This window comes from Aquarana catesbeiana, linkage group LG01 (assembly GCF_042186555.1).
Source record: "Aquarana catesbeiana isolate 2022-GZ linkage group LG01, ASM4218655v1, whole genome shotgun sequence".
Taxonomy (NCBI): Eukaryota; Metazoa; Chordata; class Amphibia; order Anura; family Ranidae; genus Aquarana; species Aquarana catesbeiana.
Window position 1 is genome coordinate 147,007,826 of NC_133324.1, and position 72,089 is coordinate 147,079,914.

A 72,089-nucleotide genomic window follows, 5' to 3' on the forward strand; every position below is an offset into this window, starting at 1 on the left:
CATATGGAAGTACCGTCAGGTATTACCACTGATCTTCCCATAACTACATACGTGTCCAGACCTAATCTTGGGGACACACCCAGCCATTCCACCACAGACTTGCTCTCCCCCACACTTCCCCTTTCCCACATCCCTCCCCTTTCCTCCCCCATCCCATCTACACACATGCCCCATGCCCCAGGTCCCCTCTCACCCACTGACCCTTCTTTTTTAGCTCATTGTCCTCCTCCAACCAACCGGAGAAAAAGAAAATTCACCGGAGAGGTTGTAGAGGAGGACGAACCAAGTCCAAAAAGCAACCTACTCAAATTCCGCAAACTATGAAGATTTTTAATCTGTCTTCATTAGAACTCTCCACTGCAGACACCAGTCTGCTATGCAGAGGACTCAATTTCGCTCCCATAAACAAGCCCAACCCCTTCCTCTTGTTTAAAGATCTCAACCGTTATATCCGTAATCTAACCCTCAAAAGGTTCTTTAATGCAAAACAAAATAAACCCGTAAAAGAAGATCCAGACCCACCTACATGTACTTCACCCCCCAATGTTTTCGAATATGACGGTGATGTCATAGATGTCCTAGATTCCATCAGGGAAGAAGAGGACCTGCTTGATCTTTTTACACAACACATGGCCCCCTCCCCGCCCATCATTCACTCCTCTTTTAAACCGAAGTCGGTTTTTTTCCCTGCCCAATCGAAAGGCCCTTTCCTAGAAAGCTTCTACAGAGTGGTATACGCTGACTTTGTGAAGCTTTGTCAATCATCCTCCACCATTCCTATTCATAAACACAATCTTACAGTCGCCGAAACTCGAGCATTAGATTCTCTCATTCAAAACACTAATGTAGTCATCAAAACAGCAGATAAAGGAGGAAGTATAGTGGTACTGGACAGAGCAGACTACATCAAAGAGGCCCATAGACTCCTCTCAGACCAAACCACATACATTAAACTTAAAAAAGACCCCACTAGCGAATTTGCTCTGGAGGCGAGCAATTTGGTCCAATCAGCTCTTAATAATGGAGTGATTAATAAAACGGAAGCTTCCTTTTTTCTGAAAAGCTTCTACCAGGTTCCCTATTTCTATTATTTGCCCAAAATCCACAAGAACACAACCACTCCCCCGGGAAGACCCATCGTGGCGGCGATGGACAGTGTTACCACGGGATTCAGCCAATATATTGATCAATTTTTACAGCCACTAGTTAAGGAATTACCGTCATATATCAGAGATGGTTCACATCTCCTAGAACTCCTAGCACCGTACAAGTGGGAATCCACCTACTTGTGGCTTTCATTGGATGTTACTTCACTCTACACCTCCATCCCCCACTCATTTGGATTATTAGCTCTGGAATTCTTTCTTGCCCAGGACCCTCTTTTAAACCCCAGACAAGCTGCTTTCATCATGGAGGCTACCAATTTTTGTTTAACCCATAACTACTTTGATTTTAATGGTGAGTTCTTCCTGCAAGCACAGGGGACCGCCATGGGAGCTAATTTCGCCCCCTCCTATGCCAACCTGGCTATGGGTTACTGGGAGAAAAACTTTATATGGCACAATAACCCACACTCAGCAAACATCATTTTCTTTGGGCGCTATATAGATGATCTGATCGTGATCTGGGACGGCTCCCCAGATCAGATTACATCATTTGTGGACCACTGTAACCATAATCCCTATGGACTTGCCTTCACCCACACCTCTGACCCCACCCATTTAGCATATCTCGATTTGGAATTGGGTCACATGGACGATAGAATCATTGCTAAAAATTACACCAAGCCAACTGCTGGGAATTCCTTCTTACATTTTCACAGCTGCCACTATCCGAAGTGGACGAAAAATATACCAAAGGGACAGTTCTGCCGTCTCAGACAGAACTGTACCCTTGATAGCGATTATGCAGCCTCTAGCATTCCATTAAAAAACAAATTCGCTGAAAAACAATACCCTAAAGAATTGGTTGATGTAGCTTGTGCATCCTATTCCAAGGGTAAACCAGCCAAAACAAATACTTGCCCAACTGATCACTCCACCAGATTTATCACGACCTTTCACTTTGAATATAAAAAAATGGAAAACATCATGAAAAAACATTGGGGGATTCTATTACAGGACCCCCTTCTCAAAACTCTTCTCCCTACAGTACCACGAATCACTTACCGTAAAGCACCTAACTTGAAAAGTAAAATTGCCCCAAGCAAATTCAAAACTACTGTGACCAACGACCATGCCACCACACTTATACCTCTGGTTGGCATGTATCGATGCAAAAAAACCCTATGCAAAACTTGTGCCTTTGTTAAACATGGACAAAAGTCATTCCTTTCCAAAGGTAAAACGTACCAAATAGACCAATTCTACAATTGTTCTTCCGATTTTGTAGTCTACGGCCTTATGTGCCCCTGTGGACTGATCTATGTCGGTAGAACAATCTGCCCCCTCAGACAGCGTTTCGGTCAACACCGGAGACTGATAGAGGGTGGCAAAGATATGCACAGTGTCCCACGACATTTTGCTAGTTTTCACCAAAAATCCACCACGGGCCTCACTGTATGGGTAATTGAACAAATCCCCAAGTCATATACTCCCGCCGAACGTTTCAAAAAGCTCTGTGCAAGGGAAACGTTCTGGATTTACAATCTCGACGTCCTCTCGCCTGGGGGCTTGAATGAGGGCATCGAGATTGCCACCATATTATAGATATATATTGCTTTTATTTGCTTATATATGGTATGTGTATATTCATTGCTTGTATCTTTATCATCCTTACCACAGGTTGTATACACACTAACATATCTATTATTGTGGGGGTGGCGGGTCCACGAGTAAGTATATTCCATCCCCCGCCCCCTCCCCTGCCCTCATTCTTTCCCATTACCCCTCTAACCCCCCCCCCCCCTTTTTTTTTTTTTTTTTTTTTTTTCTCCATTCCTTTCTTCCCCCCCCCCCCCCCCCTTTCCCCTCTTGTTTTTCCTCCCCGCCCCCCCCCTTTCCCCCCCCCCCCCTTTTTTTCCCCTCCCTTTGCTCCTTTCTCCTGGTTCTTCCCTTGCGGACTGTGTTACATTGCTAATTATATTTACAGTATGTACTGATATTTATGTTTATATAATCACCATCTCTTGTGTATTTTACATATATAAATTTCTTATTTTTTATATATATTTATATCTTTTATCTTGCACTGGTCCATGATCATTAATATTATTATTAATTTTTAGTACCATCCCAATTCTCAATTGATACACTTACATGTTCTTATATATGGTCCATATTAGTTGCATATGCACCAGGTTTTATTCTGCAGGTGGATGTGTACTGGTTTTTAATCAAACAATTTTAATTTTTTAATTTCCATTTTCCAATTCTATGTATAACTATGCTCATATGTCTTCTATATATGTATGTACAGATACTCCATGCTTAAATTTTATCTACTTGTGCCCCACTTCCATGTGCATTATATCTAGTATTGCCAAACAGCTGCATTGTATCCGGATACTGTTTATTATTCTCAGCCCCGCCCCTTCCCCCTCCCTCCCAAAGACTACAAAAGGACTGCCATCACATCTGCCCCCTATGCTTGAAAAAGGAGTGCCGCTATTCCTGTCATCTATAGCGCGCAGACTCGGAAACGCGTCGCAGAGCTGTGACGTCACGGCCTGGCGCCGCGCTGCGCTTGCTTTCCAGGCCTCGTTCTGGCTCCCTGTACGGCCGTCACCATCTCTCTCCACGGAGCCGTACGAGCCTCAGACGGCAGCGCGCCCGGCGATCGGCCTTGACGTCCCCCCACCCCCTCCCTGGAACCCACAGACCGTTGGTCTTTGTTATTTAACTTACTACCCATTCTGAAGTGCCATCTGGAGACCCGAGGGAACTTCCACCGTGTTCTGCCATCACCATCCATCCCTGCCAGGACTTGATGTGTGACCAGTACTGCACGGACTCGCTGAGACTTGTGGTCCTCCAACCTCTCCTCTACTCAGAGATGCACCGGAACGCAATACTACAGTCTTCCATGTGAGTGGATATTGTTTGTTGTAATAAATGATTATTGATTTATACTCAGAGGCGCCCCTCTTCCTTGTTTTTACCAATCTGTAATTAGATCACACAAGGCATTGCAGGCAAGTCATTTCAAAAGGTCTGAAATATTGGTAACAATAACAAACAGATATGGGCACCTTTGCATGACATAACCAAATTAAAAGACCTTGTATTGAAAGACCCTGTGGCGCAGCCCATCAATGATCAATTGTATTCAATTTTGAGAGAGAGTTAGCGGACTAGCCAACCATTTACCCCAAATTTTATGAAAGATTTTATTCCGTTTTCAAATTTCAAAGGTTAATTTGTATAATGGAATGGAGTCATTGATAAGTTTTAGCCAGAGGGACTTCAAGGAGGTCTGGGTACCCTTCCAGGACAGTAGAATAGATTTTTTAACATAAAAATAAAGTATACGGAGCAATCTCTTGGTATGTGATGATAGGTGTAAATCTCCAAATTCTCCTAAACAGGCAGTTCTTAGGGTGAATTATGTTAGGAAGACCCAGCACAGTCGAAATAAAGGCACCCACTTCCTCCCAGAAGTCACTAATTATCGGGCAGGACCAAAAGCAATGTAAGAAGTCTGCCTCTTGGCCACAGCCTCGGAAACGAACAGCTGATGGTAGGAGACCCATTTTATGCAGTCTGGCCGGGGTGATGTGGGTCTGGTGAAAGATTTTAACTTGTATGATACGGTCTCGAGAGGAAATGACAGAGGTTTTATATGTGTCACTAAATTCTGACCAATCCTCATTTACCATGGAGATGTCCAATGAATCCCATTTCTCTTGAGCTTTGTGGAACTTAGGGTTAGAGTCAGTCATTAAGGCTGCATAGTAAGTGGATACTAATTTAGAGGGTTCTGGTTGCCTAAGTAGTCTTTCCAGTGGAGGCAGATCAGTGATATCATCTAAGGTACCAAATTGAGCACGTATGGCATGTCTGAGCTGATAATAATAAAATAAGTGTGATCTTGGTAAGTCAAAATCTCTGCTCAACTGAGAGAAAGTTTTAAAGCCCTGTGTAGTATATAAATGACACAGATATTTAACCCCCTTTGAATACCAGCGGTTGGCATCTGGAAAAGAGTATAATTCTTGCAGATTGGGATTAAACCACAAAGGGTTATTAGGGGATTTCAGCCAGGCATGTTTCGATATTTTCGTGGTAATATATTTAAACAGTGAAAGGGAGACTGAGAGTAGAGAGGTTCCAGGGCGGTCAAGGACCTGGCTTCTATATATTACGTTATGTAAAGTTTCAAGGGAAGATGCGATAGCCCCCTCTGTGGCTGTACAGGCATTGGCTGGATTTGGGTTCATCCAATCATGTATGTGCACCAGTTGGGATGCCATATAGTAAAGGAAAAAATTAGGGAATGCTAGACCTGCCAAATGAGCTGGCAGTCTCAGTGTCTCAAGTGCCACTTTGGGGGATCCACCCTTCCACAGGAAAGTAGTACATATCACGTCTATGCGTTTGAAAGTAGCTTTTGATATTTTACATGGGGAATTAGTAAGAATATAAAGCAATCTAGGTAAATAAATCATTTTAAGAATATTGGCCCTCCCCATGAGGGCTAAAGGCAAATCCATCCATTGTTTAGTTTGTTCCTGGAGGTGGGTCAGCAAAGGATCAAGATTATTAGTGGCATATAGAGATAAGGGAGTCTGAACCAACACTCCAAGATATCTGAAAGAAGACACCACTTGAAGCTTGGAATCCGGGTGTATCTGAGGAGGGTTATTCACATCCAAGGGAAAGAGGCTGGACTTATCCCAATTAACTCGGAAACCAGAGTAGTCCCCAAAGGTATTGACCTCCTCCAGCAAAGCCTGCAGGGACTCATTTGCATCTGCCAGGTACACCAGAGTGTCATCTGCGTAGAGGGAAATGCGCTCCTCTATATTTGCAATTGGGAGTCCTTTAATAGAAGGGGAGGAGCGAATGCGAACTGCAAGCGGCTCCATTGCCAGGGCAAACAACAGGGGCGACAATGGGCACCCCTGTCGACTGCCCCTGGTGATTGGGAAGGGATCAGTGATAGATGAATTAACCCTTATCCTAGCTGTTGGGGAAGTGTACAGAAGTTTTATCCATGCTATCACACAGGGACCGAAACCATATTTCTGTAACACCTGAAAAAGGTACGGCCATTCCACACTGTCAAATGCTTTACAGGTGTCTAAGGACACAATGACACGTGTAGGAGGGCAGTCATGTGGATACTGTAAATTGTGGAACAATCTGCAGATGTTCATTCTAGTAGACCTACCAGGGATAAATCCACCCTGGTCGCTATTAACCAAGGATGTAACCACAGTATTCAGACGGTTTGCTAATATTTTGGCCAGAATCTTAACGTCCACATTTATAAGAGAAATTGGACAATAAGATTCACAGTGAGGTGGATCCTTTCGGGGCTTTAATAGGAGTACTATCAAAGCCTCCCTCATTGTTGGGGGGAGGATCCCAGTCTCTAGGGCTTTGTTATAGGTCCGTAGAAGGAAGGGGGATAGAAGGTCCTTGAACTTAGCATACCATTCAGTCGGGAAACCATCAGGTCCAGGAGTCTTATGTGCAGGCATTTGGGAGACCGCTACAGCAATCTCCTCAACCGTGATAGGCTCCTCCAACATGTCCCTTCCCTCGTCTGACAAGGAGGGAAGAGATATGTCAGCCAGATAGTCAGACAACTGAGAGTCATCATAGTCAACCCTGGAAGTATACAGCTTTCTGTAAAAGCACATAAAAGAGTCCAGGATATCTCCTGGGTTGTCACTAACAGTACCTTGAGTAGTAAAAATACATGGTATAGAAATGGGGGAATGGTCAGGTCTGGTTAGGTATGCCAAGAGACGTCCTGCTTTATTACCGTATTCAAATGACTTTTGAGAAACATGCAACATGCGTTTTTGTGTGAGATCTAACAGATGGAGTTCATATTCTCTACGGCTCTGTAACCATGTCTCCCTAGTGTCAGAGGCAGGGTTAGAGGCATAATCATATTCCGCACATACCATAGCATTTTCTAATTCCTCCGTGCGCATCTAGTTATTTTTTCTTAAAATCCCCGTAATAGACATAAAGGTACCTCTCAATGTAGACTTGAATGCGTCCCACTCCGTGGAGGGGTCCACTTTATCTAAATTGTGTTTCCAGTAATTAGAAATACTCATCCTACACTCACCCTGTACCAGCTCGTCCTCCAGCCAGTATGAGTTCAAGCGCCATAAGGCGGGTCCTGATCCTGGGAGGAGGAGGAGGAGGAGGGACACAGACAAGGGGGCATGATCTGAAACTCCCCTGGGCAAATATGAAACGGCGGAGACAACAGGAAGGGTCTCCGTCGGCGCAAATGCTATGTCCAGCCTAGACATAATATGGAAGGAATCCGAATGACAGGAAAATTGGCGTTCATCCGGATGTTTCCATCTCCATACCTCAGTCAAACCATGGACCTGGGCCCAGTCTACAAAAGAGGGAAAAGACCTGCCCCCCCCCCCCCACCCAGGCGGTCCATAGTTGGATCTAAGACTGCGTTAAAATCTCCTATATAAAGCAAAGGGCCGGGGGGCCTATTCAGTAATTGGAGGGATAATTTAGAGAGTATTTCTACTGAGAAGGGGGGGATATAAATATTCACCAACGTGAAGGTTATAGTAGAAATTCGTAACCTAAGAACAATAAACCTCCCTTCTGGGTCTGTTTTAACGCTGATCATCTCAGCTGGAAGAGATTTAGCCAGAAGTATAGATACACCCCTTGAATAGTTAGTGTGAGTAGCATAGTATAGCTTTAGGGCCCTTGTTTTTGAACCCGTCAGATGAGTCTCCTGGAGGCAAATAATGTGAGGGTGACATTTTTCAACACAGAGAAAACCAAGGATCTTTTCTGAGGTGCATTCAAGCCTCTAGTGTTCCAGGAGACAATCCTAAGGGACTGTGCCATAATGAAACATGTAATAATAAAGAAGCATAAGTAAACCTTTGTATTAGTATCAATAGAAGTGAATAGGCCGCACCACCTGAAGCACACACAAGCACATGACAAAAAAGTGCGTGGCTCTGCTTGTAGGATAGTATGGACCAGAAAAATTTTGTTGGTTTAGAAAAACAATAAAAAAATATAAATGACAGCAGAGGCATTAATAAACCACTATAAGCGGTGACCTGGTATGGTCTTGATGACACTCCATTGGCAAATGGTATAGGTGTGTTGAAAAAGAAATAAAAAGTAAGAAAAGAAGGAAAAAACAAAAGAGAAAAAACATGAAAAAAAAAACCATCAACAGCTCCTTTTGAACTTTTTTGCCCCCCACCCCGCTCAGCCATCCCAAACATAGCAAGCTTTGGATCCCTGAACTAAAAGTCCTTCCTAACTGGAAAACTGCGTGTTATATCCTCTGAGTTGTGAGAGACACAAGACTCTGGTCTGGAACAATGGATGTTTATTTCAGTACACTCTGTACACTGCAACATGCATCTCAGGACAGGTACATCTTATATGCTTCCTTACATGTGCTCTAAGATGGCTACTATACCCCTTGACCCTTGTCATCACTCCTGGGTGGAGCCAGCCTTAAAGTGACAGTACATGTGGAACCTTTCAGGTATAACACCTTCCATCCATCCCTAAAAAAAAAAATTACAACAAAACGAGAAAAGGCACAAAACATTAACTAATAACTGTCCAATAACAGTCCTCCAAACACAGGAGATGCGCCGGATATTTCCTGCATCCAGATGTGAGACCAAGCTTCCAGGGACAGTTGCGGGGCTACAATGTCATCGGATCACTTTTGGCGGCCCCGTCGAAAGTCTCGGTCTGGAAGCTGAAACCTATCAGGAGGGCGACAGTGTCGTTGAGGTCGGGCACCCAGCGACTCGGGACTGGAGGAAACAGGGCTGGCCGGAATGGGCACCGGCGGGGCCAAGAAGGGATCCACCAACTCAGCGGGTGAACAGACCTCCGGACCAGGGCTGGAGGGCTCTGTTGGAGCTGAGTTCAAAAGTTCAGAGTCCCCCCAATCATCAGTCCCCATACATTCTGATCCGCTGGGAGCAGATCCTTGCGACACTGGTGGTTCAGCTGGCGTCAGGGATTTGGGCAATTGAAAACGAGGACGCAGTTGGTCTGCATGCCGTCTGCAAATGGAACCATCTTCCAGGCAGACCCTATACATCTTGGGTCCCAAAGTCTCTGCAATGACAGCAGGAAGCCACCGGGCGTTGGAAGCCCCATAAGATCGGGCCCATACCTTTTGTTGGGCTGTGAATCGAGGGAGCTCACCATGTTTGACCATCTTGTCTTGCGACTGCAGTACATGTTCCTGGACTGTTTGAGGATGGAGCATGTCCAAAACAGTCCATGGCTGCCGACCCAGAAGGAGTTCTGCTGGAGTTTTCCCGGTGGTTGCATGTGGTGTGTTTCTGTAAGCAGAAAGGAAGGAGTCCAGCTGCTGGGGTGACAGGGACTGTTGTTTACTTGCAGCCACTGTAGCTTTGAAATAGTGTTTAAAAGTCTGCACAAACCGCTCTGCTTGACCATTAGTAGCCGGGTGGTAAGGTGCAGTCAACTTGTGCTTGATGTTGTGGGCAGTCAGGAAACGCTGAAACTCCTGACTGGTGAATTGTGCACCATTGTCAGTGATGATCTCTCTGGGGTATCCAAACGTAGCAGCGAGATGTAACAGTATGGAAACAGTTGCCTTAGTCGTTGGCTGAGTAACAGGAATTACCTCAGGCCACTTTGAATGGGCGTCCACTATGATCAAGAAGGTGTGTCCTCTGATCGGGCCTGCAAAGTCCAAGTGTAGGCGAAACCAAGGAACCGTGGGCCAAGTCCAGGGCTGGACACACCCTCGAGGAGGGTCTCTTGCAGTTTGTGCACATCCAGCACAAGCATTCACATATGTTGTGATATCTGAGTCTAGGTTTGGCCACCACACATAGCCTCTGGCTTTTTGTTTCATACGTGTGCCCCCGGGATGACCAGTATGTGTCTCCGGAGGGTCTGTGGAATGATCACTTGGTCTCCCCATAAAACACAGTTGCCAGCCACAGTTAATTCCATACGCCTACGAAAATAAGGTTCATAATCCTGTGTGACGGTTGCAGGCCAACCGGACCGTACCCAGGAGATTATTGTTTTCAGAAAGGTATCCTTGGCTGTATGGGCTGCTATCTCCCCAGAAGACAAGAAGGACAGGCTGGTGTAACGACAACTCTTGACCGGTGGAGAAGAGTCCATCGACTTCCCTGTCAGTCGGGACATTGCGTCCGCATTCGCATTGGCATCATGACCGCGATACTGGATTTTGTAGCTGTATGCTCCCAAGAATAGGGCATAGCGTTGGAGGCGGGCCGCAGTAGTCTGAGAGATGCCTTTGTCAGGGCTAAAGATCTGAAGGAGTGGTTTATGGTCTGTCAGTATGGTGAATTCCCTACCATACAGGTAAAGATGAAACTTCTTAATTGCCCATATCAGCGCTAGAGCCTCTTTGTCAATGTGTGAGTAATTGCTTTCTGCTTTTGTCAAAGACCTGGAGGCAAATGCCACTGGTTTTTCTGACCCATCTGGTAAGATGTGAGATAGTACAGCACCCAGACCATAGGGTGAGGCATCACAAGCCAAGGTGAGAGGCTTCTGGAGGTCATAGTGCACGAGCATGCGTGACGCCAACAGCTTCCGCTTAGAGACTTCAAAAGCCCGTTGGCATGCAGCCGACCAGTCCCATCTTGAATGTTTTTCCAAAAGCTTGTTCAGCGGAAACAAGGTGTGTGCCAGATCTGGCAGGAATTTGTGGTAATAGTTCAGCAAGCCAAGGTATGATCGCAACTGCTGGACGTTGGTTGGGGCTGGAGCTTTGACTAAAGCATCAACCTTGGCTTCCGTGGTGTGTATACCCTCTGCATCCACAAGGTGGCCACAAAACTCCAATTTAGGCACCATGAATTGGAATTTTGCTAAGTTCACTTTTAGACCCTGTTCTTGGAGTCTCGCCAACACAAGCTCCACGTTCCGCTTGTGTTCCTGCTCTGTCCGTCCTGTGATGAGCATGTCATCTAGCAGGCACTGCGTGAAAGGAATGTCCGCCAAAATCTCGTCCATTTTTCGTTGCCAAATGGCTGGGGCGGAGGCTACACCAAACACCATCCGATTGTATTCATACAGTCCCTTGTGGGTGTTGATGGTTAGAAACTTGCGGGAAGAAGGATGGACCTCAAACTGTAAATATGCTTGTCTGAGATCAAGCTTGGTGAACTTTTGGCCCCCTGCAAGAGAGGCAAAAATGTCATCTACTCTGGGTAGAGGATACTGGTCTATCTCCAGTTGGGAGTTCAGTGCCATGCGGAAATCGCCACAAATGCGTAAGTCCCCATTCACTTTCTTTACTGGTACAACTGGTGATGCCCACTCGCTGTGCTCTACCTTGGAGATGACACCTTGTTCCTCCAGCCGACTTAGTTCTGCTTCCACTCCTGCTCGCAGTGCGAAAGGTACTGTCCGAGCTTTGAAGAACTTAGGCTGAGCGTTGGGTTTCAGCTTGAGTCTTACACAGACGTGCTTTATTTTCCCCAACTGGTCATCAAAGATCTTTGGGAAACGTTGCTTTAGGGACACCACCCATCCCTCATTATCTCCTAATGGAATTGTAACAGTGTTACAGGGATTTATGGTGATGTCTGGCATACCAAAGTGAGCAATCCAGTCCCTCCCAAAAAGAGGGGGTCCCCCATTTTCTAGGATATATAATGGCAGTCTCTTTGTCTGACCCTTGAACAATACTTGTACTTTCGCATAACCCAGTGGGTGGAGTATCTGCTTTGAATATGTCTGCAGTTTCATTGGTGTTGGGCGGACAGTTGTTTGGGTCTGAAGTTGTCTCCATTGTTTCTGGGTGATAACTGAAACTGCTGCTCCTGTGTCTATATCCATCTTGAGTTTCTTTCCCTCCACAGTTACCTCTACAGTCATTGCGGAGGGTGCTGAATGCATATGATGTATGTCTAATCTGTGGAGCACTTCCTCATCCTATGACTCAGATGAGGATGTATATCTTCCCACCATATATGTCTTTGTCTTGGGGTTCAGAGGTTGTTTATCTCGCACCTTCTTGCTATGGCAAACTCGTTTAAGATGGCCTGTCTTACCGCAATTATGGGTATGATCCTTAAACCGGCAGACTTTGTGGTCATGGTCTGTATTTCCACAACGGTAGCAGGCTGACTCCCGACTTGGTGGGGGTCTGTATTTCCAGTTTGCGGCAGTTGGCTTGACTGCTGTTCTGAAAACTTCCTGTTTCACCTCTTCCCTTCTGCCCAGGGGGTTCAATTCCTCTGTATCTTTCACAGCCATTTCCATCACTGAAGCTATTTCAATTGCCTTTGTAAGGGTAAGATCTTTCTCTGTTAACAGTCTCTTTTGGCTAGACTCACAATTCAGTCCCATTACAAACTTATCTCTCAGTGCAATAGGTAGATACTCCCCAAAAGAACAGGTAGAGGCTAGTCTGCGAAGGGCGAGCACATAAGCTTTAATTTCTTCACCTGGCTGCTGCTGCCGCTGATAAAACCGAAATCTTTCTGCAATCTCTAATGGTTTAGGCTGGAAGTGATCCTCTAACAGTGTCAGGAGCTCTGCCAATGTCTTAGTTGCTGGCTTTACAGGGAAAAGGAGATCTCTAAGAGTGTCATATGTCTTAGCACCAACCACTGTCAGGAATACTGCTACTTGCCTGTTGTCTGGGATAGCATTTGCACTGCAATACTGTTCCAGTCTCTCAACCCAGGAACTCCAGGATGTCTGTTCCCCATCAAATTCACCTAATGTCCCGATCAATGACATTTTCCTGCTGGGCTCTGTGATTGCTTTTATCCAGATGACAATCTACACTGCCTTTGTCTCTCTCTCAGACTGATAGACACTTTGTAAATCCCATCCTCGTCGCCACTGTTATATCCTCTGAGTTGTGAGAGACACAAGACTCTGGTCTGGAACAATGGATGTTTATTTCAGTACACTCTGTACACTGCAACATGCATCTCAGGACAGGTACATCTTATATGCTTCCTTACATGTGCTCTAAGATGGCTACTATACCCCTTGACCCTTGTCATCACTCCTGGGTGGAGCCAGCCTTAAAGTGACAGTACATGTGGAACCTTTCAGGTATAACACTGCGGAAGTCAAAAACTGTACCATGGCCTCGCCACAAACTGGTAAGGGGGTAGCGTGGAGTATGGTGAGGCTCCCAACTAATGACCGAGGAAAGAAAAAACAAAAAATTTCCCCAATAGACTTGTCCTGTTGGAGGATACATGAGTTGATTGTTCACGTGGAAAAAGTTACCCGGATGATTATTCCAGAGTGCAGGTTACCATGGGCTGCAACCAATACCAATGCAGGGTGGAACGTAGATATGAAGGTCAGGGGAAAATGAAAGGACATGTAGAATGTTAACACTGTAGCTTGCATAGCAGGGTATAAATCTCTCCACACATATTAATGGTGACTTCAGTCTCCTTTGCTTCTGTGTGCTGCACCATAGTGATCATTCATCCACTTCATGGCCTCTTTGGGGTTGGTATAGAAATTAGCCTTACCATCATGAATAATGCGCAATTTAGCAGGGAAGAGCATGGCATAGGAGAGGCCTTCCGTGCGCAATCTAGACTTCACTGCTGAGAAGGAGATCCGCTGGCGTTGAACTTCAGCAGAAAAGTCCGGATAAACAGAAATATTATTGCCATTAAATGTAAGCGGACCTTTTTCTCTTGCCAGGCGTAGGATGGCCACTTTATCTTGAATATTGAGGATGCGTGCAATGATGGAGCGTGGTGGGGCACCCACTGGAGGAGGACGAGGAGGAGTGCGGTGCGCACGCTCTATAACATGTGAGAATGAGGGTGCGTCTTTACCAAAAATGTCCCGAAGCCATGAATAAAGAAACATTTCAGGATGGGAACCTTCTGCGCGTTCCGGAAATCCCACAAATCTGAGATTGTTCCTGCGAGAGCGATTTTCCAAATCGACGATTTTGGCGTGCAGTGCCGCCATCTCGCTTGTAGTATCACGTATGGTAACAGACATGGGATGTACCGTATCTTCTAATGTACTGATCAGTTCCTCAGCATCCCCTGTGCGGTCCCTGAGGTTCTGGACATCTTGTTTCAATAAAGAAAAGTCCATACGGATAGAAGCTATTTGAGTGGAGAGGGAGGCCTTGCAGTCCTGAATAGCCAGCATAATAGTAGATAATGTAGGCTCAACAGGGGGAGAATCCACAGCCTGACTAAACTCAGCAGATTGCTGTGAGTCTTGTGTCTGCAGGGGTTCTGTATGTGTGAGGAATATAGCAGGAATTGATGCACTCACCCCTGTTACAGAGTCCTGGATGGCTGAGGAGGAGGCCGGCAGCGTGCGTGTGATGAGTGATCTGCATGTGTCTCGGCGCCATTTTGCCTCCGGAACCGTGCCAGTTGTTCCGCCCTGTGTGAGGGCCACAGCAGCCTGTATTTCACAATGTCTGCCAGCCTGGTGGGTGCCCACAGCCGTGGGGAACAGAATGATACCTTCCATGAGGCGTTAGGACCAAGGATGGATGCAGGATGGTCGTTGAGAGCCGGAGCTGTGTGTCTATGCGACTGCTCTCTTCACCATCCGGCCACGCCCCCAGTTTGTTTCCCTTTTAAAGCAGCATGGACCATCCAAGAGATGCTCACATGGCTATGCCCCCTCAGGACATTATCTCAGGAATAGAAAGAGCAGGTGTGCTGCACACAACAGGAACAAAAAGGCATGCCAGGAGTGTAGGAAGAACTAGAGTGGATTGTAGGAGGACATGCAAGAGGAGTAGCAGTCACCTGAAAGCAGGGGCGGATCCAGAGTCTAATCTCGGGAGGGGCACTGCCAACATTTTTGCGGGCAATTTGTAGGGGAAATGGCTGGTGTTGGCGCTTCAATCATCACGGCACCATGGTTAATATGGTGTCAGGATGAAGCGCATTATTTCTCTTATTACATTGTAATATAAAACTAAATAGTTCAACTCACCATAATGCAGAATCAGTGGGAGCCCTGAGTGTGTCACTTGCCATCGTCACCTGCCTTCAGAAGGGGCAGGCAGGGGGAGGGGAGGACAGGGTGGATGCAGCCAGGTAGAGGGGAGAAAAGGGTGAATGCAGCCAGGTGGAGGGGAGGACAGGGTGGGAGCAGACAGGTGGAGGGGAGGACAGGGTGGGAGCAGCCAGGTGGAGGGGAGGACAGGTGGATGCAGCCAGGTGGAGGGAAGGACAGGGTGGATGCAGCCAGGTAGCGGGGAGGGGAGGGTGGGAGCAGCCAGGTGAAGGGGAGGAAAGGGTGGATGTAGCCAGGTGGAGGGGAGGACAGGGTTGGAACAGCCAGGTGGAGGAAAGGTTGGATTCAGCCAGGTGTAGAGGAGGACAGGGCAGGAGCAGCCAGGTGGTGGGGAGGAAAGGGTGGATGTAGCCAGGTGGAGGGGAGGACAGGGTGGATGCAGCAAGGAGGAGGGGAGGACAGGGTGGGAGCAGCCAGCTGGAGTGGAGGAAAGGTTGGGTGTAGCCAGGTGGAGGGGAGGACAGGGTGGATGCAGCAAGGTGGAGGGGAGGACAGGGTGGGAGCAGCCAGTTGGAGTGGAGGAAAGGTTGGATTCAGCCAGGTGTAGGGGAGGACAGGGTGGGAGCAGCCAGGTGGTGGGGAGGAAAGGGTGGATTCAGCAAGGTAGAGAGGAGGACAGGGTGGTAGCAGCAAGGTGGAGGGGAGGACAGGGTGGGAGCAGCCAGGTGGAGGGGAGAAAAGCCAGTGATAAGGTCCTGTACCTCTATGGAAGCCTGCATGCTGCCCCCTCTCATTCCCCTCGCTCCCCCCACCTCGAGGTAAGTTCTTAGCTTGGAGGATAATAATAGAATCACTGGCTCCCTCCACCTGACAGCCTGATGGTCCCTCTTCTCCTCTCTTCCTCTTCCCCCTCCCACTCAGCATGTTGGGGGCTGGAGTCCTCTCAGGGAATCATCCTGGGGCCTGCTGGTATCCGGGACTACATGTCTCATAATCCTCTAGCTGCTAGTTTCCCAGCCATTGGCCCTGAATGTAGCCAATAGGAGGGCATTGCCAGGTGAATGCTCAGCTCAAGGAGGAGAAGGAGGGATGGAAATCCCCCGCAGCTGCGGCTCTGCCTGTGTCACTTCCTTCACAGAGCCTGACAGTTTCAGCGCCGCTGCCCTGTGTCAGCAACGGCTGGTGGAGGGTGGACATCAACTCAGACTGCTCACTATTTTCTCGGGGGTGGGGGGTGGAGGCAATTGACCCCTTGCCCCCCCTGGATCCATCCCTGCCTGAAAGGCATATGACCCGGGGCACGGGAGAAATAGCAAAACTTAAAACAGTGGGAGACACTGAGGAGGACCAGCCTTTTGCTCCAGAAGAACTACCAGGGTGACTATTGGATACCTGGCTGGATGATTCCATTGTGTGTTGTGTAAGCTCCTGCTCATTTCCTCAATAAAGAGTGTTTGTGCTGTATAAACTCATCTTAATTACCCCGATCAAGCTTTTGGCCATTCAGTAACAGAAATAGATATTCTAGAACTGGATTTTGTGCAGAGAAGAAGAAAGACAAATTCAACTGGAATCATTCACAGTTAAGAATAGCTGCATAACAAGGCAAAGAAAAGATATCTATATAAATGGCCAATGGCAAGCTGCTTAGTTTAACCACTTAAAGACCACTTACCGCAGATATACTGCGGCAGGGCGGTTCTATTGTGCGAAACGACATACCTGTACGTCATTTCGTGCAATATACACTGGAGGGCACCCGCACTTGCCATCTGGACAGAGGAGAAGCCAATCAGCAGGTCCGGTGGACCCGATGTCCGCCGGCCATCCACAATCGCTCCCCAGAGAGGCAGAATGCCGATCTGCCTATGTAAACAAGGCAGATTGCCATTCTGACAGGGATAAAGATAGAGCTCTTGTGTTCCTGCTAAGCAGGAACACTGAGCTCTGTCTTTATCCAGTCAGACCACCCCCCCACACAATTAGCAAACACCTCCTAGGGAACACATTTAATCCTTTGATCGCCCCTGATGTTAACCCCTTCCTTGCCAGTGTCATTAGTACAGTAACCATGCATATTTTTAGCACCGATCACTGTAATAATGTCGCTGGTTCTCAAAAAGTGTCAAAAGTGTCAGTTAGGTGTCCGATTTGTCAGCCACAATGTCGCAGTCCTGCTAAAAATAGTTGATCGCCGCTATTACTAGTAAAATAAATAAATAAATAAAAATGCCATAAATCTTTCCCATAGTTTATAGACTCTATAACTTTTGCGCAAACCACTCAATTTACAATTGGTGGGATTGGTAGTGTGGTGGAATTTCTAAAACAGGGGCACCATTTTATTATTACAGTGGGGAGGTGTATAATCTGTGTCAGTTTTTAACTGTAATACGTGTCCCTATTGAGGAGATTTCCCTTTATTTCCTGTCCCTGGGACCACTAAGAAGCAATCTCTCCATTGCAACCAAAGACACCAATAAGAATGTGTTTTTAATGGATAAGGGTTGGGATGTCTTTCAAGTTTTTTTGATTTCTGTTTCCCTACTGAGAGATCCCCTTCCATCCTGGAAACAGTGGTAAAACAAACTGTTTTAGTTAGAGCTCCTTGTTAGTATTGTAACAAAAGGAACAACCAACCATAAATAATATACAGTAGTTTCATAATGTGAAAATAATGCTTTGTTTGAATTGCTCAATTCTAACATGGTGAAGTCAGCTAGTACATGTTTTTATGGACGTCCTTAAATTGGAATTGTTTTGCTAATCATTTTTTCAATCTGGTTATTTCTTAAATAGTGCAGAATTTTTGATTCTTAAATCTTACAGAGTAAAAGAAGACTAAAGTGCCTGTGTATGATTTAGTGATGGCAGAGTTTTTAATAGCTTCTTCCTTTGGATTTAACCAGTTTTACATCTCTGCTATATGAACTGTTAATTTGGAGATACATTTTGAAATTGTTGCATGTTTTTCTGATTTTCATTTTTGTTTAAAGTATGCAATTTTGGGCATGCTCTCATTTAAGACTAGTTGCATATTCACCCCTCACCCTGGTAAAAACAGAGCAGTCTTAACCTAATGCTTTGTCTGGGAAAGAGAAGGAAAAAAAGGGAAAAGAGAGATGAGATGGAAGAAAGTTTAAAGCGGAACTTCAGTAATTTTTTCATCTTCCCATCTATTAAATCTTCTGCCCTTGTTGTTTTAACTTTGGATAGTAAAATATTTTTTTTTCTGCCAGTAAATACCTTATATAGCCCACTTCCTGTTTGTTGTCTGGAAAAAAGCCTAGGCTTATGACATCATGCACAGCTCTCTCTCTCTCACTCTCGTGAGAGTTTGCCAGATAGGGAGGGGGGATTAGTTATAAGAGGGCCAATGAGAGCTGCAGAGCCGGAGGTGTGCCTCTGTGTGTCTGTGTAATCCAGGAAGTGAACAGGCAGCAGCTTCAGCTGCCCACAGTTAAAATGATTGCAGCCAGACTCAGTGGAGGGAGATTTCTGCAGCATATTTGACAAGTACAGAATCACAGCATATATAAAATAATATGCAAAGTGGTTGGAGGGAAGCTTCAGAATGGCAAAGATGTTTTTATTACAAATTATGTGAGCAGACTGCAGTTCCTCTTTAAGTTCTAGGCAAAACTGTATTTGTATTTAAGATATTTAAAGTGTTGAAGTTCAAACATTTAGTTGAAGCCATGATGATACAATTCTCCAACAATATAAGCCATTGTGGGAGAGGGCAATTACCTCCTGTTTGTTGAGTTTAATTATAACTGCTTTGCAAGCACTCCCTCCCACCCACCCCCTATAGCTCATTGGGGCGCAACAATGTGTCATGTCTCAGTGTTTTCATGTCTGATCTGGCGGAAAGGAAAGAGTGTAATTTCTTAGGATGCCCCGCATGTGTGAAATTTTATAAATGGAACATTAATTTATACCTAGTTCCCCTTTTGCTTACCTTTTGACTTTGTTGTATAGGTTCACCTATGTGTCATGATGGTTGGTGGAGAATGATGATTCCTCATTTTTGCAGTAGAACTTAAAGAATGTATAATTTTGGCATTGTAGAGGATCTACTGAATCTGCAAAATTTGTGTGAAATTCTCAGAATCAACTTTTGGTCTAAATAAAATTTAGTGATGTGGGTGGGGGTTGTAAAGAACTGCAAGTAAAAGTTAATGGTAATCTGTATAGTCAAAATGGAAGTTAGTGCCCTTTGGGTCTAGGTTGGTTATTAGTGCTTGGGTCAAAGCTGGTGCTGATGTGTTGCTGTCTGCTTAATTTACAGCCTGAGAGGAAGTTTTTGTTACTATGGAAAAGAACTTAAAGTGATACTAAAAGATATTTTGTTCTGCTGAAAAATACCTAATATATCATTATATCATTGCACACAGCGGTCTTCTACTTCTTCAGGAGAAATATAAGCATCTCCTTACTCCAGGTGCCCCCCCAGCATGCTGTGTGCTAAAAGGGCATCTGTGTGGGCATGCTCCTGAGTCGGGCTGTGTGAATTTATAGACATAGACAGTGCAGGTAAACCACGCCTCTGCTCCCTCCTCACAGAAGTTTGACTGACAACAGCAGGAGCCAATGGCTCTTGCTGCTGCCTGTGTCTCCTATGAGACTAGGAAGTGGAGGAGGGATGCTGCAGCTAGGACAAAGCATAGTGGTTAGTGAAGACAAGTAAGTGTTTAGAGGTAGGCGAGCTAGGACATGTAGTGGAACATTTTTTTACTATAGAATGCATTAAGGTAAGAAATGTTTTTTCATAATTCTCATCTTTCTCTTTTACTAAGCTTGTAATGAATTAGCATCATACACTAACTAACCTGCATTCCTAGGTGTTTTCTTCATTGCCAGATCCAGACGGACCACTTAACACTGCCTCAGTAACGAAGACTGGGTAGAGTCAAGTGGCTCCTTACCAAGCCACTACAGCATCAGTGGGAGGGACCTTTCCAGGTTCTGTTGACTACTACTACATCAGTAAAGCTTGAGGGTAGGCCCACCCGGTCCACACCTCGTATTGCAAAAAAAGTTTCATGTCTCCCCTTTGAGACGTCAGCATTCCAGGTGGTTCAATGACTGGGTTACCAGCCAAGGAGGACTGGAGAAGGTCACTCCTTATGCCGCTAGAAAAAATGGGAGACTCGTGTGACTAGGTGTGTAATTGCCATCATCCTTATAGAAATAGAAATAATTCAAAACCTCAAATTTGGATTTTTAAGGCAATTTGAAATAATGATTGAAAACATTATATATAAAAAAAGATTTATTTTAACATAAAAATAGATAAAGATTTATATAGAAAGATTCAATGATTCAAAGAAAAACAACTTACTGCAAGAAGCCATTCACTTTGTGTGATCAAGGTATCCCAGTACAGCAACCAAAAGGTTGGACCTCCTGCCACCTATGTTCCACCAATTTTTCTCCTCCTAGTATCTTGTGGAGTGGAGGAATAGCTCCAGCTGCAGTCCCCGGGATCTCCATATACTGCGCAGGCATGCTGCCGGCGCGTCATGCGTTGCTGCGTCATATCCGGTCTCTCAGATGACAACATCCGAAGCCCGGACTGGGAGCCATATTCTTGTACCCAACACACAAAGGCTGTTTGTTTTCCCCTGGTTGTATCTGTTTTCCCCTAGGTTGGTCTGTTTTCCCTGGACTAAAACCATCCAGAAAGGGTCTGAAACTCTTCGCCTCGTTGAGGCCCGAAGGAGTTGTAGCTTTGAGATATCTGATCCAGTGCATTTCGCGTTGGAGCAGAATCTTGTTCCAGTCACCTCCCATAGCTGGAATATGAACTATGTCTAGAACTGTAAAGTTAACATTGGGCATTCTATATCTATGTCCCCTTGCAACATGTCTGCCCAGGGGTAAGTATAGATTGCCTATTCGCATGCTATGCATGTGTTTCTCAATGCGTTTACCCAAATCCTGTTGTGTCTTGCCTACATAGAAGGCACCACATTGACACTGCATGAGGTATACCACACCCTGCGTCCTGCAATTTGCAAAATACCTTATGCAGAAACGTTCCCAATTAGGCGGTGTAAAACAAGTCTTCTTACCAATAACTGCACACTGCGAACAGGATCCACAGGGATAGGTACCCCAGACCTTGCAGGGATCCATCCTTGAGTCACCTTTATATTCACTTTGTGTCAGCATTCCACCAATAGATTCAGCCTTTTTATATGCTATTTGTGGATTTCTAGTCACTAAGTTCCCTAGAATTGGATCCTCAGTCAAAAAATAGACCAATAGAGAATTTTCCTCTCTTGATTATATTCATTATAATATCCTAATATGATGATTCAAGTGGACTTAGTGTATCCTCTTTCTAATAATCTTGTGGTGAGCTCATCAGATTCCCTCTGAAAATCTTCGACTGTAGTACAATTTCGTTTTATATGTAAAAACTGACTGAATAGGGGTTCTGGATGGAAACTATCCACATGCAATAATGTGTTACCAGCGGTTTCCTTTCTAAAGAGTTTACTGGTGAGCCCACCGCTTTTGTTTTTGAGGATACTAATATCCAAAAAGTCAACTCTATATCGGTCATAAATCATTGTAAAGAACAGATTGAAATTGTTCTGGTACAAAAAAATTGAGACAGTCTCTCAGCTTATCCTCTGGACTTGCAGTAATGTGTTACCAGCGGTTTCCTTTCTAAAGAGTTTACTGGTGAGCCCACCACTTTTGTTTTTGAGGATACTAATATCCAAAAAGTCAACTCTATATCAGTCATAAATCATTGTAAAGACAGATTGAAATTGTTCTGATTTAAAAAAATTGAGACAGTCTCTCAGCTTATCCTCTGGACCATCCCAAATAAGCAGTATATCGTCTATGTATCTCTGCCACATAAGAATGTGGTGAGTATTCATAGACGATTGTTCTCCCAATAAGTCTTTCTCCCACTCCCCCAGGTACAGGTTGGCATATGAGGGAGCACAACAGGCCCCCATAGCCACACCCTGCACCTGAAAGTAGTGGGATCCCTTAAAAAGGAAGACATTATGTCTCAGGATGAAGTCCAACATTTGTAAAACAAATTGATTGAACTTCCATTCCTGTGTTGCCCTCTGTCGAAGTATTCATCCCACAGCTGCAACACCAAGAACATGTGGGATACTGTTGTATAATGACTCAACATCAATTGTTACTAGTATGGTGGAATTAAGGATCTCCAAGTTTTCTATAATCTGCAATAAATGGATAGTATCTTTAATGCATGGTGGTAATTCCATCACATGTGGTCTGAGATGTTGTTCAATGACCTGGCTAATTCCCTCTGAGATACATTCATTGCTGGAAATAATTGGTCTTCCGGGTGGATTTTGTATGTCTTTATGCACTTTGGGTAGTGTATAAAGTGTGGGCAGACGGGGGTATTTGGTTTGAATGAACTCCCACATATCTCTTGTGATTATTCTCTCATTTAGGGCTTCATACACGAGTAAATTAAAATCCCGATTAAATCTGTCAACTACAAAGGAAGAGATTTTACGATAGCATTTAGTATTATTCAGGATTTTAAAACACATTTTCATATTTCTCATTGTCCATGAGGACAATGTTGCTCCCTTTATCTGATGACTTAATAGTTATCTTGGTGTTGTCCTTTAAAGCTCTGAGTGCCTGTTGGTGTTCAGGGCTCAGATATTGAATGGTGATATCATTTTTATTTGCCTCTATCTTCTTGGTTGTTTGCCTTACAAAGAGCGCTATTGCTGGATTTTGATTTAAAGGAGGGAATCTGTGTGATTTCCTCTTAAATTTCTTTGATGGATTATTATTTATCTCCTCTTCACTATCCTCATTGTCCAGATCATCCTCCCACATGTCATCAAGTGACTCACTTTCCTGTAGCAGCAGATTCAGATCTAAAAGAGCTCTGAAATCTGCTGCTTTGAGCTTGGGAGCCACCTCTGCCTCTTTGTTGACTTGTTTAGTATACATACTTTTAAATAGTAATTTTCTAGCAAATAAGTTAATATCTTTAATTGTTTCAAAATTGTCCATACTACTGTTTGGACAAAAAGATAGACCCAACGATAATACGTATTGCTCTGTCTGTGTTAGTGTATGAGAGGACAGGTTGATAACATTTGGAGAAAAAGAGGGGGAGTGTGGGATTTTATATGAGGCACAAATGTGTGCCTCCATCCCTATATTGGATGCATGGAGAAGGAAGTGGGACTTTAAAATGAGGCGGTTGAAATGCGGAGGTGATGGTATAAATATAAAGTTTTATTTGTATCAAAATATTTAATTTCGTATATTACATATATGCTCAAAATATGGACATGGTGATACAAAGGTATAAAACACATAAATAAATAAAAATAAATTCAAGGGAATCAAGTAGATGGTATGTGACAGCAAAACGGCCTAAACAAGCCAAACACAGCATGCCCGACACCTATGTAGATAATCACATAATAGGAATCTAAGATAGCTGGGTTCATATTGGTAACATCATAGGCCATAGTATGTGTGTCTGTAGCATCATGTAGCTCTATGCGTTTCGTGGATACATTTCCACTCGTCAGGAGCAGATGCGATAGATTCCTGTAAATATGATAAATAGGGTAAATCACACTCTGTTTGAAGGTGAAAAATATTAAATTTAAAATGAAAAGATTTAACCCAGTAGACTCACCAACCCCGGTAGTAAGTGCAGTAAGGGGCGAGCGAGACACGGCGAATCGGGAGCATAAACCACATCACAGGAGCTGAGGCGGCGTAGGAATACACAACCAGCTTGGGGAGATGTTGGGGTGCCTGTGAGGGTCTCCATGTGCAAAGGTGCTGGCATGTGATTCTGCAATTGAGGATATCTGGGAACAAATTTAAAATTGTAATGTGAAAATAAATGTGTATGAAATTAAGTAATGAAAGTGTGGGGAAACAGATAGAGTGTGTGTGGGGTGAAGTGATGAATTGGGTGATGTGTATATGTACACCCAATATGTCTGCATGTGTAGGTGGTGGGCGAAAAAGAACGTGATGAGTGAATGAAAAAGAGTTGTGTATGTATGAGGTGGGCTGACCTGAATGTAAGAGTGACTGTGAAAAACTTACTTGTTAATGCAAACAGAAAAATGAAACCTAGGAATAGTGAAAATGTATGTGAGCACAAACGTGCAATGGCATTCAGGACAAACAAAAGTGGACCTGGATCAAAGGACACTTACCCAAGCTGCATGCCATGCAACACCAAGCAATGTGCATATATGTAATATACGAAATTAAATATTTTGATACAAATAAAACTTTATATTTATACCATCACCTCCGCATTTCAACCGCCTCATTTTAAAGTCCCACTTCCTTCTCTATGCAGGTTGATAACATTTAATCTTCCTTTTGTGCAGTTTTGACTACAAAGGGCTCCTTCCCCTTTTGTGTTATTGGTGATTGAGGTGCATTGGCTTTGTCTAAAAAATCATCCAATTGAGTTTTTTGTATCCTTAGAGTGGTTCCAGGATCTTTTTTAGTGATTTTACCTTGAGTTGAGTTTTTTGTACTTCCATTTGGTGCACCATTATTTCTCGTAGTGTTATACCCACCACCTTTACCACCACAAAATGATTTCATCTGCTGAGTTTCCGTTGTGCGCTTTTTATTGATCTGTTGGATTTCCCCCTCCATTTGGTGTTGTTTAGTGAAAGGACCCTTTCTTTTCCCAAAAAGATGATCTGTATGGGAGGAAGCTGAAGAGGAAGGATTAGATGGTGTATCAGATAAGTAATCATTGTTTCTATTTCTCTCCTGACCCTTGTTTCTACGACTCTTTTTCTGGAATTTTTTGTCTTGGTTCCATCTGTGTGCTCGACATTCACCAAAGGCAGTCTTGTCTCGCCAATATTTCTTTTCTTTTTTCAGAATTATGGTTTTACCAAAATCCTCTAAATGCTCTTTTCATTTTTTCTCCAATTTATGATATTCCTCATGACTCTTCAGTGGACTGAGTCTAGCATACAGTGAGCCTATTTCCTTGTCCATATTCTCCAATTGTTGCCAATATTCATTCTGCAACAACATCATTAAATTCCTTGAACAGTCATTTAATTTACTTTCCCAATTCTTTTTAGGATCATTAGTAATATGATCTAAGATGGGATATATTTGAATCCTCAGAGCAATAGGATTGATATCCTGTTTAATGTACCTCTCCAAAGACTGTATGTGCCAATGTAAGGCTGACTTCTTTTCTAAGATCTTTGTAAGACTAAAGAAAAGAGAAAACAAATCCGATGTAACCTGTTCCTTCATGTGATAGTTTTTCTGAATGTTGGACATTAGCTCCTCCCACCCACCCCCGCAGATCCCCTATCCTCAACCTCGGGCAAAAGAAAAGAAGATGACCAAATATATGTAGTATATTCAGTCGGGTGATTTCACCCTAGACCGGAAAACCTCCAGAAATAGAGGAAAATATCTCTATTAAAATATGAAAAAACACCTAAATGGGTTCACACCTAACCTCATGAGTCAAAGTGAGGTTTGGGTGTATTCTTCAACCTAATAAGATAGAAAAAATGGGCGACTCATGTGACTAGGTGTGTAATTGCCATCATCCCTATAGTAATAGAAATAATTAAAAACCTCTAATTGGAATTTTTAAGGCAATTTGAAATAATGATTGAAAAATTCTATATATAAAAAAGATTTATTTTAACACATAAATAGATAACAATTTATATAGAAAGATTCAACATGTTGCATAATGTACAAACATGTAAAAGCATTGCATGATGTATTGAATTTGAAGTGGTATTTCCCAACTACTTGCTGAACTACCACCGATATAATAGATGCATAAGCAGAATTTTCATCAGGGAATTATACCACTTCTGAACTACAAAATATTCTTATTTTAGAATTCATATGAGTTCCACATACAGTACATATTTTCAACAACTACAATCTTGTTGCATGACCACTTATGTTCTAGATACATATTTGTATAACATTTAGCAAAGGCATTCCTTATATCACGGAGGAGAAAGCCAAATATCTGCATAAGTTGCCCTTCACACTGTACAGGACTACTGGATATAATCCAAAGAGTATGACACCCAAAAAAGGTGGGAACACCGGAGGATATTTAAACTAGAGGACCAAAAAGAGAAAAGAGAAAAGTAATGAATCCAATGGGCGATATATATACATCAGCCCAAACGATTTCTTAACCAATTGGGGCAAAAAGCATCCCTCTGGAGAGCAAACAATACAAAACTTTAGCATGGAAAGAAAAACTACCTTCTGTAAGAAGCCATTCACTTGTGGGATCAAGGTATCCCAGTACAGCAGCCAAAAAGTTGGACCTCCTGCCGCCTATATTGGCGCGGCTCCGCGGATTTTACTCCTCCTAGTATCTTGTGGAGGAGAGGAATGGTGCCAGCTGCAGACCCCGTCATCTCCATATACTGCACAGGCGCGCCGTACTGATGTCACTCGGACATGCTGCCTAATGCGTTGCTGCATCATATCCGGTCTCTCAGATGACAACATCCGGAGACCGGACTGGGAGCCATATTGGAGACAAACACCGCAGACACAAACCTCCTCTGGTGATTGGACTGCCAATACAACCAGGGGAAAACAAACAGCCTTTGTGTGTTGGGTACAAGAATGAGAGCCTGCAAAAAAAGGAGCATAATTCCTCCAGGTAGGAAATGCCTTTGCCATTACATAACAAAACATAATTAATTACAATATATAACAATATTTCAATGTTCTGCCGCATATATTCCCATCCCGAAGGAGTGAAAAATGCAGGCAGAAGAAAAAGAATAAAGGGGATAAAAGAATAAGGAAAAAAGAAAGAAAAAAGGAAAACCCAAAAGGTGTGGCAAAAACTTTTCTGTCCCAAAAATATGGGGATGACAAGCTTCCACTGAAGGAATGAAAAGGGGGGAACCCTATCCAAGCAATGATTACAGAAATTCTACATATGTATGGACAAGGAAAGATCATTGAATGCCTTGTCCATGACCAAATGAGTCGTTACCTCGTGGACAACAATCTTCTCAACCCCCTACAGTCCGGCTTCCGTCCATAACATTCCACTGAAACTGCCCTACTAAAACTCACCAATGACCTACTAACTGCTAAAACTAATGGCCATTACTCCATACTCATACTATTAGACTTCTCTGCTGCCTTCGACACAGTTGACCACCTGCTCCTTCTCAGCAAACTACACTCCCTTGGTCTCTGTGATTTTGCTTTATCCTGGTTCTCCTTCTACCTATCTTAGCGCACTTTCAGTGTCACTTACAACTCCATCTCCTCTCTCTGTTGGGTTACCCCAAGGTTCCGTCCTTGGGCCCCTCCTATGCTCGCTCTATACCTCTTGCCTGGGCCAGTTGATAACCTCCCATGGCTTCCAATACCACCTCTACGCCGATGACACCCAGATCTATCTCTCCACTCCTCAGCTCACCCCCTCGATCTCCTCACGGATCACAAACTTACTGAATGACATATTGGTATGGATGTCAATGACTTTTTCAAGCTCAATCTTTCTAAAACTGAGCTTGTTATATTTCCTCCTTCCCTCCTTCCCAGTCCCCCCCATGACTTTGCAAACGTCCCTGTAACTGCAAGAGAGCGTTTCTGTTGAAATTCAACAGACTTATTGGCTGGATAACCAGATTAAAATAGAAGAAAGAAAACCTGAATAAGGAAAATAATACAGCAACCACATTTAAGAATTGGTAAGCTGCAATATAAAAAAGTTTGCTTTTGGGTTTATTTCAGCTTTAATAAATCCTTAAAACAGGAACCTCTTTATAATAAAATTCTATCAGGTAATAAAAACTCCAAAACTTTATATTTTTTAAGGATCCATCAATGTTTCTTAAAAATTTATTTAATTGCATATTAATGTGTTGAACAGAATGTAATCAAAGACAACTCAGACCTATTCCCCCCACCTGTATGTATTTAGTTTATCTTTATCAAATAATTCCTGTTAATTATTTGCACATTTTTTATCTCGTTATCCAAATCTTCTTTACTTTTGAAGTGTATTCTGGTATTTATTGTTCTGACACTGTAAAAATGAAAAAAAAAATGATTGCCAATCATTGCTGTAGTAGCAAGAATTACAAATTCAGGTTGAGACAGGTAACGATGCCAGGGGTTCACCATGTATCTAAAATTTCATTATTGACACTGCCAAGGGAAGTTTTACTTCCTTTGCTAACAATGAATGTACCCTTGAAATGAAGGCTAAAAAAATTATGGTTTCTTAACCAAACTTTCAGAATGTTTAGTTCCCATTGGACCAACAGACCCCTGGTCCCTATAGAAAACATTATTTTCTCAGGTGGAAGAAATGTACTAAAATAGCCATTTTAATTCCATGAGTAACTGTGTATATGCTTGCCATATTTGTAAGGGAAAGTCTTAATATCTCCCCTGGTCTTCACGTTAAGAGAGACAATTTTACCTTCACGTCCAGGTTAGGGAATGTATTTAATGGAACAAATAATAATTTTCTCCAAGCAGGTAGAGTTTGCAAACTGGTGTCAGATAGTGATTGCTGTATATCTATTTCAGACCATGAGAATTTCACAAGGGAATATTTAAACAAGATTAAAGAGTTCCAACAGGCAGTTAGGACCGGGGTGAGAGTAACTGGGATCCATTTCTTGAAAGCAGTTGAATGGAACTTGGTTAAATGGGTTACATTATTACACCAATAGTTGCTATTATAGTTTTAACAATCATTTTCTGCATTTCTTCTTCTGAGTTGTCTACCCCTTAACGCTGGTGCCTTCCGGCCCTGTAAAAGGTGGGGGCGGGGTTTCTGATCATGTGACCGCCATGATTGGCTGTCACAGCAGTCACATGATCGGGAAGCTCCCGATCTCAAGCAGAGATCAGAAACTTTCTGTTAGTGGCCAGTAACTGCCAGAAGCGCCTGGGGCAAGCACTCTCGAGACAGCTCTATTTACATTCAGGTATGCATATATGTGGCCCACATGCTGAGAGGCCGCATATATAAGTTTGGTCGGCGTGAAGAGGTTAAACAAATGTACATCTGTCAAATTAATATCTGAGTACCCCATAAAAGTAATATTGGTAAGAGAGCTAATGGCTGGCTGCACCAAAGTAGTAGTTACACTTTAAGAACACAAAATGATGTATTTCTTTATTGTAAGTTCATATTAATAGTAATATCAGAATTATGAATGTTCGTTCTGTAATATTTCATCTGTAGCCCACACAATGCTATACAGACAGTCTCTGTGGTTGAGGGCACAGTGTTCCTGAAGTAAAGACGTCATTCAGCTGCATTACCTCATGAAGGCTATATTTGGGTTACCACAGAGAAAATACATAGATGTTCGCTCAAACCGAACAATTATATAATTCAAATGCAGGAGTAAGAACCGCTAAATTAATAAGCTTTGTTATAGAACATTTCTATGTTTCACTTTTGTTTATTTTTGTCAGAAACAGAAATAATAATATTATTCACCTTCTGCTACAAAAACCTATGATCGCTTGGATTTAGAATTCTTAATTGGTGGCTTTATTTTTCCTTCGTTATGACATTAATAATTGCATATTCATAAAACAGCAGACAGATACCAGTATACATTTTTACTAATATATAACATGCACTTGTATCGGAATAAGGATTTACGTTGTATATATCTATATCTACTGTATATATAGGTAGATATATATATACAGTATATATATATATATATATATATATATATATATATATACACACACACACAGTATCTCACAAAAGTGAGTATACAATTTTGTAAATATTTTATTATATCTTTATATAATCTGACAACACTGAAGAAGTGACACTTTGCTACAATGTAAAGTAGTGAGTGTACAGCTTGTATAACAGTGTAAATTTGCTGTCCCCTCAAAATAACTCAACAAACAGCCATTAATGTCTAAACCGCTGGCAACAAAAGTGAGTACACCTCTAAGTGAAAATGTCCAAACTGGGCCCAATTAGCCATTTTCCCTCTCCCGTGTCATGTGACTCGTTAGTGTTACGAGGTCTCAAGTGTGATCGGGGAGCAGGTGTGTTAAATTTGGTGCTATCACTCTCACTCTCTCATACTGGTCACTGGAAGTTCAACATGGCACCTCATGGCAAAGAACTCTCTGAGGATCTGAAAAAAAGAATTGTTGCTCTACATAAAGATGGCCTGGGCTATAAGAAGATTGCCAAGACCCTGAAACTGAGCTGCAGCATGGTGGCCAAGACCATACAGCGGTTTCACAGGACAGGTTCCACTCAGAACAGGCCTCGCCATGGTCGACCAAAGAAGTTGAGTGTACGTGCTCATCGTCATATCCAGAGGTTGCCTTTGAGAAATAGATGTATGAGTGCTGCCAGCATTGCTGCAGAGGTTGAAGGGGTGGGGGATCAGCCTTTCAGTGCTCAGACCATACGCCGCACACTGCATCCAATTTATCTGCATGGCTGTCATCCCAGAAGGAAGCCTCTTCTAAAAATGATGCCCGCAAACAGTTTGCGGAAGACAAGCAGACTAGGGACATGGATTACTGGAACCATTTCCTGTGGTTTGATGAGACCAAGATAAACTTATTTAGTTCAGATGGTGTCAAGCGTGTGTGGCGACAACCAGGTGAGATGTACAAAGACAAGTGTGTCTTGCCTACAGTCAAGCATTATGATGGGAGTGTCATGGTCTGGGGCTGCATGAGTACTGCCATCACTGGGGAGCTACAGTTCATTGAGGGAACTGGACTGCAGGGCAGTATTCCAACATGATAATGACCCCAAACACACCTCCAAGACAACCACTGCCTTGCTAAAGAAGCTGAGGGTAAAGGTGATGGACTGGCCAAGCATGTCTGCAGACCTAAACCCTTTTGAGCATCTGTGGTACATCCTCAAATGGAAGGTGGAGGAGCGCAAGGTCTCTATCATCCACCAGCTCCGTGATGTCGTCATGGAGGAGTGGAAGAGGACTCCAGTGGCAACCTGTGAAGCTCTGGTAAACTCCATGCCCAAAAGGGCTTAGGCAGTGCTGGAATATAATGGTGGCCACACAAAATATTGACACTTTGGACCCAATTTGGACATTTTCACTTAGGGTGTACTCACTTTTGTTGCCAGCAGTTTAGACATTAATGGCTGTGTGTTGAGTTATTTTGAGGGGACAGCAAATTTACACTGTTATACAAGCTGTACACTCACTACTGTACATCATAGAAAAGTGTCATTTCTTCAGTGTTATCACATGAAAAGATATAATAAAATATTTACAAAAATGTGAGGGGTATACTCACTTTTGTGAGATACTGTATATATACAGTATATACTGTATATGGTGTATACTACATAAATACTATATATATATATATATATATATATATATTTATTTGTTTATATAGTCTGTCCGGGAAAGTATCCAGCCATGTAGTATGAAAAATGGACATTTACTGAAAAAGATACACAATGATGCCTCAGTCCCCTTCAAAGATACTACTTCCATTGGGACAACTGAGCCTTCGTTTCTGGAGCATGATCACGATTCATCTCTGGTTATGAAATCTGGTTCCTTGGTAGCGGTTTGAAGCAAGTCATTAGCGATTGCAGCACGATGCTCTGGTATGATGCTCTGGGAGCAGAATCCACAGACTGAATTTTGCCATGACACGTTTCATGCCAAGATCCTGAGGCAAAATCTCAGATACAGTGGGTTGCTTTACTAAAACTGGAGAGTGCAAAATCTGGTGCAGCTCAGCATAAAAACCAATCGTCTTCAAGGTTTTTTTTTTTTCTCACAGCTTAATTGAACAAGCTGAAGTTAGAGGCTGATTGGCTACCATACACAACTGCACTAGATTTTGCACGCACCAGTTTTAGTAAATCAACCAGTGTTTTTGGAATCCCTAGAGCAGCTTCTAGTTCTCGCTCTGTCAGTCGCTGATCTTAGGTGATTGCAGCCTGTACACGTTCACATTCTCAAGTGTTCTGCTTACCAGATAGCAATCAATTGTGCTGCAAGTTTTAAAATGACTTGCTAAGCTATTGCTAGACTTGACAGGCTTCATAAGTTTGTTGCACAATTGCAGAGCAAGTCCCCATTACATGACACCAGATCAACTTTCTCTGCAAACATTCTGCATGTCAGCTGCAAGTTCTGGTTCAGTTATGTTGTGCAATAATCATCCCACAACAGGTGTCACTGTTGCTGAATTTTCATGCTGTAGACTTGCAGAGCTCTTGCTGTAGACTCACCACTGCAACTTTGCTCTTGCTAGAGACTTGTCACGCAAATTTGATACAAATTGGAAAAGTGTCAACTAGAACTTGTGCTTCAAGTGCTCTGCAAGTGTACAACTTGGCAGTGAAAATGTGCATAAAGTTAACAGACTTGCAATTCAACATTGTCACAAATTTGTGGCAAGTTATCCTTGCTACCTGGGTTGTTGAAGGCCTTCCAGAACGTGGATCACTTTCAACAGATTCTCGACCATCTTTGAAGCATTTGTGCCACACTTTTAGTTGCGCTGCACTCATTTCATTGTCCCCGAAAGCCTTCTAAATCATATGAATAGTTTTGGCGGAGTAATGTTCAAGCTTAACGCAAAATTTTAAGCAGATCTGTTGCTCTGCTCCCACACAGTACACATACTCACACAATGGCATCTAGCACCCACACTGACTAATACAATGAAGTTGTCATTATTCACACATGTGCATTCAAGTCCACTCTCCTTGGCTGCCAGGTTAAATCAATGTCGCACAAACCGTTCTCAATATGTATTAACAATGGCTTGACTTTTACATACCTCGTGTATATTTATATACAGTATATCCCACGCTTACCCTTCATTTACCCTTTAAATATGTAGAACTCCAAACTATAGCTTGCAGTACACTTCAAACATCTTGTTCAAGTATTTATTGCTACATTGTATGCTGAATACTTTTGAACAATACGCTTGAAGTGTGTTCCAACCTATCTGTAGCCAGGAGCTGGATACTTACATTTTCCTGCAATCAGAAGGGTGGTATTATTCAGAGGGATTTGTTTCCCCCTAGTGTTCCAGTCTGGCTGTCATGTGACTCTCTTAACCAAAAGTAGAGCAAGGCACCTTGGGATATGTAGTCCATATGGAAAGGATTGACCCTCTGGTTGTATTATGTAAAACTACAATTACCAGCGGGCTGATGGAGAAGAGCAGACCACTGGGAGAGACTATAAGAGACAAGGCTGGGGCCTAGCATGCTCTCTTGGGACCGGTGTGGATCTGTGTGCAGGGAGTCTGTGATAAGAGTGAGCTGCAGCTGTCTTGCGGCCTGCTTTGGCAGATTTACCCAGCAGATATCTGAAAGAACACACATCTCCTGTTCCAGTGTGGCGAGCGGGTGGTTGCCCAGTCTGATAGACACCGTGTATAGACAATGACATCATTGTTCCCTGCACTTCTTACCATCTTCAGTTCAAAGATCTGTTCCAACATATCTTATATACACAATATACACAGACATCCATGCTATCCATTGTTCTGCTGTTGCTTGTAGTTCCACAGAGTTAAACCTATTTAAGTCAGTGATCACTGCAAATTTCATTACAACCCTGACTTGCACAGGAATATTGTCTACTGGTTATACACCATCTATTGGATCAGCTATTCTGCCTTACCAATCAATATTCTTTGCATGCAATTAAATACCTGAGAGCTAGCTGAAGATTAACCGGATTGCCACACAGCAAAACTGGACTACTTTTATTTCCCTCCTCACTTCAGAAAATAGTTTTTACTGAAAATATCAAAGCTGCATTTCACCAAGAACTCTCTGTAAGAGAAGGTTGAATTGTGCTATAGTTACCATTTCCTGAAGTTGTATTTGTTTATTGTCATTTTCCTACTCTTCTGTAGGGATGAGCTTTGAGTTCGAGTCGAACCCATGTTCGACTCGAACATCGCATGTTTGACCGTTCATCGAATTGCGAACGTTATGGGCCGTTCACGCCAAATTCGAGTGGCGTGTCATGGCCCATAATTCACTGCAGCATCGCAGTGCATTGCTGGCTGATGATTGGCCAAGCATGCACTATAACCCGCATGCTTGGCCAATCACAGCGCCGTCTGTACAGAGAGTCATAATTGGCCAAAGCCAGGGTGGCTTTGGCCAATTATGGCTCAGGGGGTTTAGTACACGCCCCACACTATATAAGGCCGCCTGCGTGGCGGCCTTGTGTAGTGTGTTGCGGCGGTGGAGAGATAGACAGAGGGACAGTGTCATTTGATTTAAGTTAGAGTAGGCAGGGGAGTCAGTTAGCTGCACTTACATTGTACTGTGTATATATATGCATCCTAGGTGTTATATATATATATATATATATATATATATATATATATATATATATATATATATAGTGGGGCAAAAAAGTATTTAGTCAGCCACCAATTGTGCAAGTTCTCCCACTTAAAAAGATAGGAGAGGCCAGTAATTGCCATCATAGGTATACCTCAACTATGAGAGACAAAATGTGGAAACAAATCCAGACAATCACATTGTCTAATTTTTTAAAGAATTTATTTGCAAATTATGGTGGAAAATAAGTATTTGGTCACCTACAAACAAGCAAGATTTCTGGCTCTCACAGACCTAAAAAATAGAGGAATAGTACCGCACCAATCATAAATAAAAGGAAAAGCAGCTAACACTACAATCAGACAAATTATGTACGGGTGATATAAAACTAAAGTGTAGCGCTAATGCAGTGTCAAAATAACCAGGGCAGTAGCCCCCAAAAGAGAAAAAAGGGGGTTACCGTGTGTAGAACTATCAGTAATCAAAAAATAAAACAGCAAGGGTGACCTAAAATCTCACCCAAAAAATTATATTGGGTTAGTGTTACAATATGGCAATATGGCAAAGTGAGTAAGTGTGTGTAGGTCACATTTACAAAATAAGCATAAAACAACCCCCTTATGCAGGTGAACATGAGTCAGTATTCAAATCAGGCTGTGGTAAAAAGGGTTGGTGAAGTGAACATACAATATGCAAAATGTGCCAAGTGAAACTGTACTAGCATCAAAAACATATATGGAAATCAGATATGGTAATTTGATTCTCCAAAAGGGTTCAACAATTACAAAGTGACAGTCCCATAATGCTTCATATGCTGCTCAAACCAAGCAATGATGGACCAAAGGTGAGATACTGTTCTTCCCAGTGGCGGTCCCCAACATAGAGAAAAGATGAGGTACTCTTACCAGCATTGGTGGACTCACAAGCCGAGGGCGGTGAGTCATCAAAGCTTAGGCTGTCATACACCAAATGACAGTGCGGATGCGGTGTGTGGGGACAAAATCCTCCTCCTCCATTAGGGATCAGGTATCGACCCAGGTGGTTGGTGAAATCTTCTAGCTTAGCCGTGTAATCGCCATATGTAGAAAAACAAAAAGAGGGAGCCTCTACATCGTGTAAATCCGGAAAATCAATTTATTGAATACATCAGAGTCATCTGATCATCAATACAAGCATGTCCAATTAGAATCGATTCCAAAAATATTAAAAGTTTTTTCCAGTCATATAAAACCGTGGTAAACAGGCAGCTGGGTACAGCAAAAACGACCCTACGCATTTCGTCTGATAAGACTTCTGCTGTGGTATGTACCATCTTTCCCCTACCACGCTTATATACAAATATTTTAATTTGTGGCACCAGAACAGCTGAATTCACAGCGTGCAGACTGACTTCCTGGATACACGGCGTGCGTCCCAATACAGGATCATGTGTTCGTGTATCTAGCCAATAGGCGCAGAGCACCTAACCCACACAACCATGCCTCGATGTGACCCTCCAATCCGATGGTGCTCTCACACTTGGGCAACGTAAATGCCTCCGCAACCAACCAGATACAAGCCTGCTGGGCTAACGGCGAAACGCCAGTTCCTCCGTAGCCAACCAGATACAAGCCAGCTGGGCTGACGGCGTCACGTGACCCACGTCACGTGTCGACGCCCAACGTGCCTGGGGTGTGTGTCATCATCGAGAACCAGGAACCGGAACACAACAATAACATCATTGGAGCGCATATGCGTTCCAAATGAGTCATCAGGGCAGGAAGTGAAAAAACAAGTTTAATTTCAGTATTTTCCACTTCCGCCGCCACCAGTTGTCTCAATTATAAATATAGAAAATTGATCTGTAGACCGTAACTGTTGATCAGGGAAGTCAGTATGCCAAAAAAATGGGAACATTAAAAAATACACCTCATACCTCCCTATTGCAGTTATATATCAGAACCTGTATGGCTCGATATTAGAAAATATGAGGGACTAATGATTCAAGTAACTTATGTGATTAAAAGTGTGTACCAACCAATTCGGGTCCACGAATTGGAATGGGACAAAAAAATCAAAAGCAATTTATTGATTTCTAATAAAAAATATGTTGAAAAAAAAATAATAATAATAATAATAATAATAAAGAGTAAAAAATGTGAATCAGAAATTCACGCAATAAAATAGTATATCATACAAGAAAAAAGAGACCGTCTCCTAAAATATCCAAATCAAGACTGGTTAATAAAAAAATTGATGTCCCACTCCACGTTAAGTCCGTGTGGCGTGTAACATCTCAGCTGGTGTATTCAAAAGGTCTCAAGCCTAGATACACCCCTTATATTCGACTCCCCCCTCCAATGAGATACAAATTTGTCTATAATTTGAAACTTAGTACCTATTGGGCTCTGGTTATGGTAAAGCAGGTAGTGATTGGGCACGCTATGGTTAGTGCGTCCTTTCTTGATGGCCTTAATATGTTCATTAACCCTGATGGCAAATGTGCGTATGGTCCTCCCCACATACTGTTTCCCGCAAGGACAAGTGATGAGGTATACAATATACCTCGTCGTGCATGTGACAAAATGTTTAATGCTGTATTCTTTGCCAGTAGTGGTTGATCCGAAGGTCTCGATTTTTCCAGGTCGGTGTGCATTGTGTTTGCACACCTTACACCTCCGGCATGGAAAGAAACCCTGCAAATTATGAAAGAACGAGGGAGGACTGGAGGGATCTATTATATTAGGCACAATCTGCCCTTTTAGGGGCATAGCACCCCTATAAATTACCCCTGCCTGCGTGGCGGCCTTGTGTAGTGTGTTGCGGTAATTGCCATCGTAGGTATACCTCAACTATGAGAGACAAAATGTGGAAACAAATCCAGACAATCAAATTGTCTGATTTTTGAAAGAATTTATTTGCAAATTATGGTGGAAAGTAAGTATTTGGTCACCTACAAACAAGCAAGATTTCTGGCTCTCACAGACCTGTATCTTCTTCTTTAAGAGGCTCCTCTGTCCTCCACTCATTACCTGTATTAATGGCACCTGTTTGAACTTGTTATCAGTATAAAAGACACCTGTCCACAACCTCAAACAGTCACACTCCAAACTTCACTATGGTGAAGACCAAAGAGCTGTTGAAGGACACCAGAAACAAAATTGTAGACCTGCACCAGGCTGGGAAGACTGAATCTGCAATAGGCAAGCAGCTTGGTGTGAAGAAATCAACTGTGGGAGAAATAATTAGAAAATGGAAGACATACAAAACCACTGATAATCTCCCTCGATCTGGGGCTCCACGCAAGATCTCACCCCGTGGGGTCAAGATGATCAAAAGAACGGTGAGCAAAAATCCCATAACCACATGGGGGGACCTAGTGAATGGCCTGCAGAGAGCTGGGACCAACATAACAAAGGCTACCATCAGTAACACACTACGCCGCCAGGAACTCAGATCCTGCAGTGACAGACGTGTCCCCCTGATTAAACAAGTACATGTCCGGGCCCGTCTGAGGTTTGCTAGAGAGCATTTGGTTGATCTAGAAGAGGATTGGGAGAATGTTATATGGTCAGATGAAACCAAAGTAGAACTGTTTGAAACACAACTCGTTGTGTTTGGAGGAGAGAGAATGCTGAGTTGCAACCAAAGAACACCATACCTACTGTGAAGCATGGGGGTGGAAACATCATGCTTTGGGCCTGTTTCTCCGCAACGGGAACAGGACAACTGATCCGTGTACATGAAAGAATGAATGGGGCCATGTATCCTGAGATTTTGAGTGCAAACCTCCTCCCATTAGCAAGGTCATTGAAGATGAACCGTGGCTGGGTCTTTCAGCATGACAATGATCCCAAACACACTGCCCGGGCAACAAAGGAGTGGCTCCGTAAGAAGCATTTCAAGGTCCTGGAGTGGCCTAGCCAGTCTCCAGTTCTCAACCCCATAGAAAGCCTTTGGAGGGAGTTGAAAGTCCGTGTTGCCCAGCGACAGCCCCAAAACATCACTGCTCTAGAGGAGATCTGCATGGAGGAATGGGCCAACATACCAGCAACAGTGTGTGACAACCTTGTGAAGACTTCCAGAAAACGTTTGACCTCTGTCATTGCCAACAAAGGATATATAACAAAGTATTGGGATGAACTTTTGATATTGACCAAATACTTATTTTCCACCATAATTTTCAAATAAATTCTTTCAAAAATCAGACAATGTGATTGTCTGGATTTGTTTCCATATTTTGTCTCTCATAGTTGAGGTATACCTATGATGACAATTACAGGCCTCTCCCATCTTTTTATGTGAGCGAACTTGCACAATTGGTGGCTGACTAAATACTTTTTTGCCCCACTGTATACACTGTATTCAGTTTAGCTAGATCTGTTCCTGTTATTCTCTTCCTACTGTCAGGCAGGCAGGTGTTTTTACAGTATATACAGCTACCTGAAGAAAATTGGTTGGTGTTCTTCTGATCCTATTAGTACCACAGGCAGGCAGCTGCAGTATTTACAGTTAGTGTAGTGCGTCCTCTGCACAGTGTGCACCTAAAGCTACCTGAAGACAATTGCTGTTGTTCTGATCCTATTAATACCACATGCAGGCAGCTGCAGTATTTACAGTTAGTGTAGTGCATCCTCTGCACAGTGTGCACCTAAAGCTACCTGAAGACAAATGCTGTTGTTCTGATCATATTAGTACCACAGGCAAGCAGCTGCAGTATTTAAAGTTAGTGTAGTGCGTTCTCTGCACAGTGTGCACCTAAAGTTACCTGAAGACAAATGCTGTTGTTCTGATCCTATTAATACCACAGACAGGCAGCTGCAGTATTTACAGTTAGTGTACTGTGTCCTCTGCACAGTGTGCACCTAACGCTACTTGAAGAAAATTGGTGGTATTCTTCTGATCCTATTAGTACCACATGCAGGCAGCTGCAGTATTTACAGTTAGTGTACTGTGTCCTCTGCACAGTGTGCACCTAAAGCTACCTGAAGAAAATTGGTGGTGTTCTTCTGATCCTATTAGTACCACAGGCAGGCAGCTGCAGTATTTACAGTTAGTGTACTGTGTCCTCTGCACAGTGTGCACCTAAAGCTACCTGAAGACAATTGCTGTTGTTCTGATCCTATTAGTACCACAGGCAAGCAGCTGCAGTATTTACAATTAGTGTAGTGCGTCCTCCTCACAGTGTGCACCAAAAGCTACCTGAAGACAATTGCTGTTGTTCTGATCCTATTAATACCACAGGCAGGCAGCTGCAGTATTTACAGTTAGTGTACTGTGCCTTCTGCACAGTGAGCACCTAAAGCTACCTGAAGAAAATTGGTGGTGTTCTTCTGTTCCTATTAGTACCACAGGCAGGCTGCTGCAGTATTTACAGTTAGTGTACTGTGTCCTCTGCACAGTGTGCACCTAAAGCTACCTGAAGACAATTTCTGTTGTTCTGATCCTATTAATACCACAGGCAGGCAGCTGTAGTATTTACAGTTAATGTACTGTGTCCTCTGCACAGTGTGCACCTAAAGCTACCTGAAGAAAATTGGTGGTGTTCTTCTGATCCTATTAGTACCACATGCAGGCAGCTGCAGTATTTACAGTTAGTGTAGTGCGTCCTCTGCACAGTGTGCACCTAAAGCTACCTGAAGAAAATTGCTGTTGTTCTGATCCTATTAATACCACAGGCAGGCAGCTGCAGTATTTACAGTTAGTGTAGTGCGTCCTCTGCACAGTGTGCACCTAAAGCTACCTTATGAAAATTGGTGGTTTTCTTCTGATACTATTAGTACCACAGGCAGGCAGCTGCAGTATTTACAGTTAGTGTAGTGCATCCTCTGCACAGTGTGCACCTAAAGCTACCTGAAGACAATTGCTGTTGTTCTGATCATATTAGTACCACAGGCAAGCAGCTGCAGTATTTAAAGTTAGTGTAGTGCGTCCTCTGCACAGTGTGCACCTAAAACTACCTGAAGACAATTGCTGTTGTTCTGATCATATTAATGCCACAGGCAGGCAGCTGCAGTATTTACAGTTAGTGTACTGTGTCCTCTGCACAGTGTGCACTTAAAGCTACCTGAAGAAAATTGGTGGTGTTCTTCTGATCCTATTAGTACCACAGGCAGGCAGCTGCAGTATTTACAGTTAGTGTACTGTGTCCTCTGCACAGTGTGTGCCTAAAGCTACCTGAAGACAATTGCTGTTGTTCTGATCCTATTAATACCACAGGCAGGCAGATACAGTATTTACAGTTAGTGTACTGTGTCCTCCGCACAGTGTGCACCTAAAGCTACCTGAAGAAAATTGGTGGTGTTCTTCTGATCCTATTAGTACCACATGCAGGCAGCTGCGGTATTTACAGTTAGTGTACTGTGTCCTCTGCACAGTGTGCACCTAAAGCTACCTGAAGAAAATTGGTGGTGTTCTTCTGATCCTATTAGTACCACAGGCAGGCAGCTGCAGTATTTACAGTTAGTGTACTGTGTCCTCTGCACAGTGTGCGTCTAAAGCTACCTGAAGACAATTGCTGTTGTTCTGATCCTATAAATACCACAGGCAGGCAGCTGCAGTATTTACAGTTAGTGCACTGTGTCCTCTGCACAGTGTGCACCAAAAGCTACCTGAAGACAATTGCTGTTGTTCTGATCCTATTAATACCACAGGCAGGCAGCTGCAGTATTTACAGTTAGTGTACTGTGCCTTCTGCACAGTGAGCACCTAAAGCTACCTGAAGAAAATTGGTGGTGTTCTTCTGTTCCTATTAGTACCACAGGCAGGCTGCTGCAGTATTTACAGTTAGTGTACTGTGTCCTCTGCACAGTGTGCACCTAAAGCTACCTGAAGACAATTTCTGTTGTTCTGATCCTATTAATACCACAGGCAGGCAGCTGTAGTATTTACAGTTAATGTACTGTGTCCTCTGCACAGTGTGCACCTAAAGCTACCTGAAGAAAATTGGTGGTGTTCTTCTGATCCTATTAGTACCACATGCAGGCAGCTGCAGTATTTACAGTTAGTGTAGTGCGTCCTCTGCACAGTGTGCACCTAAAGCTACCTGAAGAAAATTGCTGTTGTTCTGATCCTATTAATACCACAGGCAGGCAGCTGCAGTATTTACAGTTAGTGTAGTGCGTCCTCTGCACAGTGTGCACCTAAAGCTACCTTATGAAAATTGGTGGTTTTCTTCTGATACTATTAGTACCACAGGCAGGCAGCTGCAGTATTTACAGTTAGTGTAGTGCATCCTCTGCACAGTGTGCACCTAAAGCTACCTGAAGACAATTGCTGTTGTTCTGATCATATTAGTACCACAGGCAAGCAGCTGCAGTATTTAAAGTTAGTGTAGTGCGTCCTCTGCACAGTGTGCACCTAAAACTACCTGAAGACAATTGCTGTTGTTCTGATCATATTAATGCCACAGGCAGACAGCTGCAGTATTTACAGTTAGTGTACTGTGTCCTCTGCACAGTGTGCACTTAAAGCTACCTGAAGAAAATTGGTGGTGTTCTTCTGATCCTATTAGTACCACAGGCAGGCAGCTGCAGTATTTACAGTTAGTGTACTGTGTCCTCTGCACAGTGTGTGCCTAAAGCTACCTGAAGACAATTGCTGTTGTTCTGATCCTATTAATACCACAGGCAGGCAGATACAGTATTTACAGTTAGTGTACTGTGTCCTCCGCACAGTGTGCACCTAAAGCTACCTGAAGAAAATTGGTGGTGTTCTTCTGATCCTATTAGTACCACATGCAGGCAGCTGCGGTATTTACAGTTAGTGTACTGTGTCCTCTGCACAGTGTGCACCTAAAGCTACCTGAAGAAAATTGGTGGTGTTCTTCTGATCCTATTAGTACCACAGGCAGGCAGCTGCAGTATTTACAGTTAGTGTACTGTGTCCTCTGCACAGTGTGCGTCTAAAGCTACCTGAAGACAATTGCTGTTGTTCTGATCCTATAAATACCACAGGCAGGCAGCTGCAGTATTTACAGTTAGTGCACTGTGTCCTCTGCACAGTGTGCACCTAAGGCTACCTGAAGACAATTGCTGTTGTTCTGATCCTATTAATACCACAGGCAGGTAGCTACAGTATTTACAGTTAGTGTACTGTGTCCTCTGCACAGTGTGCACCTAATGCTACTGGAAGACAATTGGTGGTGTTCTTCTGATCCTATTAGTACCACAGGCAGGCATCTGCAGTATTTACAATTAGTGTACTGCAACCTCTACACAGTGTGTACCTAAAGCTACCTGAAGACAATTCCTGTTGTTCTGATTCTATTAATACCACAGGCAGGCAGCTGCAGTATTTACAGTTAGTGTACTGTGTTCTCTGCATAATGTGCACCTAAAGCTACCTGAAGACAATTGCTAGTGTTCTCATACTAATAATACTACAGGCAGGCAGTTGATTCTGCTAGCTGCAGTATCATTAGTATGTCTGGAAGGCCAACAAAGACAGGCAGACAGTCACAAGCCAATAAAAGGGGGTAAGCAGGCTCTGTGTCTAGAGGCAACAGTGCTGGTCGTGGAGACGTTGCATCCTCATCAGCATGTGGCCATGGCACACGCTTGTCCGCGTTGAGCCGCAACATGCGGAAGACTTGGTAGAGTGAATGACCAAGCCGTCCTCATCCTCTCTCACCCAGGCTCAGGGTACTTTGTCTGGCAAAGCAGCTGCCAACGGGGCCTCTTCCCTCGGCTCAATGGCATCAGTCACTCCTTCCCTAGCCCCACCATGTCCTCCTGAGGAGTCCCCCAAACTGTTTGACCACAGTGTTGGGTACATGCTCCAGGAGGATGCCCAACGTTTTGAAGGCTCCGATGATGGTACCCAGCTAGAGGAAGGCAGTAACGTGAGCCCAGAGAGAGGGGGTGCCCAAGAAGGACAGCAATATTGCAGTCATGTTCCCCCAGCTGCAGCATACTGCCAAGTTTGCTCCAGTGATGAGGAGGGAGGGGATGATGAGGTCACTGACTCCACGTGGGTGCCTGATAGGAGAGAGGAGGAGGAGGAGGCACATCTCCAACGAGGCAGGATGCCCTCCAGGGGCCAGCTTAAGGGCAGCACACTGACTGCATCACACCGCAGAGCTCCGCATGTGCAGGGCACTGCTGTCTCTGCATGCTATTCCAAAAGTTCTTTGGTGTGGGCCTTTTTTGAGACGAGTGCATCAGATCCCACCACTCCTATTTGCAACATATGTCTCAAGCGTATCTCGCGTGGCCAAAACATCACCCGCTTGGGCACCACATGCTCGACCAGACATATGTCGACCTGCCATGCAGATATTTAGCAAGCGTACCTAAAAGACCCACACCGAAGAACGAAGTGGACCTCTCCTTGCTCCTCATCAGCTGGGATCTCCAACCCCACTATACCTTCAGTCCTCTCTGAAACCTGCACCACGAGGAATGAAGGTGTAGAATTAGGTGCATCACAGCCAAGTACTTGCGGGCAATCTGCTATCTGCTACACCGATGTCAGATTGTACCAGGAAAATTTCCCTGCCCCAGCTGCTGCACCGCCGAAAGAAGTTCACTGCCAGACATATGCCCAGCAGTTGAATGCTAGCTTGGCTAAATTGCTAGCACTTTAACTGCTGCCTTTTCAGTTGGTAGACTCTGCCACCTTTTGTGAGTTTGTGGAATTTGCGGTTCCTCAGTGGCAGGTTCCCAAACGCCATTTTTTCTCACGGAAATTCCGGCTCCCCCACCGGCATGTGGAAGGCAATGTCTTGGCCTCACTGGACAGGGCAGTCAGCGGTAAGGTGCATATTACCGCTGACTCATGGTCCAGCAGGCATGGACAGGGACGTTACCTATCTTTCACCGTGCACTGGGTGACTCTTCCGGCAGCTGGGAAGGATGCAGGACAGGGTGCAGTAGTGTTGGAGGTTGTTCCGCCACCACGCCTCCAAAATTCTACTAGTGGTGATTCTGCCACACCGCTCTCCTCCCCCCCCGTCCTCTTCTTCTTCCTCAATGGCCTCTTGCTGTGCTGAGAACCAGCAGTGCTCCGTAGGCGTTCAAGGGGCTATGCAAGCACACAGGCAAAAAGATGCCATGCGGTGCTTGAGCTGGTGTGCTTGGGGGACAGGAGCCACACTGGGGCAGAGATTCTGTCAGCTCTGCAGGGGCAGGTTCTGAGGTGGTTGACGCCATGCCAGCTTAAGCCAGGTATGGTGGTTTGCGACAATGGCACCAACCTCCTCTCTGCCCTCCGACAGGGGCAACTGACCCATGTGCCCTGTTTGGCTCACGTCCTTAACTTGGTGGTGCACCAAGACAGGGTCAGAGGACCTTGGTTTTTTTTTTCCCCACGCCAGTGGGCTATGATCAGGGATGCATGCACTGTCCTGTCACCATTTGAGGAGGCCACAAGGATGGTGAGCAGTGACAGTGCATGCATCAGTGACACTGTCCCTCTTGTCCACCTGTTGGAGCACATGCTGCTTGGAATATTCCTTATCTCTCAAGGCCCCCTTTATCCAGACAGTGTTCCTGCATGCCTGTCGATCACACAGGAAGAGGAGGAGGAGGAGGAGGCTTATGTCAGCATGGAGGTGGAGTCTGGCACTCAGCATCAGCAGCAGTCTTCAAGGGATCATTTACATTCCGAAGTAACCCATGGACTTGTACATGGCTGGGAGGAGGTGGCTGCGGATGATGTCGTCCGTAGTGACCCAGAGGACTCTGGACCGAATGCCTCAGCAAACCTACGCTGCATGGCCTCCCTGATCCTGCAAAGCCTGCGGAAGGATACTCATGTTCGTGGTATCAAGGGGAGGGATGATTACTGGCTGGCAACCCTCCTTGATCCACGTTACAAGGGTAAAGTTGCCGTCGCAGAGGGAGCAGAGGATGAAACATCTTCGGGAGGCCTTGCAGAAAGGTTTGTGCAACGCGTTTCCAGAGCCTGGGAGGTTACAATTTCCTGGTCCTCCTGGACCTCCTGAGGCTTCGGTCAGTCACAGAAGGAGCGGTGGAGAAGGTGGCTGTCTGACCGATGCGTTCAGACAATTTTTTAGTCCGCAGCCTCAAGGTCTGATCGGTTCCAGCAACCATCGCCAGCGTCTGATTCACATGGTGCAGGATAACCTAGGTTCAAGATCAGACTTGGACACCTTTCCCACCGAAAATCCTCTGGGTTACTGGGTCTTGAGGATGGATCACTGGCCAGAGCTTGCACAGTATGCAATTGAGCTGCTGGCCTGTCCTGCATCCAGCGTTCTTTCAGAACGCACATTCAGTGATGCTGGAGGCTGCTGGTGTGCCTGTCGGTCAGTCGGCTGACCTTCTTAAAAATGAATCAGTCTTGGATCACCAGCTACCAAACACCTGATGCTGATGTAACCGATTTATTTTTTTTTCAATGTGAGATCCCTTCAAGACTGCCTATGCTGATGCTGACTGACTATCCTGTTATGCTGAGTGACAATCCTCTTCCTCCTCAATTTTCATGCTGATAGCTTGTAAAAACATTTTTGGTTCTGGGCACTGCCACCAGTGGCCAAGGCCCAATTTTTCTGCCCCTGTTTAACAGGGGTGTGTAATTACAATTTTTGATGCAATACTTTGCAACAGGGCCCATTCCTGCACTCCAACTATAGTATCTTTGAGGGGTTGCAGTGTTGTGGCACCAGCACCAGTGCCCAAGGCCAAATTTTTCTGCCCCCTGAGGCGTGTAATTACAATTTTTGATGCAATACTTTGCAGCAGGACTCATTCCTGCGCTCCAACTATAGCATCTGTGAGGGGTTGCAGTGTTGTGGCACCAGTGCCTAAGGCCCAATTTTTCTGCCCCTATTCAACAGGGACATGAAATTACGATTCTTGATCTAATATTTCACAACAGGGCCCATTCCTGCGCCCACCAAGAGTAACTGTGAGAGCTTACAGTGTTATGGCAACACCACCACCACCACCACCAAAGGCCCAATTTTTCTGCCCCTGTTCAACAGGTGCATGTAATTACAATTCTTGATATAATATTTCACAGCAGGGCCCGTTCCAGCGCCCACCAAGAGTAACTTGAGGACTTACAGTGTTGTGGCACCAGCACCACCACCACCACCACCACCAAAGGCCCAATTTTTCTACCACTGTTGAACAATGGCATGTAATTACAATTCTTGATCTAATATTTCACAGCAGGGCCCGTTCCTGCGCCCACCAAGAGTAACTGTGAGGGCTTACAGTGTTGTGGCAACACCAACACCTAAGGCCCCAATTTCTGCAGAGTATATAGGGCAGGCCCCTACTTTCAAACATCCAAATTACAAACGACTCCTACTTGCAAACGAGGGAGACAACAGGAGGTGAGATTAAATCTACCCCTAGGAAGGGAAATTCTCTCCTGTAAGAGTTAATATAGGAAAAACGTGTCTCCTCTTCACTGATGCTTTATCACCAATCCTTGTTTCACTAAAAACCCCAAATTTTCAAAAAACATTTGTCATTGGGACAGAAAGTGAGGTGAAATCTTCTGAAGAGGTGCACAGACAGCAAAACAAATGTTACAGGGGTGATAACCCTTCCCTATGTTTTCCAAAAAGCTTAAAAATAGATTTTTTGGCTGGAGCTACACTTTAAAAATGTACCAGTTCAAAATGACAAACAGATTCTACTTAACAACAAACCTACAGTCCCTGTCTTGTTTGCACTGCCTGTATACTGCTGTTCAGAGTATATAGGGCCTGGGGGCCCCATACCTTTCCTTTTTTAATTTGGGTGCGGGGTTCCCCTTAATATCCATACAAGACCCAAAGGGCCTGGTAATGGACTGAGGGGGGGTACCCATGCAGTTTGTCTCACTGATTTTCATCCATATTGCCAGGACCCAACATTACATTAAAGCCAAATATATACAAAATAATTCTGCGCTGCCCTGAAAAGAAAACAAGCAGCTAACACAACCTTTAAGATGTTACAAAAAAAAGGAAACACAATAAGTGTAGCGCTATAAAAATAGGCGTTAAACCAACAGTTCCTAATGTATATAATAAGGAAGAGGCGTCCGTATATATATCAGTAGGGAGTCTTCAGGAGCTAAACACTTCAAGCAGGGATATATGACATCCGAAATGAAGACAGACACAACACCACCAGAAAATGAAGAGGCTTACCAGATGGGATGGACCCAAAGGGGCATGTGCCGAGTTGGGTCGGATAAGGCTTAGGTGGTGAGTGGCTGTAGGTGGCCCGGAGAGGCGATGTTTGTGATCCGTATACAAAAGTGGAATTTATTTAAAATGAAGATATACACTCACATGTAGATCCATATAAAAACAGCGCTGTAGAAAAGTGGCAACAGTGGGGTCCTACCCCCCAGACGACGTCTATGAAGACGAAACACGTCGGGTAGGACCCCACTGTCGCCACTTTTCTACAGCGCTGTTTTTATATGGATCTACATGTGAGTGTATATCTTCATTTTAAATAAATTCCACTTTTGTATACGGATTTACACTATGTGGCCATTCCTTCCTTTTCTCCACTTGTTACCATCATCATTTGGCTCTTAAACATCGCCCCGAGGGATACAACAACGTGTGGTTCGTTCCATATACTTCGCCTCTCCGGGTTCTGGCACCGCTGTGAGGGACTTAGCAACTTGTGGGCCCATCCACAAACATCGCCTCTCCGGGCCACCTACAGCCACTCACCACCTAAGCCTTATCCGCCCCAACTCGGCGTATGCCCCTTTGGGTCCATCCCATCTGGTAAGCCTTTTCATTTTCTGGTGGTGTTGTGTCTGTCTTCATTTCGGATGTCATATATCCCTGCTTGAAGTGTTTAGCTCCTGAAGACTCCCTACTGATATATATACGGACGCCTCTTCCTTATTATATACATTAGGAACTGTTGGTTTAACGCCTATTTTTATAGCGCTACACTTATTGTGTTTCCTTTTTTATACATTAAAGCCGCAAGCAGTTTTAAATGACTTGTATTCCTTTAAAAATGTCATTTTATGCAGGGACTGTTCTAAGCACGGGAAACACGTGCCACTTTACAGGCATACTATAGACACCCCCCAGGTACGATATTTAAAGGAATATTTCACTTTTTTTTTTTCACTTTAAGCAACATTAAAATCATTGCTCCCGAAAAAACGGCCATTTTTAAAACTTTTTCTTGCATTGATAAATGTCCCCTGGGACAGGACCCGGGTCCCCATACCCTTTTTAGGACAATAACTTGCATATTAGCCTTTAAAATTAGCACTTTTAATTTTGAACGTTCAAGCCCCATAGACTTTAATGGGGTTCTAAAGTTCACGCAAACTTTCGGTCCGTTCGCAGGTTCTGGTGCGAACTAAACCGGGGGGTGTTTGGCTCATCCCTACTCTTCTGTGAAGGAGCAGTAGAGAGGGGTCTGACACTCATAGAAGTCATTCCTTTGCTCTCCTGTAGCCCACTCACATAGACATTATATACACTTATTTGGGTATAGGAAATATAGTGTGCACTGTTGAATATTTGAATCGTAACAGCGATAGTTATTTTGTTATCAAGAATATCCTTTGTAAGATAACCTTTGGAGATAAATTCAGGTTTGTTCTTTGATTCTTTCTCCATTCATTTAATTGAGTAAATGAACTCTGATTTAACTAACCCTGGTGTATTTCATTATTGCTGTTGTTATTTAAAGAAAAAAAAATTTGAACCCAGGGTGTCAGAGGACTCAGAGTCAGGGCAAACAGATGGGTGTTGATTTACCTTGCGACCCTCAAGAGGCCATGTTACATTTGGAGGCTCATCTGGGATACCCCTCATGGCATGCCCAAGCAAGTCCTGTGACCAACCCAGAGAGAAGGGGAAGATGGAATCAGTCACTGCCACCAGTTGGGCACAAGAGCAAGGGAGTCAACTGGAGCTGGCCAGTGTGATGAAGATGCCGGAATTGCATGGTCTGAAAGGAAGATGGAGACATTTGACACCTTGGCCGTGGTGTGTCCCAGGCCTCCTGGAGCAGAACAGAACTCTTTCTTGATTGGGACTAACACAGACCTAGTGAGAAGACTGTTAGCAACTGTGGTGGGAGAAGATGGTTCTGTGCCAACCAGGATCTACCCACGACTATACCAGGCCTGTCAACAAGTGATTAAGGAGAAAAATTCCCCTGTTGAGAGAGTGGGGAGGTTATGGAAGTTAGACATGAGAGAGCGAGTGCAACAGCCCAGAGAAATTGCTTACCAGAAGGCCACTGTTAAACTCATTCGGGAGCAATCAGGGCCCTTTGTTGTGTTGGAGACGGATGCACAGGCAGAAGCTGCTGGGATAGTGATTTTTCTGTAGTTGGTTTCCACCAAGGCCCTATCCTGAAGTGAGAAGAAGGTACCAATCAGCTTCCCAATTGTCACTAACCATCCTTTGGTGCTAGGGGCTCGAATGCTGGTGGGGCAAGTGAGTGTAGCCACACCAGTACCTCAAACAGAAATATCCTTTGTAAGCTAACCTCTTTGGAGTTAAATTCAGGTTTGTCCTTTGACTCTTTCTCCATTCATTTCATTGAGTAAATTATTTCTGATTTAACTAATCCTGGTGTATTTCATTATTGCTGTTGTTATCTAAAGAGAAAAAAATTTTGAACCCAGGGTGTCAGAGGTGGCAGAGGACTCACAGGTTCAGGGCAACCAGAGGGGTATTGATTTACCTTGCGACCCTCAAGAGGGCAGTGCTACATATCGTTTTGACTTATAAATACTTACGGTACTGTGCAAAATATTCTGGGCAGGTATGAAATTATTTTGTAAATTAAGAATGCTTTCAGAAATAGAAGTGCTAATATTTTATTTTTATCAATTAACAAGATGGAAAGTAAATGAACAGAAGAGAAATCCAAATCAAATCAATATTTGATGTGGCTACCCTTAGGCTTCAAACCAGCATCAATTATTTTAGGTACACACAGTGCTTGTACACACAGTTTTTGAAGGAACTTGGCAGGTAGGTTGTTCCAAAAATCTTAGAGAACTCAGCACAGATCTATAGGCTGCCTCCTTCTGTCCTTCATGTAATCCCAGACAGACTCCATTATGTTGAGATCAGGGCTCTGTGGAGGCCAAACCATCACTTCCAGGACTCCTTGTTCTTTACGCAGAAGATAGTTCTCAATGACATTGGCTGTATGTTTGGGGTCATTGTCCTGCTGCAGAATGAATTTGAGGCCAATCACACTGATGGAATGGCATGATAGATAAGTATCTGACTGTATTTCTCAACAGTGAGGACACCATTGATCCTGGGCAAATTTCTAACTCCATTTTCAGAAATGCAGCCCCACATTAGCAAGGAGCCTCCACCATGCCTCTCTATTGCCTGCAGTCACTAATTTTTTTGGCAATTCTTCCATGAAGACCACTTCTGTTCAGACTTCCCTGGACAGTAGATGGGTTTCCACCCATTCTGTGCTAATGGCACTGCTTGCCAAGGGAAGTAAGCATGATGTGCCTTTCATCTATTGCATTAAGTTTCCTTGGCCGATCACTGGTTCTATGATCCTCAACATTGCCCTATCAATGGTGTCCTCAATGCTGAGAACTACAGGAAGATACTTATCTATCATGTCATACCAGCAGGGAGGCATGTGATTGGCCCCAAATTTATTCTGCAGAAGGACAACTCCAAGCATACAGCCAATGTCATTAAAAAAAAAGTATGGACTTACAAAACAATAAAAAAACATTTATACTCACCTAGATTGATGCTGCATCTGTCTGCCACCAGCTCTGCAATGAGAACTCAGCAATCGAACACTGCTGACTCAGTTCTCAACGTCCGCTCTGAGCAGAGAGCTGTGACTGTCAACCACCGGCTTTCTGCTCTGCCCCTCCAGTGCTCACTGGAGCACTGGGCTGTGGAGTGGACGGGAGAGGCTGGCATAAACTCTACGCAGATCACTGAGCGGTCGAGCCAGTTGCCGGTCCAGGCATCCAGGCGGATCCTAATCTTATAGTTGGCTTACAACAAACAGATCACAGGAGTGCAGAATACTGTATGGTACTTCAACAAGTCGTTTTCTTTTCCTGTGATGTGGCTAGTTTTACCTTTTTTCAGGGGACTGACCAGAGGCAATAGTAGCATCTCTCACTCTTTTCTATATGAAAAACTGATCGCACTTGGGAATCTAACGGAATAATAATGGCGATTGTCAGCCCACACGCATCATGCTGTTCTTATCACAAGGGTCTGTCAGAAATCACTGCTAATGTTCGGTTCGGGAAAACTCTTTCTATCTCCAATTTTCTATTTTGCAAACTATATTAATGATGTATGATGGCAATTATCTAAACTCAAAAATCATGTGTATCTTAAGGGAAATGTTCCTTTGGAGATCTTAGCTATGAAAATACCACAACATTGTCACTATAGCCATACCATATAGCAAAAATCAAATGAGGTTAAACTGTTTCACTGTCACCTATTTTTCACTATGCAACAAAAGATGCAACAAAAGATAAATGACCACACTGCTTTACATTCAGCTCTAAGGCCCCTTTCACACTGGTGCGGGAGGTGCGTCGGGGGTAAAGCGCTGCTATTTTTAGTGGCGCTTTACCGTTGTTTTAGCAGCGGTATTCGGCCTCTAGCGCGGCAGTTTTACCCCCCGCTAGCGTCCGAGAAAGGGTTAAAAACCACCGCAAAGTGCCTCTGCTCTGCGCTTTGCTGGCAGTATAGCCGTGGTGCCCCATTGATTTCAATAGGCAGGAGCGGGGAAGGAGCGGTATACACACCACTCCTTCACCGCTCCAAAGATACTGCTAGCAGGACTTTTTTTCCCGTCCTGCTAGCGCACCGCTCCAGTGTGAAAGCCCTCGGGGCGTTCAAATTGGAGACAAAGCAGCGGCACTTTCAGAGCGCTTTGCAGGCGCTATTTTTGGCGATGTAGTGCCCCAGTGTGAAAGGGGTCTAAAAGGTATGTTATGAAGGCAGAGTGGAGGCTGTAAACTCTGGAGGGGAATCTCCCCTTGCCATTTTGAGAAGTTGGTGGGTAACTGAATTATAAATAGGATGAACAGTTGATCAGATAAGTCACTTTAAGTAAATCTGTCATTAGGATGGACCAATTAAGGGTGTATGATAAGCTAGAAGCAGGGCTCTTAGGACTCCTAGGCCTCCATATACACTTTTTCTTATGAAAACTGTGCGCCCATTTTATTTATTTATTTATTTAATTACAAGTACTTATATAGCGCCGTCAATTAATGAAGCACTTTACATATATATTATATATTCTCATCAGTCCCTGCCCTCAAGGATCTTACAATCTAAGGTCCCTAACCCTGTAATACAGGGTGCCGTGAAGGGGCCCTGCAGCTTACGCATGGGTTTGCAAATGTGTGCTAACTAAACCCCTGTTTTTTAGCACATACTGTTAGACAGGTTAATTTGTTTTTTTAAGCAGACTGGTTGGTGAGTTGAGCTGGGAATTTTCTCTGGTTTTATCTTGCATGCGTTGCCCTTCCATGTGCTCCTTGAGGTGAAGGCCAGTTATAGATGGAGGCAGGGGCCATTTGTTTGTTACTGATGTAAATATTGGTGAGAGAACACACTGGACACCTCTCTATCTATTAGAATGCGGGTGCTCCCACTGTTGAAGACTCTCATAAATTTACAAGGCTTAAGACTGCAAGTAATACAGGGTGCCATGAAGGGGACCTGCAGCTTACGCATGTGTTTACAAATGTGTGCTAACTAACCCCTGTTTTTAATGTATACTGTTAGACAGGATAATTCGGTTGGTGAGCAGACTGGTTAGTGAGTTGAGCTGGGAATTTTCTCTGGTTTGGTCTTGCCTGTGCTGCTCCTTGCTGTGAAGGCCAGTTATAGATGGGGCCAGGGGCCATTTGTTTTTCCCTAACTCACATTCATACATACACATACTAGGGCCAATTTAGATAGGAGCCAATTAACTTACCAGAATGTCTTTGGGGTGTGGGAGAGTTTTACGTACAATTACATTCCATGGCTAGACCCTCCAGATAACTGCATATCAGCTCCACTTTTTTTTTTTTTTTTTTTTGAAGCACCAGAGATGCCAAAATCTCTTGTGTAAATAGAAACCAAATATTGTACCTGCTGACTTTTAATATAATGACACTTATCTGTCCAGGGACCCGGCGATGTCAGCATCCCGAGCCAACTCGTCAATTGGCTTTGGGTGTAGGCGCCTGCATTGTAAGTAAGGGAAACCCTTAAGGCTTCACAGCCGGTTTCCTACTGTGCATGCGTGAGTTGTGCTGTGCCTTCTGAATGGTCCCACAATCTTTTGGGACTTGTGTGTGTCCCAGAAGGCAGCGGGCAGTGGGCAGAAGGAGGAAAGGCCTGAAATGGCAGAGATCAGCGATCTTACCCGTAAGTGGGAGCGGGTACCTGGTTTTAACCCTCCCTTCTCCCCCCAAAAAAGTGCCAAATGTGGCAGCGGAGGAGGGAGAGTGCGAACAAGCGGAGCTTCCCCTTGGGTGGAGCTCTGCTTTAAGTACTTTGATACTCCCACCTCCTTTGCCTCACTATTGGTCAGTAAGGTTTCCATCACATAATGTCCATTTGCAGAAAGCAAAAGGTAAGGGCATTTTCTGAATACAGTGGGCCCCTTCCCTCAAGACACTGTGCTACACCAACCTATGCTTTGGGTGCATACACACTGGGAGCCTAGCAGCATCTGGCATGTATGTGGCCAGAGCTGGTAACCCTGGATGCATACTACCTGTGTCTAGGCTCGGTCAGAGGCGCTAATTGCATATACCCACTAGTGTGTGTGATTACATGCGATTAACTACAATATTGGCCATTTATTTGAGCCCAATAAACACATTTTCTCCTTGTTTCTCAGACCTTTGGATTGTATTCTTAGTTTTATTAGGTTTTATAAATGTCTTTTATTATCAATTGTTTGTGGGAATGGGTGAGGAAAAGCCTGGTGTATGTATGTATTACATGCCTACTTGATCAGCATATTGCAAATTCCAAAGTTCTAAGGACAGCACCACACCCAGCACAGAAAAAACAGGCCTTTTTGGTGCACAGCAGACGAATGGAGACCACCTAATCTCCTCCAAATATTTAGAAACCAAAAGTCCGATTAGTAGCACTTTGTAAATTTATATAAAGAGTCACAAAACTCATTAATACAACAGTTTTGGATCCGTGAGGACCCTTCATCAGGTATAACGAGACATAAATTAATTTGTATGCCTTGAAAAGCATAGCTCTTAGGGTTTGCACACAACAGAATGCTGTGTGGGGAAGGTGTGTTCCATACATGTTTTCCGCACTGTTTTCAAAACGCACTGCTTTTGCAATTTCCGTTTTCTCTTTGCAGCCGCCAGATCACATGGTACCACAGTACCATGCAATGTTGTTCGGAGCGTTTTTCAAAAGTAGTGCATGCATTACTTTTTGTGCAATATGGTGCAACTTCAGCAATATCAAATGAATAGGCTGAAAATCACACTGCAGAGGAATGCACAGTAATACGCACCTTCACGTGTGAACCGGCCCTTAAACTGGAAACAAGCAACAGCTAAGCTTCTTTACATAAGTCACTATTCTGCTTGTTATATAAAGAAAACAATAGAAATATCATTGGCCAATCCACATATTACCTGCAATAAAAAAGAAACACACATCACTAATACAATAAGGAACATAAACTGTAACTGTAAAAAGTTGTAAATCAAAATCCTTATATTCTCTTGGGTGCAATAGTGTCAAGTTGAGAAATCCACTTGACTTCCCTCTGTTACAGTTTTACTTTTATGGTCAATTACCATAAATCTCATTTGGGCAGTATTAACACACTGTCTGAAATGCTTAGCCCCCAGCAAGTCAGACTGTGAGGAATGAATAGTGTATTTATGCTGTGACACCCTATCTTTAAAGTGGTATTTAAACCAAAAGCAAACATTTATCATATTGCAGCTTACCAACTATTATATGTGCTGGCTACATTAGTTTTCTTTTTTAGGCTTTCTTTCTTTTATTTCCATCTGGTAATTCAGCCAGTAAGTCTATTGTTTTTCAAAAGAACAAACTCTCCAGCAGAATGCATCAGTTAAATAGATGAGACAAACCGGCCCTTAAACTGTAAACAAGCAACAGCTAAGCTTCTTTACATAAGACACTATTCAGCTTGTTATATAAAGAAAAAAATAGAAGTATCATTGGCCAATACAATAAGGAACATAAACTGTAACTTGTAACTGTAAAAAGTTGTAAATCAAAATCAGTTAAAGAGATGAAACAAACCATTTACTACTAGTTGGGGTGCTTACATTGTTTAGATTTTATTTATCCACGTAAAACCTTTATCTAACAGGAAAAAACTATTTGCTGTAACTGTTTATAAAGTGTTAGTTGGAGTCTGGCATCAATTTGTTAGTGTTTTTAAATTTGCTAGTATATCTAACAATCCCCCACCTCTAGACTGGCAATGCTGCTGTCCAAATGTGCCCCTGTGCTCCTTCATCCAGAGTGGGGACACTGTAGTACAGGAGGTGTGTTACTGACCAGATCCTCAGGTGAAAACAGAGGGAAAAAGCCCAAACACAGAAAACAAATGCATCCACCACATCTAAGGATTGGTAAGCTGCAATATATTACATTTTTGGTTTTGTGTTTAATACTGCTTTAACTTTTTGAGTACTCCCCCCCATGTAGTAAAATCCACAAGGGCATTTAACAATATAGATAATGTATATATCAGCTCACAGAAAAAAATGTTTTTCATTTTAAATATATCCCCCTAAGCAGCTGAAAAAGCACTGCTCACTCCAGGCAAGTCCAAATACAAATCCAGCTGGTTTTGGATTTGCATATTAGAACATAAACCCTAAGTGGATTGACAAGTATCAAATTCATTGATATTTAATGTTGTCCCTAAATGTGGATCAGTGTTCCCAACCGTCAGCTTTTTTACTGACATCCAGTAAAAAAACAGGCACTTTTCTCCTGCCAGTAAATTCCAGTGACAGGAAAAGGTTGCCAGTAAGAAATTTGGCTGTGATGCTCGGCTCGGAATTGTGCCTGTGCAGTTCCAGTCCGGAGCCGACAAAGACCATCCGAGTGCCTGCTACACTGTGTTTGGGATGCGCCGGCATGGAAAGGGACTGTCACTGTGAGGAGGGGACGTGTCGGTGAAGTGCTATCATCATCTGTGCTGCTGCACATTGCTGCCAGTGTCACTGTGAGAGTCAATTTCATGCCTGTGTGCCTGCCCATTCAAATTTCTTGCCCTCCTGTCCCTCAGCTACATTCTTACTATATAAAAAATAAAATAAGAAATATGTTTTCTTGTATTAATATCTACCTCTAGTTGCATTGCTAATTGCATATTGTACTTGTTTTTAGCCCAAATACTGAAATTTGCACTTAAAACTGTAATATGTAACTTTTGGAAATGCCAGTAAAAACGCTTCTGTGCCAGTAAATTTTGGGTGTCATGTCATTAAATTTAAATCTGGTAGGTTGGCAACACTGATGTGGTTGCATGAACACAGTGCCCTTAATCATACTAGATCAGAGTTTCTCAACCTTTTATCAGTCAAGGCACCCTATTCTAAAATGTAAAAAACAAAACTAATGTATAAAGGGGGGCACAATATGGGCCCACTTTCTTGAGATTGTGGCCACCCCTTCCCATGATTTTATTCATTTATTTTAGGGAATGCAGCATTTAGTTTTACAGATATTATGGGTGCTGTCCCCTTTAATGATTCAGAGATAGTTTTGCCTGGGGGACAAATGAGAATACAGGGAATTTTCTGGAAAATTGGGAAAGGCTATTTAAGTACTGTGGGAATAGGGTTCTCCCTCTTTTTCGGCGGTCAAGACAAGAAGAGGAAAGCTCAATTCTGTGTCGCCATGAAAGCCCTCATCAGACAACTGCTCAAGAAAGCAAGCAGAGAGGGAGGAGAGTTGTGGCTGCGCCGTTGCTTGTCTGTCACGGAAGGGGAAGAAGAGAGACCATTTCATAGCGGTGTCGGCAGAGTCTACACAGACACCATGGAGGATTTTGGCACCATGAGAGGGAGTACCTGCTCAGCGTGAGAGACCAAGGCGCAGTATTCCTCCAGAGAGGAGCTGTTAGGCCACGAAAGAGGCTGAAGAGGTTCGTATGACACGGAGAGGCAGCAGAGGGAGGCATGGTGGGGCGGAGCGGACGAGTCAGCAAGAAGAGGAGGTCTATTCCCCATTGCCTGTGGCGAGAGGAGGTCAGAGGGACAAGCAGAGACAACCCACAGGGAGGAACAAAAGAGGGCGGACACCCGAGACACCGGCTCTGGAACAGCAGGGAGCTGTTTTAGTGCAGCGGGGAAGCTGACATGTCGCAGGTGTTGCCAGCCAGGCAGGCACCACAAGGTCCAAAAAGGGGAGCGCTGCTGGAGGGGGAAGCTAGTTAGGAGGCAGTGCAGCCTCCAGCAGCCGGTGAGTCAAGTCAATTACTTGTATTGTCTGGATTAGTAGCTTCTTTGTCGTCTCTGTTAAAGTCTTTGGCTCCTAAAGTGTCAAACTATTTTCCTGTTAATACTGTCCTTTCAACTCCTATCTACCCAGTGAACCCTTCAGCTGCTGCTGTTTCTGAAATTCAAAGTGTGAATATATTTGCTCAGCCTGTGCCTGATGCTGCGGCTACTGGAAATCAGAAGGAGTGTCCTGGAACATTGTAGACGGCTGCGCCTGTTAGGTTCACTGTCCCTGAAATTTGCATGAAGGATACTATGCCTTGTGAAGTTTCCCCCCTAGGCTATCATTTAAGCACGGCAATAAAAGAGAAAATATGTAAGGGAGAGTTTATAGATATACTCTCGCTCCTTCCTTTTCAAGAGGATTTTGCAGTAAAGTCTGATAGGAGAGGGGAAGAGAAGAGCGAAGAGGATAGGTGTAGATCAATACCTAGGTCATTTCACAATTGGCTGCAGGCTTATTGTGGAGTAATGGCAGGGAAAAATCCAGAACTATGTGGGGGATTATTTCAACACTTAGACCACGTTTTGGAAGCTTACAAAAATTTTGGTGGATTGGGTTGGTACTATTACGATGAGTCGTTTAGGCAAAAGCTGTCCATTCATGCGTCCCTCAAATGGGGTATGAAAGATGTAGGGTTGTGGCTCAATTTGATTTTGCCACAAAAGCAAGTCATGCCAAAGCTAACCGCAGCCAATCCTTTGAACCCGACGTAGAGGAAAGGCTGTTGTTTTGCTTTAAACGAAAGCCAATGTAGTTGGAATGCTGCGTGCAGATACAGGCACGAATGTTCCTATCGTGCTGGGATGTACCCGGTAATAAAGTGTTTCAGGAAAAATGCGAATGCGGGAACTAGTCAAGGGATGAAAGATATTTTTCAAATAAGCCTACACTCCAGTGAGGCTGGAAAAAATGCACCCGTGGCTGGTCAGGTACCCAAACAGGGAGAAGGCATGTTTTCTCATTAACGGTTTTACAAATGGTTTCCCGCTGCCCTCTTTTTCAGGGGAAGGCTGTTCAGTAGTGGGAAACTTAAAATCGGTGGAGGTGTATCCCCAAGTGGTTAGGGAGAAAATCTTCAAAGAAATTGAATGGGGCAGAGTAAAGGGTTCGTTTGAATATCCGCCATTCAAAAATTTTTGCATTTCACCGTTAGGTGTTGTACCCAAGCATGAGCCGGGATCCTTTCGCATCATTCATCATTTATCTTTCTCTAAAGGCGGATCTTTGAATGATGATATCAATGGGGAGTTATGTTTGGTATCATACGTTACTTTTGAGGATGCAATTATCAAAATTAGGTTGTGACTTTATTGGTTAAAGCCGATATCAAATCGGCTTTTCGCCTCCTGCCTATTTCCCCCGTGGCGTTCAACTCATTAAGTTTTTGTTTTGACAATTGCTATTTTTTTTACAAGTGCCTCCCCATGGGATGCTCATTGTCCTGTTCATATTTTGAGGCATTTTCCACCTTTCTGCACTGGGTACTTGGTTGCCAATTAGGTCGGGATAGCGTGGTTGACTATCTGGATGATTTTTTGTTTATAGGACCGCCAGGGGATACTTTTCGTTTTGATTTATTGCAAGCTTTTCGGGATATGGCCCATGAGTTTGGTATTCCATTGGCAGAAGAGAGAACATGTTTGCCTAGCACGTAATTGGAGTTTCTGGGCATCCAGATTGATACCTGCAGTATGGAGTTTAGCCTGCCGATGGCTACTTTGCGGAAATTAAAAGCCTTATTGGCCCTAGTTTTGTGAAAAGAGAAAATACGTTTGTAGGACATGCAGTAGTTTCTGGGTGTCCTGGCATTTGCTTGAAGGATTATGCCTGTGGTGAGAGTTTTTTCGCAAAGACTTTATATTTCTATATTGGGCCTGATGTCGCCTTTCACTCATATTAGACTGACCAGTTCTCTCAATGATGATTTATGAGTATGAGCTAATTTGCTGAATTACAATGGGAGATCCTTTTTTCAGATGTATTTCATTTTTTCCCCGAATTTTTGTTTTTTCACCGACGGTTCCTAAGGTTTTGGTGCGGTATGGAAAACCCATTGGTGTTGTGCGGCTTGGCCAGAAACAGTCAGGCCACAAAGAATGTGGTAATTTTAGAATTGTTCCCTATTTTAGTTGCTTTAATTTTGTGGGGCAATAAGTTTCCGAACAGGCGTATTATGGTGGTGACTGACAATAAAGGGATCATGTTTGCAGTGAATTGCTTCTCATCGGGTTCGTTGTGTGTAATTAAGGTATTAAGGCAGGTTGTTTTTTATTTTTGGTTTTGTCAGCTTTTTCCAGAGGCGGACAAGGAGGGCCTCACATGTCCAGAGCATCTGTGGATAGTGATATGACCGTGATTATGGAAGCTATTAGGGGCTCGGTAGCCCCAAGACCTGGTCTTGTTATGCAGCAGCTTGGAGGATGTGGCTGTCCTTTGCGAGTGGTGATGGCTTCAATTTTGCTTCTATATCGGAGGGTATTTTGGCTTTCCTGTCATTGCTTATGCAACAGCAATTGTCAAGAAGTTTTTTCTTTTTTCTTTAGGGTTGATGGGGCTGCCTCCGTGTTCATCATACTTTTCTGTAAAGCAGGTGCTCAGGGGTTATAGGAGGATGAACATATAATAAAATAAAACATACATCACTGTCTAAAAAGAACTTCCAGACGAGACAGGACTGCAACCACCTGTCTACTTTAGAAGATACAAATATAAATAAACATAAAACTAAAATTAAAACAGTCTTGCTGCAGTTTGAACTGTGAGATACCCACAATCAGCACAACCTGTCCACATGAGGCCAAGACACACACTGGACACTACTAACTTGTAGGAAGATGGATTAATGGTCTTTACAATACTGGAAGCTACTTCTACCTTTGCAACCAAAGTTGATGATTTCATTGGTTGATGGCTGACTGAGAGAAATCTGGGAGAAACTGGAAAGGAGGAGAAGTGTTATTTTTATCGGTTCATCAAGAGACTGTGGCTGGGTCATAAGCCTAAAAGCGAAATTGTTTTCCTGATAACAGATCTGGGCAGCTGGTAAGAGCCTGTGATTTTCCAGGTGGAAGGACTTTTCTATCTTACATCACTATTGTCTTTGGTGTTTTTCAAGTTTGAAGTCACTGTTTTATATGAAGAAGAGACGTTTCCTACACTGTGATCTACTACAATACCAGCTCACTTCTCTTTGATAAATAACAACCTCCTCATGTACTCTGTTATTTTAAGATATGATTCCTGTCTTATCTTGTGATGCGATTATTGTATACGTATTTAGAGTTATAAACACTGCTAAATATATTAATTTTACTCAGGTATTTGAACCCTCTAAATAAGGTATATGGTACCTATTGTAAATATATACCCTATACTGGTCTTACCTAGCGCGTTTTTTTTTCATTTAAAATTATAGGAGGATGACCTTTGTAGCGGATGACAGAAGGCTGATCTCCCTTGACATCCTTAACGGTCTTTGTGAGGTTACAAGAGTGGTTTGTTTTTCACCTTACGAAGTGCTACTTTTTAGAACCGCATTTGTGCTCACATTTTTTTGGGGATTTTCGAATCTCAGAATTGGTGCCTAGTAATAAGCTAGGTATTTCAGCAATTTTACATAGTCAAGTGGTGATTGACCAAGCAGGGGTGCATATTTTGCTACAAAAATCTAAAACGGACCAAAATGGGAGAGGAAGGTTGGTCTCGCTGAAGGCTCAGGAAAATGGGTTTGTTTTCCCAGCAGAGACAGTTCGGCTGTTCATTGGGGTTAGACCCTCATGGGAAAGACATTTCCTTATTCACGCTAATTTAGCTCCACTTACCAAGTACCAGTTCGATGGGGTATTGTGGAAATGCCTAGAGCGAATGGGCTTGGGTAATTTAATATTTTCCTCTCACTCCTTTAGAATTGGCACAGCTTCAGAGGCAGCCTGGAAAGGGTTACAAGAATCGGCCATTATGAAGATGGGGAGGTGGAAAGTTGTATATATATATATATATATATATATATATATATATATATATATATATATATATATATATTTTTTTTACTCTCTCTACAACAACAGTATGATTCATTAAGTCATACATATACTTCATAGGAAATTTGGCTGCATCAGCTCCTGATGAGTGGAGAAGTATCCAAGGAACGCGTCAAGATTTGTTGTTTTTTGATGCCCCAGTCACATCTACGGAATCATACTGACTGAACCATCTCATGTACTCCAATATAATAACTTTTCTCATTTAGTGGATACATTTTTACTGTGTGGATGCACTTATCGGTGCCAGGCATGTTGTCGTTGACATTACTGTGCTATGCTATTCAATCTACCACAAATTTTATGTGCTGCTTTATGTGTATTTTTTTACCATGCTCATGCCATGTACACGCTTCTTATATGTGTATCAACTGATACTCTTTATTGTTTGTAAATCTTCATCGTTTTTCGGTCACTTCCCCAGGTACAGCGATTGTCTTTTCTGAAGTGGTCCCTCATCTCGTATGGCTGCCCTCGGCTCAGAGGAGGGTCATGGAGAAGATGCGGAAAAATAATTAACAGGGCCTTGGAAAAGTTCATGCCCATGATTGGTGGGTTATATTATCGGCACGTGGATCTGTTAGGTGGTATCCCTGTTTGTATAGGAGAGGCGGGGTCCACCTTTCAGATGTAGGCGGGGATATTTTCAAATTAATCCGCGTACACACGAGCGGAATGTCCGACAGAAAAAGTTTGACGGAAGCTTTTCATCGCATATTCCGATTGTGTGTATGCCTCATCGGACATATTTTTTCTAAAACAGACCTAGAAATAGAACATGTTCTAAATATTTCTGACGGAACCAATTCCTATTGTGAAAACCGCTCGTCTGTATGCTGTTCGGACGGACCAAAAACGACGCATGCTCTGAAGCAAGTACGCGACAGAAGCTATTGGCTACTGGCTATTGAACTTCTGTTTTCTAGTCCCGTTGTACGTGTTGTACGTCACCGCGTTCTGGACGGTCGGAATTTGGTGTGACCGTGTGTATGCAAGACAGCTTGAGCGGAATTCCGTTGGAACTCCGTCGGAAAAACCTTCAGAGTTTATTTCGATGGAAAAAACGGTTGTGTGTACAGGGCATTAGGCTTACAGTACAGTGGGGCCGGCATTGTTTTTCGAGTCTGGCTTGTGCGGACTGTTTATTTTCTATGTAAAATATGTGGTACTGCTGTTCGAGTTCTAAAAACTGTGCAGTAATGACTGATGTGTATTTGAATTCATGACGTCTTTTAGTTGATAATAAAAGATTATTAAAGGATGTTTGATGTGAAAAACCAATAAAGTGCCGCGACCATTTCTTTTGCCAAAAATTTGGTATCCTGAGTCTTTATTTAATTGCATTGTATCTGGGGAAAAGTGTTTGGGAGGGGTGTGGCCTGCAATCTCATGTATAAAGAGGGCACAATATGGGCCTATTTTCTTGAGATTGTGACCACCCCTTCCCATTATTTTATTAATTTATTTTAGGAAAAGCAGCATTTAGTTTTACAGATATTATGGGCGCTGTCCCCTTTAAGGAGTCAGAGATAGTTTTGGCTGGGGGACCGACGAGAATCCAGGGAATTTTCTGGAAAACTGGGAAAGGCTATTTATGGACTGTGGGAATAGGGTTCTCCCTCTTTCCAGGCAGTCAAGACAAGAAGAGGAACGCTCCCTCTCGCCCCAGTCACGAGCACTATTATGTGGTTGGGTCAACCTGGCATTCTGGGGGGGACTGTTTATTTTTTTTTATGTAAAATATGTGGTACTGCTGCTTGAGTTCTAAAAACTGAGCAGTAAGATCTGATGTTTATTTGTTCATGATGTCTTTTGGTTGATAATAAAAGAGTATTAAAGGATATTTGATGTGAAAAAACAATAAAGTGTCGTGGCCATTTCTTTTGCCAAAAATTTAGTATCCTGCGTGTTTATTTAATTGCATTGTATCTGGGGAAAAGCGTTTGGGAGGGGTGTGGCCTGCAATCTCATAGTTTACCACACAGGGAGGACTCTCGTCATTAGATGTGATTTATTCTTACAAAGCAAATACACAATTTCACACTGGTACTGACTAGTGAGGGGCAAACAAGGATGCTGTGCAGGCAATTGACTTCCTTCCTATCAACCAATAACAACATTGATCATTGGGACACTGGCAAATGGAAGGTTGTAATGGAGCGCAATGAAAACCTGTGGCTTTGTGCAACTGAAAAGGCAGGCTTTATCCATCCACTAGCTTGTATACAATTTTTTGGCTTCTGTTTTTTAAAGGTAACTTTATTGTTTGCAAAGAAACAGAAAAATAGTACAAACATAAAGAAACAATGCTCACCCAAAAACGGCAAGCAACATAAGCTCAAAATGTCCATTCAATCTATCGGTAGGTTATATGGAGAGATCATATACATAAAAAAAAATATATATAATTATGCATATTGTATAGAATATAGAATATAAAGGGCAAAGAGTTAGAAGGGTGCATTCATAACAATATCCATAAGTCATATTTTGGCAGTTTTTAGGCATTTTGCCAAGACACCCATGAAAAAACCTGAAGGCACCCGATGACAAATAAGGAAAAGACCTATTGTTATGCTTAATCAGCATATTACCAGCACCGCACTCTTCAGACGGTGAGTGTAGTTCCAGTAAAGGACAGAGTTGCGGCAAGCGGTGCTTTTGAAATTATGCTGTGAGTGCACAGTAGGCCCCCTCCCCACTGAGGCACATGTGCATGGCACACTTTAGGGACTTGACAGTATAAAAAGGGAAGTCCAGAACTCACAACCACAGGAGTTATTCTATACATGCATTATTTTTCAATAAAGCTCTATAGAAAACTATAGGTGAGCTGAGGTATAAAAAATGAAAGCGCACTTTCACGTTGCCCACACCAGACAAAGTAACAGGTTGACGCTATAGGAGGCATCATAGCCAGGCTGTACTCATCTTTACAGTGCTCGCCTTGCCACCACAATCTGCAGCCAGAGCAACCTAAGCAAGTTTTGACCAGTCACAGGTTCCCTTATACCTGGAAGCATCAGATATTCTTAGGGCTCTCTCTAGGGGAGATTGAGGGAAGCTGAGTACAACCAGATATTGGTCTCACCTTACTGACCCATAGAAAGGAGTGCACAGTACACTGTGTATGCAGGTTGGGCATAGCAGAGCTTGGAGCTAAGTCACTATTCGCATACTGACCGTACCATATTGAAGTGCAAGCACCTTGCAGTTCATACTTTAATTTTGTTAATTTATGTTACCTCATTTATGCCATCAACAATAACATGTTTTTTGCAGTATAAAATCTGTTTTCCCTTTTCAATTTTTTAATTGCTGAAATACAAAACAGTACACAGCAATAAACAGATATTTTTTCAAGCGGCAAAGTATGCTACACTGTTTTTTCTAGCTTACAGAATAAAGCCTCACGAAATCTATTTTCATAGTGAAATGAAGCTCCAGACAGTGAATCTCTGCAGCGCCCTTTCAGCGAGACAGAAAAGCTCGAGCAGCCAGAACAGCCTCCTGTCCTCATTTGCATCTTGGAATGACTCAACTTGTTTGCTTGACCTAGATGTCAGAACTGTATGCTGTACAGAAAACGATTAGAGTTACAAGGTGCCGATATGAAGGGAGGTGTCCGAGACTGGGTGTAATCTGCTCGTAAATAGAACTAATTATTATCACACAAAAGCTGAACAAGGAAACTAAATCCTAAAGATACTTTACTTATTTCTGCCATGATGACTGCTTTTCTTCAAAATATGTGATAATTTGTGAGGGAAGAAAAAAGTCCGGACAGCCGCACACCAGGAGAATATAATCCAACGAAATGTCTTTATTGTAAAATCAGGAACAAATCATGTACAAAGCACCATGGATAGAATGTACAGATAATCAGCTAATGTGATCAGCTATGTGATAATTTGGTCGATGGTAATGAAGACAGCTTTCATGAATACGGGTAACCACTTTTTAACCAAGATCTCTTTGTGTGGAAAGGTAATGGAACTTTCCCACAATCCTTTTGCAGTTCTAAACATTTCTTGCAGTGCCTCCTGTTGTTGAAATATGGTATTATGACTTGACCATTTAATACAGAAGTTTTATAAGGGTGTCATAAATGGCCCTGGGTCTCAAACGGTCCTGGGCCTCATAGCTTTGTATTTGGAAAGTACTTTTCGCTTTTAGCTAAATACATGCATAAGTGAAAAATGCAAACCAGGCATGTAATTAGCTTCAGTGACTCATGTGCTACAATAAGTCACAGGTGAATTCAGGTGACTATGCTTTACTTTTTGCACGGCCATACAGTTACAACCTTGTGTGATAAATGTTCAATTCATTGGCAAATGTAAAAGTTACACATTTGTGTGATAATGTCCAATTAATTGTCAAACTTACATTAAAAGAGACACTGCACCTTCCCAATGAGGGTACCATGGCAGTGCCTCTTGATAGCTCACTCTCCCCAGCAAGCCATAACTATCTCTGCATGCTTCCTACTGGCTCTTCATTGCAGGAGGTCACCCTGGATAATCCCTGGTGGTATATGATGTTGGAGCTGGATAACATAATTGCCCCACTTATGTGACAGTGTTCAGGACTGGTGATTAGCCAAAGGTCAGAACACTGCCACATAGGTGAGATCACTCAAAACACCAAAATGGGGACACGGTGAGAGAGTACGGGGAAGGTGGGTATCTCTTGTTTGTTTCTAAATAAAGAGCATCACAGAATCTTTTTTATGGACATCAAACAGTATAAAATTCAATACTTTTTAAAATTAACTCCTTTTTGACATTGCAGAACCATTGTTCTGTAACTCAGGTATGCTGAAGTTCACTTACAATTTATTATGAAATATACAGTGTGATAACCAAATATTCATCTAGCTAGTTGGGAATAGAGATATATTAATATACAGTAGTTATATAATGGGCAAATTTGATTAAAGTGTATGTATGTGTGTTTTTATGTTTAGGTTGCTACAGATTCCAATGCCCCTGTATATTGTAGACATGTGCGATTAGTTTCGTACGAATCCAAAATTGGTACGAATTTCTGTAAATTCGTACATTCGGGAGGATCCGAAATACGAATTGTTATGTTTCCGAATTTTGTACGAAATACGAAATTTTGTTTACGTATTTCGGATCCAAATTCCTAGCGAACATTCATAATTGTTAGGAAAAGTTAACTAACCTAAAAGTTAAAAACCAAGGAAGTCAGTACAGCACAGGGATGGTGGGAGCCCCTCATAATGATAAATTCATCATAACGAACATTAGTAATTGTTACGAAAAGTTAACGAACCTAACGAAAATTTGTATTTCGTACGAAAGTTTGGACACGAATTACGAAATACGAATTAATTCTAATATGAAACGGAACGCAACAAAACAAATTTATTGACGGCGCACATGTCTAGTATATTGTGTTGGCTGAAAAAAGTTTTTCAAAGTTATAGACACTGTTAGATGAAAGCAGCCGAGTTTCACATTTTTACTGCTTTGACAGTAAGAAAAAAAAAACCTTACACAATTTCAGATTGGAAAGGGAACAACTAGGCAGATGTTGGTGCCAAACTATGCAAGTACCTACCCCACTTCTTCTTGGATAGTTACCTACCTGTTATTGGAACCCTCCACCATATTGTGTCATACTCTTTACTGTAACTTTGGTGACATCTGACATCACATTGACAAACTAGCAGAATTCTTTGGTAAGGAATGCCATACACAGGAGCAAACATTCTGTAGTTGTCATTAAGGCCTAAAACGCCAGCACTTAATTTGTAGTAAGCTATCTTCCCTTTGCATCTCCACTCCTTGTGAGCACCACAGAGTTGGGACCACTTTCCCAATGGAAGGTACCCTCATAAGTATACTAGACCAGTCTCTCCCAATGTTCCTTCCATAGCTCTGCCAGCAGGGCACGCTCCAAGATGACACACTCATTCCCAGACTTCACCACTACTCACATTAGAGGACTCTGGCCTGGTCTAAAAGACCCTATGCACCCCACTGCAGGACCTGCAGAAGAAGGTTAGGGGAGACAGGGTGGCTACGGCTGTTCCTTCTGTGTTCTGTTCCACCTTGCTGGAGACTTCACCCCTGCAAAACGCTCTTTGAGTTGATAGACAATTACATCCTAACAGCTCTGGGGTGTTTGGCTCTCATGTCCTGTCAACCACTAGGCCCCTTGTACACTGGCATTTATATTGGCACTGACTACACCTATGACATCACTAGAGGAGTGATTTTTCTGAAAGGGGACATCCAATTATAACATCCAATAAATGCAACGTTGTAACAGAGCAAACATTCTTAACCACTAGTTTTGGCGAACAGTTTGGGCTGAGCAAAATGTCGGCCCGCACATCGCCTGTTCGCCCGTAGCCAATTCGGGTGTTTACCGAATTGGCTAGCTTGGAGGGATGTTCACCCGCTGAGCACCCCACAATGCACTGTGTGCTTTACAGTGCATTTTAGGGCCCTAATTGGATGAAGCCTTGCACCTGACCGCTGGTCAGAGCCCTGGTTGGACAAAGTGAAGATGACTTTCTTCATTCATGACTCAGTGTTCGTAGTCCCACCCCACACTATAAAAGGTAACTTCCCATAGGAAGCGTTTGCTTTGTGTTGGAGTGGAGAGCAATTCCGTGTACACACGGGCGGACTTTTCGGCATTAAAGGTCCGCTGGTCTTTGCGACGGACTTTCAACGGACTTTTGACGGACTTCCGACGGACTTTCGAACGAACGGACTTGCCTATACACAATCACACCAACGTCCGACGGATTCATACATGATGACGTACGACCGGACTAAAATAAGGAAGTTGATAGCCAGTAGCCAATAACTGCCCTAGCAACGGTTTTCGTCCGTCGGACTAGCATACAGACGAGCGTTTTTTTCGTCCGGACTCGAGTCCGTCGGAAAGATTTGAAACATGTTTCAAATCTAAAGTCCGTCTGATTTTCGGCCGCAAAAGTCCGCTGCAGCTCTGATGAAGCCCACACACGGTCAGATTGTCCGACGGATTCGTCCCGTCAGACCAGTCCGGTCGAAAAGTCCGCCCGTGTGTACACGGCACAAGACTTAGTTTGCTACTAGTGAGTTAGTGTGTTCACTTATTGTGACTCAGTGTGTGAGTATAGTGTGTCAGTGTAGTGTGTTAGTGTAGTGCAGTGTTTAACACAGCATTACATAACATTTGACTCTGAGTGTACAGTGTTAGTGTAGTGTTAGTATAGTGTGTGAGTATAGTGTGTTAGTGTAGTACAGTATTTAACATAGCATTACATAACATTTAGTGCTGTATACAGTGCTGTATACCCTTTTTTTGGTTGCTGCATGTTTTATTTTTTGTTCCCTGCCTGCCCCCCCCCCCCCCCTTTTTTATTTTAACTTGTCAGCTGCAGTTTTTCTGACTGCAATGCTGGTGTTCCCCCTTTTTTGTTTATTTTTTATAGTTTTTTATAGTTTTTTATTGTTTTTTACATTTCTGTCAGTATCAGTCCTTAATTTACCCAAAAACCACTTTTCATTCATAAGTTTCCCAGTTTCTATTAAATTTGGATAATAAGCCCCCCATCATGTCTGGGAGGCCAACAAGGAGAGGCAGATGTTCCCATGCCACTATGAGGGGGCGAGCAGCGTCTGTATCCACACAGGCAAAGGTGGACGTGGTCTGTCCTCAGGCAGGGCATGTTTGTCTCTGTTAATTATGTTGCCCGTGATATCCAGCCACAGCATGCAGAGGAGGTGGTGGACTGGCTTACTAAACCATTCTCATCCTCCTCATCCTCTATGACCCAAGCTGACACTTGTGCGCAGTCCACCGCAGATGCCACAGTGGCTTTTTCTGCCTCCTTGTCCACAGCTACCCCTGCCATAGCTCCAGCATCATGCATGGAGGAGTCAGCTGAATTATTTGAACACAGCGTCAGCCACTTGCTTCTTGAGGATGCACAGACATTATTTGATTCTGATGTTGGTTCTGAGGTAGGGAGTAACATGAGCCTACAGAGAGGGGAGAACACTGATAAACAACAAATTGGCAGTCATGTTCCCCCAGCCGCAGCATGTTAGCAAATTGGCTCCAGTGATGATGAGGATGGAGGAGATGATGATGATGAGGTCACTGACGTGACTTGGGTGTCGGATAAAGCAGAGGAAAGTGAGGGGGAGAAACAACCCCAACTAGGCATGATTTCCTCTAGAGACAGCCATTATGAAAGAATAGAGAGCAGCCACCCTATTCCTTTAGATTGTAGAGCTGTTATCTCCCGGCCAACTTCCCACAGCTCAGCTGTGTGGGCCCTTTTTAGCACATGTGCAGCCGATTGCACTGTTGCAATTTGCAATCTGTGCTGCAAGCAGATCAAGCGTGGCAAAAACACCAGTCATTTGGGTACCACATACTTGACAGGGTATTTAACCTTCCACCACTCAGCCTGTTGGCAAGAGCATCTGAAAGCCACACACAAGGGACACAATTCTTCTCCTCCTCACTCCTCACCTTTCATGTCTACCCCTGCTATATCTCATGACCTCTCAGCAGCCTCCACTGACAGGGATGATGGTATAGCAAAGGGTGTCACAGGTCTTTGCAACACGTCTGCCAGAAGCACACCACCAGCTGTATAGCAGGTACATTTCTCTTCCCCAGCTGCTGCAGTGAAAATAAAAAACACTCCCTGTCACCTACATGCCCAGCATCTAAATTCCAGCTTGTCCAAATTACTGGGTTAAAAATTCCAGCCTTTCTTTTTGGTGGATTCTGCCCCTTCCATGAATTTGCAGAATGTGCTGTACCACAATGGCAGGTTCCCAGTCGTTATTTATTTTCATGTAAGGCCATTCCATCTGTACCATCATGTGGAAGGCAATGTTTTGGCATCGTTGGGCAAGGGCATTTGGGCATTACTGCTGACACGTGGTCCAGCAGGCATGGTCGGGAACAATATCTTTTGTTTACAGTACACTGGGTAACTCTGCTTGCAACTAGGGATGCAGGACAGGGCTCAGTGCTGCAGCTTGTTTTGCTGCCACATCTCCATACAGCAGTGTTGATGATGCAAGATATGTCAGTTTCACCCCCTTCTCCTCCATGCCCTCCTCTGCTGGATTGTTCTATGAACCACCAGTACCCCCTAAGCGTTCAAGGGGCTAGTCAGGCTAAAAGATGCCATCAAGTACTTCAGCTAGTCTGTCTAGGGGACAGGAGCCACACTGGAGCAGAGAATCTTTCAACCCTGCATTGGCAGGCCCAGAGGTGGTTCACGCCACAGCAGTTTGAGCCAGGAATAGCAGTGTGTGATAATGGCACTAACATTCTGTCTGCCCTTCAACAGGGAAAGTTGACACAGGTGCCATGCCTGGCACATGTCCTCAATTTGGTGGTGCAGCGTTTCTTAAACAGGTACCCAGGTTTGCAAGATCTTATAAGGCAGGCCAGAAGAGTCTGTAGCCATTTCAGGTGGTCATACACAACCAGTGTTCAGTTGACTGAAATGCAGCAGGAATTAAATTGGCAATGCTGCATCACCTGCACATGCAGCAGAGGGCCGTGAACGAGTACCTGTGTGAGTATGGCACAAGGACAGGCTTTTTTTCCCCACACCAATGGCTGCTGATAAAGGAAGCATGCACTGTACTATCACCATTTGAGGAGGTGACAAGGATGGTGAGCGGTGACAATGCATACATAAATGACACAATCCCTCTTGTGTTCCTGCTGGAGCATACTCTGTGTGGCATTATGGACAGGGCACTCGAGGCAGAGCAGTGTGAGGAAGAGGGGGCCTTTCTTTCCTCTCAAGGCCTGCTTTATGCAGACACCATTCTTACAACATCACACAACACACAAAAGGAGAGGGAGGAGGAGGAGGATTCAGGCAGTTTTGGAGTCAAAGAAGCAGAGGAAGACATACATTAAACCTTAAGAGATGGTTTTCAGTCCCAAGAAACCTTGGAAGTAGTACGTGACATGGAGGTAGCAGTTCCAGATACTGTAATCCTCAGTGACCTCGAGGACTCTGCTTCTCATGTCTCCGGAAACGTGCAATGCATGGGCTCCATTTTTCTTCAAAGCCTGAGAAAGGACCT